Consider the following 53648-nt stretch of genomic DNA (forward strand, 5'->3'; position numbering starts at 1 on the left):
TAAAATTCTCAGTAAATTTTATAAACTTATTTTCAAAACAAAAACTCATTGTTATCCTCATAATTCAACCTATGAAATTCCTTTGCAAAATCTTATTTATTCCATGAGTTCTGTCCTATTATTAAACAACTTGGTAGTTATTCATAGTAACATGAAAGAAAACCCTTACAATTGCTTTATTATCTGATAAGTCACATGTGCTATCCCTCCATCTTTGGGGCATGTATTCTTTGAAGGCAGGGTTAAGGGTTGCTATAACGTTGAGAAAAAAAATCGACCAAAACGAAAATCGAACCGAATTAAGGTATTTGGACGATTTATGCAATGTAAGTTTAAATATTATAGTTATTTTTTTAATATATAATTAATTTTAATATTTTATAATATAATAATAAATATTTTGTATTTAAAATAATTTAAAATTTCTTGAAAATTTATTGCTGTGAGAAAAACTTTGACGTTTTGTCTAGGATTACTAAAAAATTATATAACAAAAGTCATTTTATCAATATGAAAAAATTGAAATTGAATCCAACCGAACCGAATTATGATGGACATTTAAAAATTCTAAAAAAAAGCCTATTATCACCTTAGGCTGCTAACATTAGCAGTGCATGGGTGGTTAAGTGGGGAAGGGATCGCCTTCTAGGGCCGGTAACTGTCGAAGGGGGCTTAGGGCGATGCCAGTAGGCTGGGCTTGGTGGCCTAGGCTAGTGTTAGGCTGAGGAGGTTGCTAATGTGCTAGGTTAGGGCCTGGATAAGTTGGTGTAGGTGGTGGCTATGGTGCACTGCGGTGGCAGTGATTACAGGAGTTGTGGGTAGGCCCAACAATTAAAAAATAAAAAAGTAAAAAGTAAAATAAATTGAAAATAAAATTAAAGCTAAGATCGAAAATAGAAGACAAAGCCACCAAATAGACTTTAAATTTTAAAATTCAAAATAAAATCAAGTGAAATATGGGAATCAATTCAAATCCAAATTCAATATCAAATCTAAAATTGAGTTTATGTGGACAAAAATTTGGTTATTGTACATTTTTTGGTAAAGAAAATTAATTTTGAAAGGTAATTTGGAAAGTGAAAATCCATTAAACAAATAAGTTAGAATAGTAAGAATGCAATGGTAATTGTTTTAGAATTTGGTAAAAGATAAAAATATCAAATCATCATGCTATTATTGATGAAGTTAATTTTGATATTGATATAAATTCATAAATATATAAGCAATGTCGATAATTAAAAATTGGAATGCAAGCAACAGTTAACTTGCATTATATAGTCTTATTTGGTGGAGGAATTAGAGACAAGAGACATGTACAGTGTTGACCAAAGTGTTAGAGAGATGGAAGCTACAGAATATGACCATAACAAAATCACAGATGTTTCACCTTGTCCACTTTTAAATAGTTGTGTCATTGTACCTGCATATTTACTTCATTACATTAGACCATCAACCATAGTAACTATCATAATTCTCAAACTGTATATATATATATATATATATATATGTAGCATTTGCTTTCAAATGAATTCAAGATTGGATCAAAACATGTTGAGTATGGGTTCAGATCGACAGATTTAGATATGAATATGGAGATATGATTGGGTAAAATAGAAAATATATATATATTATGAAGATTGTATTAGGTGGTAATCTTACCGACATTGATTGCAGGGGGAACAGCATATTGAAACATTAGAACAAATCGATATAAAGCATCCGATCCAACCACGCCCAAATGGTGTGCACCTTGAACAACACCGATCCCCAACAATGGCAAGCAAATGTTCCGAACTGCAACTACCCCTAAAATCACCACCAAACTCATTTCTGATCTTTGTAGACCTGCCAAAAAACAATACCATCTCTTCTTTAAGATTTTAATTCAAGCAAGGTAAGGCAGATCTACTCTTTGTCATGAAATCCAACATTATTAAACTTTTCAAAACAAGTTAAAACATTGAAACAACCTTTTAAAAGGTTTGCCCCCATTATCAAGGTCATTGATGGAATGGCTGCCTGCCTGTAAATCAAATGGAATTGAAAATCCTTTTTAGTTTAAGATATCTCAAGTTCCCTGCATTAGAATCCGGAAGAGTTATGGACTAGAACATGCCCTATCAGAGCTGCTGAACTATTGATTACTCGAAGAGGTGCATTGTCTGCTATCAGTACTTTCCGGAACGGAGAGACTATCCCGATGATTAACCCGGCTATCTGAAGAGAGAATATGATAATGATTGGTAAGATATGCAAAGAGACCGGTGCAGATGTTGTTAACCGATGTAACTACATACCGATGCAACAGTCGATGGTACGAACACCTTCTCTAGGTCGATCTTACTCGTAATGCACTTTATACACCCAGCAATCTTCTCTTTGAATGACATCTACTCGAAAAGTTGATACCATTTTCATGATTTGAGGGATAAATGCATCAGCTATCAGTATGATATGGTAAGAAAATAAATAAATTGAATACAGTTCTTAAGGCTCAATGGCTGTAAAGAAACCTATTTCGCGACCGCTAGCTGAGCCTCATGACAAATTGAGCTCGATATCGATACGAAATCTCCGATTAATGTTTTCAAGTTAATTTCAAAATAGAAACGGAGTAAACCTTTTTTCCGTCCTGCATATTAGTTAGAGGCAGTTCGAGTACCACCGAGTTGTCTTCAGAAATTTGGCTATCACTAGGTGATAGTAGCGGTTCCGTGCAACTGTCGGGAGATGGTTCGGAGGACTGGATAGAGCTGTGCTCCGTATTCTTAATAACATAAGAGCTCACCAAAGGATACGCATATGCCCAAGTAAAAATGGCTCCTACCTACAAATGGAAAGGTTTCAAAACAGAAAAAGAAGATTCGAAATCGCTAGAATGCACGACTCAAAAATGGAAAAGATTCGAATCCGAGATCATACTGCCATGGATAGTGAAGCATATGCCTCGGCATCGGTAGAGCAAGTAGATAACTTTGAAAATGGACTATTCGACTCATCGCATATGTCTGGAAAAACAATGAGAAGCAAGTTTCCCAAGTTTCCTGCACATACAACATACATGTACTTTCATTGACAATTGCAACAGCTACAAACGGAACTAGTTTTTGGACTGCGCCTCATTACAAGTTATTGTCCACTTCGGAGGGTGAATATCGTCTTCACAGTTTTGTCTGTCGAGAAAACTGTGTCTTACGAAAGGAAGGTGACCGTTGTTTTATGTAGCCACAGTCTAATCATTGGTTTCGAAAGAAAAACGAACCTGTGGAACAACAACCGATGACGATTCCTTGAAGGTGTCTAGGAGTTTTAGTTAGTTTTGCAAGAATCCAACCAAGAGCTGAGCCAACGAGAAATGTTAGAAGAACATTGAGTGGCATGAACCATCTTGAAAGAAAGAAGAAACAGATTGAGCAAATTAGCTTCAAGTAGAGAAAAAAAAAACCAATAAATCATCTGAATGGAATTGGATTTATTACAAGGTAACCAAACTTTTGTAAGTGATTGTCTCGGCCAAGTTGCTGAATAAGAGGCAAGGACTTAATACATAGAATACAATCTGTACATCAGGAAAGAAAAAATGAAGTTGTAAAACAGTTTAACTTAGAACTTTAGTAATATCATACATTAATTTTAATTTAGTATAACTATACATAAAAAAATTTAAATTTGATTTGATTTTATATATGAAATTTTGATTTTGATCCAATTGCATATCTTTAGAAAAATAAATAAATTTAATTATTTTCACATTTGATAAATATAATTTTATGTATACATTGAGTAAATGTAAAATTATTGATAACAATGCCAGTGATTTATGAAAAATAAATTAAAATTAAAATTTTAGATATACAATTATATCAAATCAAAGTTTATCCAATAATAAAAAAAAACATTAAAATGCAAGAATTTAAGACTTAGTGAACGTAAGTATAAAGGAAAAAGAAACCCATAATCAACACTCACCTCGGAATTCGGGTAATATAGGTATTAGCGTAAATGCTTTTCCAAATGGATTTACTTACTTTATTCAAGTAGTCTCTTGCCTCCGGCCCCAACAGGTTGATCTTTTCTATGCCAAGAAACAAACCAACACCAGTTACCAGTAACACTTTTAGAATTGGCACCAATGCCACAACTAATAGATCCAAGAATCCCATTGCGAACTCAAAACTTGTTATAATAAGATTGCCTGAGCCAAAAATAAATAAGATAAAATGAAGTAATCTATTAAGATGGAACAAGCACTTGATTTTTCCCAGAAATAGTATAAGAGTATATATTCAATTATGTAATCAAAAGAGCAAGTTGACATTAAGACAAACCTTTCAAAAGTCTAGAACTAGCTTCTTTCAAACTATCCCACCGACAAAATGATCAAATGGGATGATGCATACGGAGAAAAATTAACCAAAATAACTTCAGAATTCCTATATGTGCATGAATGGAAACTCACTTGAAAAACAGGAAAGGGTAAGCAAATTAAAAAAATGTATTTTCTTACGTAAATATTATAAGCTTTAACTTAAAGAAAGAAAACACTATTATAAGCAATGGAAATTTCATTAAAGAAATGGCAGGGAAGAGGAGTATAGAATACCTGTTGGCAACTTTCTAGAAAAATCTGAAGATGAATTTTCTAGGATCTGGGTTTTGCGGTATTAGGTGATTGAAGAAATACCAATAAATGCCAAAAAAAAAGAAAAGTATCACAGTCGAGGACGCAATCGAGGATGTAAATTTGATTATTGACTAATGGTTCATTTCTAGCTTCAAGTGAGAAGAACAAATGAAAAACGCAAGTCTACATTTATTTTGTGCAAGTCATTTTCTCTTGCATCTTTATGATTCTGATGCAGTAAGTGCATGATAAATACAAAAAAGTAGAAAGGATTGAAACACCATTAAAATACGGGTGAACATATGTTTTTCATTTTCCCTCCGATACGAAATCCAATAACAAGTTTTTTCAACATTCAAGTCATTTTAGAAAATCATAAAGCTATTTGCGTCTCAATATTGAATAGGAACATGTTGGGTTTTATAATTCTAAACAAAAAAAAAAAAAGAATTGTTTTGCTGTATTTTATGACCCCCATGTCCCAAGATTTTGAAGAAAATCGTCTTAATCGTGTCGGTATTGTTGTAAGAGGGACCACGTACTGGAGGTTTGGTGTATCTAACGTATTTAGGCGCAGTTGTTTGAGGTTTTACATCTACCGCTTGAGTGAAAAGAAGACAACTTGACATTTGTTACTTTACTAAAAATAAATTCATATTAAATATCACCTCATGTTTTAATTTACAAATTTGAGGGAGAGATGGATTTATTAATATTTTAGAATTAATTGGACTAGTTGTAGACAAGGTGGTAGGTGGAGAATAATTGGTTAACTCCAACCTTGTGTTCCTGGTTGTTGGCATATGTGCTTTAAATGGTTTCAGCTTCAGAAAACTTGTCTACGTAGGTATATATATTTATATTATATAGTGTATTTTCAAACAAATACATGTTTTCCTATTTATCTTATACCTTAATATATATTATACGCTTATATATATATATTGAGAAAGAAGAGTAAAATTAAGTAAAAGTATCGCGAATACCTTTTTATTAGAAGTTAGATTACATTTTACTCCATTAATAAAAAAATAGGTAAATTAATTCTTGTATAGTCATTTTATTAAAATTTACATCCATTTTACTATTAAAAATAGTGTAATCGACAATATAGCAAAACAATTGTGCGTGGTGAGCTTAGTGTCCCTCATGCTGGTGTACATGAACAAATTTTTAACAAGAAAAATAGATATAATTATAAAAAATTAATTTATACTTTGATTTAACATATATAAACTAATTTTTCTATTTTTGAATAAAATGACCAAATAAAAACTAATTTTTAATACGAGAGATCATTATGATTTTTTACTAGAAAATATATATAATATACGAGAAAGGATAATATAAAACTCGATTCCACGTTATTCTTATCCCTTTCTAATAGGGAATGAAAAATCATATTTTTACTCTTGATTTTTAGTATTTTAGTTAGATTTAAATTTGTTCAGAAAAAAAGTTAAAACTAAAAGAAAAATCTAATTTATCATTACGGAGTTTAGAGACGACAAAATTAAGGAGGTGAGCAATGGAGTAGGACAATTACTTTTTGGACAACGTTTAATAAATGCTCTTTTCCATGTCTTAGTTTTAACGTTTAAAATAATTTTTTTATATTTTCCTGTATATATACATGCTAAAGTCATATTTGCCCATAATACAAAATAAGGAAATAACTTATATTAAAATCATTCTAAAAAGTATAATTTTTCGGAAAATCATTTTCAACTTTTCCAGCGTTTAATTGGCGGAAAACATTTTCCATTTGGAAAATGAACTCCAAAACAAGGGAAAATGGGTTACATTTTAGGGAAAATGTCTTACCCTTTCAATTTTCGTAAGACATTTTCCGTGCTCTCCTCTCTATCGCCTCCTTTATTCCTTCCTTCATTTCCGGTGAAAACCGCTTCTATTTATCGATTTTCCAAGAACTTGTTTTTTAATTATTCAATACTTGTTTTTTAACACAATTACAAATGATTTATTTTATATTAGTTTTTTCAATTTATAACGATTAATATTGTAGCTTAATAATTAAGTATTATTATAAATAAATCATTGCAATATATGTAAAAATAATTTAAAATATAAAATTTATTAATATATACTAATATATGTAAAACAACTTTTCCGAAAAATATTTTCAAAATATCTCGCAAGCAAGATAAAATATTTTACATGATTCAATCAAACACCAAAAATATTTTCCAAGAAATCATTTTACAGAAAAGTAAAATATTTTCCGAAATCATTTTACGGAAAATATTTTACTGGCAATCAAACAGACCTTAATAAAATAATATCATGTGATTAAATTTTAAAGATAATAAAGTATTATTATATATTTATTTATATCTACTATTTTCTTCGGCCTAAGTTAAATTAGTGAAAAATTAATTTTAAAATTATAAATATTTTTTCTTTTACCATCTTTAATCATTTTATTTTTCCCAAAATTAATATTTTTTTATTTTGTGCAATTAATTCTAAACAGTATATTTTTTCTTTTTCTTTTCATTTAAAATTGTTTTTTATTTCATATTATAATTTTTAAAAGTAAAAATTATGTTACATTAAATCTTCAATAATAAGAATTGTGTCAATTTTAAAATTTCTATATTATTTGATTTAAAATTAGAGAACAAATTAAATATGGATTGATGTATAATAATAATTTCATATATTTAAAATATGTTGATGTGATGATATTTTTTAATACTTAAAAATATTAATTTTAGAATATCTTAATATAAATTATTCTTAAAAATATGATTAAAATAAAATAAAATAAAACCAATCACTATTATTTCAGTACTTGCACTTCACACTACTGTTATAAATTACTTGATGTAACAGCAAATGAAATAATATTCAACACCTTTTATTGATGAAATTAGAACAGTGGAGTAGCTGTAGACATGTGGTAGGTGGAGAATAGTTGGTTAACTCTTAGGTCCTGTAAGCTATTTTAAAATGAAAATTTTAAAATTTTAAATTAGCAAGGATAAAACTACATTTTAGTCTCTCTTAAAATAATAAAAATTAATTTAATTTTTAAAATTATAAAAATATAGATTATTAAAATGATGAAATTATATTTTATTATCGTAAAAATTATAATTTAATTTTGACCCTCAAAAGATTTTCGACTCACCCCTACTCCTAATTTTAAAAATTATAAAGATGTTTGTTTATAATTTAAAATTAATTATTTTAAGTAATTTAATTAAAGTTAAATTAAGTTGGAGAATATATTAGATATAGATGAGTGTATAATAATACTTTGTTATCTTTAAATTTCAACGATGTGTCACTATTTTGTTGGTGCCTAAAAACTATACTTTTTAAGATGAATCTAATATAAGGGCAAAATACCAATAAAAGCCCTTTTTTAAAAAAATTTACTGAAATGGGCCCGGTAAATAATTAATTACCAGAATAACCCAATTCCTCGAAAGTGCGTCCACGTCAGCGCGTTGTCAGGTGACGTGGGAGGAAAATGCTTCCTTGGGGACGCGGTTTGCCCTCGCGTGAACAATAGCAACGGCTACTTTTTTTACCGTTGGTGACCCCCCAAACGGTAAAAAAAACTATAAAAACCCCTTTCATTTTTTTCCACAACTAAATCCTTTCTCTCAATTTCTCTCTAATATTCTCTCAAATTCCTCTCAATTTCCTATTTAAAAAAGCTTTAATTTTTTAATTATTTTTAAAAAAGTTTTAAATTTTATTTTTTTGAATTTTTTTAAATCGTAAAAATTTGTTCGTGTTAGCAATGGCCAGAGAATTAATTCGTCTTGATAACAAACACATATCCGTCGAACAAATGAAAATGGTAAGTGTTAAATTTAATTTTTAAATATTATTTAAGATTTTTTATTTATGCAATTTTAAATAGTTATTATTTATTATTTGTTATAAAAGTCTGTAGATCGGATATTGCAATACTATATCCGTAATATGCATGATCCTCCATCACCTATGGTAGAGAATTACTTGCGGGAAACGGGTTTTTGGCATGTGGCGACGGTAGGTCGGGGATGCAAGTTGGACCCGAAACTCATCAGTGCGTTGATTGAGAGGTGGAGACCCGAGACGCACACATTCCATCTTCTATGTGGAGAGTGTACTACCACTTTGGAAGATGTCAATTTGCAATTGGGATTGCTTGGTGGGCCAGTCTGCACGATCACGGGTCTGTTCAATCTGGTGATTGGGGAGCAGTATGCTATGAGCTTTTGGGCGCTATTCCGGAGAATATTAACGGAGGTCGGATCGAGATGGGCTGGTTACGAGACATATTTTTGGATCTGGATGATGATTCTACCGAATTAGAAAGAATCCGATATGCTCGGGCGTACATTCTTTAGATAATTGGAGGTTATCTGATGTCGGACTTGTCACGGAACCTTGTACATCTAAGATGGCTGCTGAAACTCGTTCATTTTAGAGCAGCTGGTGAATTTAGTTAGGGGTCTGCCGTGTTGGCAACATTATACCAGGAGATGTGCAGGCGAGGCGACCGAATAAAGTGAAAATCGGAGGTTGCCTGTCACTACTGCAGTCATGGGCATGGTTTCGCTTTCCATTTTTACGTCCTCGAGTGGACCACCCATATACATTCCCACTCATAACGAGGTAAATTTTATATTATATTTTACAATTATTACATAGATTTAAAATATAATAGTATGCTGAAAATTTATTTAATTAGGTGGAACCATTCTGCAAGTTATGCTCGATTACCTACCTCTCTTGAAGATATACGGCTTCTATTAGACCAACAGTAGGAAGCACAAGTAAGTATTAAATAAAATAGATATTTCCATCATGAACTAGTCGATTGGTATTTAGTATTTAGTATTTAGTATTATGTATATAACTAATATTTCCATCATGTTCATATAATTTCAATGGACACCATACGAGGATCCGGCAATTCAGGCAGTAATTCCGAATGAGTACTTCCAAAATCCAAATGCTTGGCATGTGAAAGTCCCATTAGTCAACTATGCGACCGTGGAGATGCACCAGCCGGACAGAGTATTACGACAATTTGGATTCCGACAACCAATTCTCGTGGCACCTGAGGTGTTGGATGATAATCACAAAATTGACCTACGACAATTGCATATGGATTGGCTGAGATTTTGGTCACACTACATTCAAATGTGGGAAGATCGGTATGATTATATACCTACTTGGGAACCGATCATCGTTCCAGAGTTAGCGTGCGTGCCGGAATACATGCCATGGTGAGTATGCCCTGAATCATAACCGGTGTGGTACATCTGGAAACTCTAGTACTGAATCCAATACTGAACTTGTACGATCACGCAACCGGTGTGGTACATCTGGAAACTCCAACGCATAATCTGCAGATAGATTGACATTATGCATGTAGGCTGGAGGTGAGTATGCCCTGAATCATAGATCTTCTTCTTTATCTTAACCCCCTTCAACATCTTCAGGTTCAGTTGGAATAGGCTACGGTTCAGAAAATAATAAAACTTCTGCACCATTGGGCCCGAGCTCTCGAGGTGGATCCACATCGGAGTCATCTTCTAACCCACCATCATCTGCAACGTACGAGTTCCCCTCACCGATGGACGTCGTAGGGAGTACATCATCCCTTCTTCTGGGCGTTTCATAACGTCCCCAATTGGATGTAGATTGCCAAACACTAGAAGTTGATGCCGTTCCTCAGTACGTATTTCCAGCATCAAACATCGACCCACCGAGACGCATATCCATCCACCGACAGAGTGTCGTGCAGGGGATGTGCATTCTATACTGCTACCAAACATGGGTTGTTCCGTGTTTTGTAACCCACTAATCGAGTGTCGGGTAGGGGTCGTGTATGCCTCTCGAACAGCAGTCGCAAGTGCATCATTTGGCGATATAAAGCTACCAAACATGGGTTGTTCCGTGTTTTGTAACCCACTAATCGAGTGTCGGGCAGGGGTCGTGTATACCTCTCGAACAGCAATCGCAAGTGCATCATTTGGCGATATAAATTGTACATATAACTCAATATAGGGTGCTCCACTAACGAGATGAGTCTGCACCATTGCCTCTAAGCTACGAGCACCTTTTATGTCAAACGAGTCATATGTCACTGGATCAACAGAAGAAAAAATTGATACATAATAAACAGAACTTTCATTGGCGTCGTTCCGAATATTTGACGCCTAATTCTTTTACGAAGTTCTGTCAAATCTATGTTCTGGTTAAAACCAGTCGCACTGTATTCTCCGATAAAAAAATAACACCGTTCTTGGTGTGGTGAACCTCACCATCATAGTAAATAACAACACTAATACGTTCACTCATCTTCAATTTCTATCCTTCTTAGCCTCTCTAAATTTTTTTTGCTGTAACTTATGCAATCTGAGAAAAAAGTTTGCCTCATTTATAGCCTCAGACCAAACAAGAGCTACTGGAGCAAAAGCGGGTCCACGTGGGAGCTTCTTTCAGTACTTTTGCTGACAAAGCATCATGCTTAAAGCGTTTTTAACACTATTTGCTCAGAAACATCTACTCAAAATTATTTTTTCAGGAGCTACTGTAGCAAAAGCGGATCCATATGGGAGCTTCTTTCAGTACTTTTGTTGACAAAGCATCCTGCTTAAAGCATTTTTGACACTATTTGCTCAGAAACGTCTACTCGAAATTATTTTTTCAGGAGCTACTGTAGCACGTGAGAGCTTCTTTCAGTACTTTTGCTGACAAAGCATCCTGCTTAAAGCGTTTTTGACACTATTTGCTCAGAAACGTCTACTCGAAATTAGTTTTTCAGGAGCTACTGTAGCAAAAGCGCGTCAACATGAGAGCTTCTTTCAGTACTTTTGCTGACAATGCATCCTGTTTAAAGCATTTTTGACACTATTTACTCAGAAACGTCTTATCGAAATTATTTTTTAGGAGCTACTGTAGCAAAAGCGAGTCCACGTGGGAGCTTCTTTAAATTAACAAATAATTTAATTAACCCTAAACCCCAAACTCTAATTTATTTGAGTTTTTACTTAAAAACTCTAAACCCTAAACTCTAATCTAATTTTTTAAAAATTTATAATTAATTTACTCAAGTAACCTTAAACCCTAATTTATTTAATTTTTCCTTAAAAACCCTTAACACTAAACCCTAATCTAATTTTTTTTAAAAATTTTAATTAAATTACTCAAGTAACCTTAAACCGCAATTTATTTGATTTTTCTTAAAACCCTTAACACTAAACCACGATCTAATTTTTAAAATTTTTAATTAAATTACTCAAGTAACCCTAAACCCTAATTTAATTGATTTTTCTTTAAAACCATAAACACGAAACCTAATCCAATTTTAAAAAATTATAATTAATTTAATTGAGAAACCCTAAACCCTAAACCCTTATTTATTTAATTTTTTTCTTTAAAACCTTAAACCTAAAAATCCCAAAACCCTAAATCCTAAACCAATAACCCAAAACCCTAACCGTAGGAGACACGGGGAAAACGCTTCATTCGTCACCTGACAATGCGCTGACGTGAACGCGTTTTCATGGAAATAGAGTCATTCCAGTAATTAATTATTTACCGGGCCAATTTCAGTAATTTTTTTAAAAAGGGCTTTTATATGTATTTTGCCCCTAAATTTATTTCCTTAAAAAAAGTTCACGGAAAGCTCAACTTAGAATTTGATAATTAAATTTATAATTAAGTATGGTAACTTAATTTTTTAGAAAAATTTGATTTAATTTAAGTTTTAATTTTAATAGAATTCTAAGTATAAAATAGATAAAATATTTTATTTACTAATTATCACTTAATTAATATAATAGTTATATATCAATGAAAAGTTAAGTCGACTCTATAAATAGCATCCAATAGTTAGGCATAATCAATAAAGTAGTAACTAAGAAAAATTATCAGTAAAAAAGAATAGAGATTATTAGCGTAATAAGTTAGAAATATATCAATTAGAATGGAGCATTAAAGTAATGGTTATTCAAGAGACAATATCAAATCATATTTTGAACAACAATAGCATTAGAAAGAGATGAAATATTATTTTAATTGATGATGAAATAATATAATATTATGCCTCATTTTTATCATTTATATTTAATATTATAGTTTCTTATTTTAGTTCCAAACTTTTATATTATTTTTAATAGTATTTTGTAGTAATTCAATGTTTAATTGATTTTTGAAGTTAATTATTGATTTTACTTTTAATTTAAATTATTTTAGAGCACTAAAATTCAAGTAGTGGTGTTAAATGATGTTGTGGCAAAATTCAACATAATGTTCACAAGGAAAAAGCTTATACTATTACAAATGGTGTAATAAAAAATTTTATAATATTTTTGAATAGTAATTTTTTGAGGTAAAAATCAATGGCATTAATCAAGATAACAAGGAAATTATAATAAACCAAGGAAGAAAGACACCATTAAAATATTGGAATGGATATTGCTTGTGGAACTTGTGGTCATGGTTATGAAAAAGTGATACACATTCTTAGAGATTGTACTGCAGCAAGAGATATTTGGAATTAGTTAATTCCAACAAGTAAACGTCCTAGTTTTTATTTTTGATCTCTACAGGAATGGAGGGAACATAATCTTAACAATCGACAATTTGGCCTCTTAGCGGGAGGAGTTAATTGGCATTGTCTGTTTGGAATTATAATCTAGATGATTGAAACCTTTTCATTTTCCAAGGTTTGTTTTGAAGTTCTGATGTAGTTATCAAGGTTTTTCTAAGTTAGGCAAAACAATACGCTTTTATATCGAATTCGTACCTTCTCAATCATTCTAGATCGAACGCTGCCCACTCTCTGTCGAAAAGTTGGGTATACTTGAATACAGATGGTTCGGTTAGACCTGAAGATGCGTTTGCTGTAGTTGGAGGGCTTTTACGTGATCGAAATAGGGGTTAGATTATTGGCTTCAGTAGATATTTGGGTAATTGCATAGTTTTGGATTTCGAACTTTAGGGTATTTTCGATAGGTTAAAAATTGTACTAGATCGGGGGTTGGAGAAATTCTTAATTTAGACTGACAACATCGAAGCAGTTAACATTATTCAGGATGGAATACTTGGGGGTTCCAATTCTACTTTAGTAAGAAGAATTTTGTTATTATTGAAGCTTCTAAGTCAATAGAGTATCCAGCATGTTTCTCGAAAAGATAATAAACTCGCAGACAAGATCGTCAAGATGGTAAGAGACTGAAGAACTGGCTTACGGCTAATGGAATATCTTATTCAGATGGGCTCACTTTAATGTTTAATTTTTGAGTTGTATGCATTGTTCACCAAAAAAAGGCACCATTTAAATTGAGCCAATAGGCTCCCTTATACACTCATACCTATCGCCTCACTTCATTATCAATGCCATTAACATTCGCAAAAAAAATCATGAATACAAAAGGATGATTTTACATCATAAACAATTCGGTTTTGCTTGGAATAAAGTTTCTCACGCTAAGCGGTGAGCAACCTTATTAGCATTCCAACAAATCTAATGAAATGAAAGAAAAGATGTTGAAAAAAAAGACACAAGCCAATGATAATCATCAAGTAACAAACTAACCTCAGAACTAAGAGACTTTGATAAGTGCTAAAAGTAACATTGTTAGAGTTGTGTGACTTAAATTGCTATTAAAGAAATAATACAGTGGTAAAACTAGGGGATCTGTTGAGGGCTTAAGGTCGAGGGTCGCACAAGTAGAATCCATATAGAACTACGCTTTGTCTATTTGACTTTGATTAGAATAAGGTTTTTCAATCTTTAAAATAGATGGAGCCGAAACTCCTATTATATTATTTAGTTTTCAACATTAGTGAATTTCTCATCATTTGTCCGTTGTTTAATCCCGAAACAAGCGATGTTCACCAAGCAATAAGAAGAGGATTCCTGGGAGAAGAAAATTTTGCAATTGTGCATAAACATTTGGTGTGACACCCTGGGAATGGTGTAGGAGACCAAAAAGTTTCACATTCTGTATCATTGAATTGTGATAACAGAGGATCGAGAAAAGGCTAGATCTTTCTACCTTTAGGTTACAGCGGGAGAAAGATGGTTCAAGTTTTACATCTAGTGGATTAAACTTGGAATTTTACAGTGGGGGCAATCTGACTAAGTATTTCTTCAAAAAAGCCAGCCGAGCAAGAATGTGTTATAGTACGTCAGTGATAAAACCTTAATAAACTTTGAGTAATGATAACCTAAGTCATAAAGAAGGATCATTCTCGAAAAGATGACATTCTGCATTCATTCAAATGTCATTCATACACGTCTAGTTAGGAGCATTTGATTCATTCTGATCATGTCATCCTAATCACTAGGCATAATTAGGTTCATAAAATAGATTATATAGGTCATGTTCCCCAGAGAACAGATCAGTGAAGATAGCAGATCTAGCCTTCCTATACTGACGGTGAAGCAGATCGAAGACACCAGTCTTGCCTTCCTGTAGTGACAGTAGAGCAGACTGAAGATAGCAGATCTTGCCTTCCTGTACTGACGGTAAAACAGATCGAAGACACCAACCTTGCCTTCCTGTACTGACAACGGAGCAGACTGAAGATAGCAGATCTTGCCTTCCTATAGTGACGGTAAAGTAAATCGAAGACACTAGCCTTGCCTTCCTGTACTGACAGCGGAGCAAACTGAAGATAGTAAATTTTGCCTTCCTGTACTGACGGTGAAGCAGATCGAAGACACCAGTCTTGCCTTCTTGTATTGACAGCGAAGCAGACAGAAGATAGCAGATCTTGCCTTCCTGTACTGAGGTGAAGCAGATCGAAGACACCAGCTTTGCCTTTCTGTACTGACAGCGGAGCAGACTGAAGATAGTAGATCTTACCTTCCGGTACTGACGATGAAGCAGATCGAAGACACTAGCCTTGCCTTCCTGTACTGACAGTAGAGTAGATTACAAATAGCAGATCTTGCCTTCCTGTACTGACGACGAAGCAGATTGAAGACACTAACCTTGCCTTCCTGTACTGACAGCGGAGCAGACTGAAGATAGCAAATCTTGCCTTCCTGTACTGACGGTGAAGCAGATCGAATACACTAGCCTTGCCTTCTTGTACTGACAGCAGAGCAGACTGAAGGTAGCAGATCTTGCCTTCCTGTACTAACGGCGAAGTAGATCAAAGACACCAGCCTTGTCTTCCTGTACTGACAGCGGAGCAGACTGAAGATAGAAAATCTTGCCTTCCTGTACTGACGGCGAAGCAGATCGAAGACACTAACCTTACCTTCCTGTACTCACAACGGAGCAGACTGAAGATAGTAGATCTTGCCTTCCTGTACTGACAGTGAAGCAGATCAAAAACACCAGCCTTGCTTTCCTATAATGACAGCGGAGCATACTGAAGATAGCAGATCTTGCATTCCTATACTGACGATGAAGCAGATTGAAGACACCATAGTTTGCAACAAAGCAGTTAAAAAGATTGAAGCTCCAACAATGAATCTTACTTCCCTAAGCAGTAGTGGAGCAGATCGAAGATGGTGAATCTTATCTTCCCAAGATAGTGGAGAAGCAGATTTAAGCCTTCCTGTACTGAGGTGAAGCAGATCGAAGACACCAACTTTGCCTTCCTGTACTGACAGCGGAGCAGACTGAAGATAGTAGATCTTGCCTTCCGGTACTGACGATGAAGCAGATCGAAGACACTAGCCTTGCTTTCCTGTACTGACAGCGGAGCAGATTAAAGATAGCAGATCTTGCCTTCCTACACTGACGGCGAAGCAGATCGAAGACACCAACCTTGCCTTCCTGTACTGACAGCGGAGCAGACTGAAGATAGTAAATCTTGCCCTCCTATACTGACGGCGAAGCAGATCGAATACACTAGCCTTGCCTTCCTGATCGACAATGAGAAGCGGTGAAGATAGCAGATCTTGCCTTCCTGTACTGACGGCGAAGCAGATCGAAGATACCAGCCTTGCCTTCCTGTACTGACAGCGGAGCAGACTGAAGATAGCAAATCTTGCCTTCCTGTACTGGCGGCGAAGCAGATCAAAGACACTAACCTTACCTTCCTGTACTGATAGCGGAGCAGACTGAAGATAGTAGATCTTGCCTTCCTGTACTGACAGTGAAGCAGATCGAAAACACCAGCCTTGCCTTCCTATAATGACAACGGAGCATACTGAAGATAGCAGATCTTGCATTCCTATACTGACGGCGAAGCAAATCGAAGACACCATAGTTTGCAACAAAGCAGTTAAAAAGATTGAAGCTCCAACAATGAATCTTACTTCCCTAAGCAGTAGTGGAGCAGATCGAAGATGGTGAATCTTATCTTTCCAAGATAGTGGAGAAGCAGATTTAAGCCTTCTTGTACTGAGGTGAAGCAGATCGAAGACACCAGCTTTGCCTTCCTGTACTGACAGTGGAGCAGACTGAAGATAGTAAATCTTGCCTTCCGGTACTGACGATGAAGCAGATCGAAGACACTAGTCTTACTTTCCTGTACTGACAGCGGAGCAGATTAAAGATAGCAGATCTTGCCTTCCTGCACTGACGGCGAAGCAGATCGAAGACACCAACTTTGCCTTCCTGTACTGACAGCGGAGCAGACTGAAGATAGCAAATCTTGCCTTCCTATACTGACGGTGAAGCAGATCGAATACACTAGCCTTGCCTTCCTGTACTGATAGCAGAGCAGACTGAAGATAGCAGATCTTGCCTTCCTGTACTGACGGCGAAGCAGATCGAAGATACCAGCCTTGCCTTCCTGTACTGACAGCGGAGCATACTGAAGATACCAGATCTTGCATTCCTATACTGACGGCGAAGCAGATCGAAGACACCATAGTTTGCAACAAAGCAGTTAAAAAGATTAAAGCTCCAACAATGAATCTTACTTCCCTAAGCAGTAGTGGAGCAGATCGAAGATGCTGAATCTTATCTTCCCAAGATAGTGGAGAAGCGGATTTAAGCCATTAGTCCTATCTCCCTAAGTAGTAGTTGAGTGGGTTGACGATTGCAGATTCTATCTCCCTAAGTAGTAGTAGAGCAGATCGAAGATGGTGAATATTATCTTCCCAAGATAGTGGAGAAGCAGATTTAAGCCATTAGTCATATCTCCCTCAGCAGCAGTGGAGTAGGTTGAAGATTGCAGATTCTGTCTCCCGAAGCAGTAGTGGAGCAGATCGAAAATGGTTAATCTTATCTTCCCAATATAGTGGAGATGCAGATTTAAGCCATTAGTCCTATCTCCCTAAGCAGCAGTGGAGTAGGTTAAAGATTGCAGATTCTGTCTCCCTAAGCAGTATTGGAGCAGATCGAAGATGGTGAATCTTATATTCCCAAGATAGTAGAGAAGCATATTTAAGCCATTAGTCTTATCTCCCTGAAGTTGTAGTGGAGAAGATTGAAGCTGTTAATCCTATCTCCTTGAAGTTGCAGTGGAGCAGATTCAAACCAAGAATCTCGTCCCCCTGAAGTTGCTGTGAAGAAGATTGAAAATACAAGCCAGGTCACTCTAAAGTACAGTGGAGTGGATCGAAGCAACAAGATACAGTGGAGTAAAATGAAGCTATTTGAATATGAGAAGCACCAGAACAAGTCAAGAATTAGCGAGACCGGGCAAAATTGGTCTTCCTTAGTTTTTACTCTATTCTCGTTACACGACAATGAGCAAAGAGGGGCAACTTTACAAACCTATTTTTGCCCAGGCCTAGACAAATAAAACCCAAAAAAAATTAAAAAAAATTAACAATTCAAGAAATTTAACCCAAAACACCCTAGCCTAATTGAAACCTAAACTTAAATCCAAAATATCAGCCCATTACAACCTAAAATCCACTGACCCAATAGTCAAACTAGGGTTTCAGTTTTCTGAAACCCTAGCCGCCGCAGCCTATCCCTAGCCTTAGCTACCAACTCCTCTGACAATCGCTGCCACCGTCGCTCCTCCCTGCCGCGCCAACCACTCCCTGCAAAGAAGAACAAGTACGCAAGAGAAACATTAGAAAATAGATAAAAAAAGTGTTGTAAATGGCTATAAAAGTCATCTAAAACCGATTGTAAAGGGGTTTTTTTTTACGAATATTTTAGATAATAAAAAAACAAAAAATGTTTAATGTGATTTTCTTCTTTTGTTTTAGATCTATTTTTATTTTTCTATTTTTCTTCTCTATGTATATAAAAAACAAACAAAAAAAAAGAAAAAAATCAAAACTTTCTTACCTTTTCGGTCGGTAGACCTCAGATCCGGGCTCGGGAGAAAAAAAGCCAAAAGGGGAAAATTTTTTGCGTTTTTCGGCCACCGTGAACGGCGGTGCTGTCACCGGTGACTGGCGGCTGCCACAGCGACTCTCATCGCCGAATTCTGGGCAGACATAGAGGGGGAGAGAGTTTAAAGTCTTTTTTTTTTCTACACAAAGGGCTGAATGATTTTTTGTCAAAAAACTGACTTTTATAGGCCAGCAAAACAATGCCGTTTTGGGCAAGCCTCTCAAGTACCAAAACGACGTCATTTTGGCCTAACCCGATCCAGCCGACCCGACCCGCTAACAGGATCCGCGTGTTTTTGCGGAAGGGTCTATTTGTGCAATCAGTCCCTCCACTTTTGAGCCGCTTTCAATGCAGTTTTTTTGATATATTTGTAATTTTGGCCACAAAATTTTTCTTCTGTTTTAATTTGGTCCCTAGACGATGCACACTCGCCTCACTGGAACGACGCTGTTTGATCAGAGAGGGAATATTTCCTTTTTCAGTCCTTTTCCTTTCACGCGCGTTGTGATTTAGTCCTTTTTGTGCTTTTTTTAATTTTAACCCTAAAACTTTGTTTATTTTTAATTTAATCCCCAATCTGTTATTGTAGTCATTTTACCACTAAATTAATTGCTTAAATATTATTAATACTATCATCATTAAGTTTGTAGCATTTATTAATATTATTATTATCTATTCATTTACACCTTTTAAATCCAAAATTTTGTTATATATATATAGGCATGCATACATTTTATAATATACATACACATTTTTTTATAATTTATATATATATACATACTTATATATATATATTTGTTTATCTTATAATTTATATATTTATGTACACACATATATATCTTTTTACATTTTGATAACTTCATTAATTTTATTTATTTATCTATTTATTTACATTTTCATTATTATTTGAAATAATATTTTAATTTTATTTGCTTATATGCTTATTGTTTTGTATGTTATTGATTTGTCCTGTTATTTGTCTTATTTTTGTTGCTATTGCTTGTGTTATTTTTACATCATCGTATTTATTATTGTTTTGTTACGAGTATTAACACTGTGTTTTCAATTCTACTATTTCGTGTTAGAATAATTTTATTCAATGTATAAATTATGATTTTTGAATAAGTAAAATCTCGTATTTAGATTCGAGAAGGTCGTACTCTAACTTACTGGGTTTCGCTTTTCACAATAAATCTAAATGTACGAATATTTTCAAACTCAATTTTTAAACGATCTCGAGAATTAAGAAGAGATCGTGTCCTAACTTACTGGGCATGATCATTTTTTCTCAAGTTTTAAACGATCTCGGGAAATAAAAAAAGATTGTGTCCTAACTTACTGGGTGTGATCCTTTTTTAAATCCGAGATAGCTAAGTGTCTTTTAAATAAGTAAATTTTCGTCATTCATTTGCGCATCGGGATTCAGGACATTGTATCCTAACTTACTGGATATAATTCTCTTTCTTGATTAACGTGAAACATGCCCTTTTCCCGTAAATTTTCAACATTTCAATAAATGATCGTATTTTAAATTTTTTTAAAGTTTTCAGTCTTCGACACTAAGACATTGACTAATCAACTAGGTACCAATTTTTGGGCGTTACGAGGGTGCTAATCCGTCCTCGTGCGTAACCGACTCCGGAGCCCATTTTTCTGAATTTCGTGGACCAAAATCATTGTTTTAATAAAATCAAAGTGTTTATTAAAAACAACCACTTTTCGAGGTGATCCGATCACACCTCATCAAAAAAAGATTGGTGGCGACTCCCACATTCGATTTCATTTTTCAAAACCCAAGTCTACCCCGTTTTCATTAAAAAAAATAGTGTCAACATTCAGCATTAACAGAAGCAACATAAGCGACATCATTAGCAGAATTAGGTTTATGTTCAACATAACAATAGTGGGTTGATGCATCTCGGTGGGTAAGAATTGAGAAGCGGGACGAAGCAGACTCATAATGAGTTGGAGCTGAAAAACAGGCCGATGAAAAATGAGTTGAACTAGATCCATGCATCTTAGCCTTGTCATCATCATCATAACGATAGAAACACCAATGGGCAACATGCCCAACTCTATCGCAAATTTGACACTGTGGTCTCGATCTTCTTCCAAAACGACCACGCCCTCGTCCTCGAGTATACCTAGTTGAAGATGGACTGAATCGAACTGATTGCTCTGAAGGTGAATCAACGTATGAGGAACATCAGCCACAACAAGAGAAGCACTACGACTAGCAAGATTGGTTAAAACTGTTACCGGTACAAGATGTGCATCCTGACGCGCTTCCGCATCCAACAAGGCATTAGCAATCCTTTGTAAATCAAACGGTACCTGACTTCTTGTTATGATAGAAACAACATGATTATACTCCAGCAGAAGACCATTCAAGATCGCCGATTGCTGCTTTTCTAATAAAACACGTTGACCACATCCGACCAAACAATCATAAAGATGTTTAATCCCTGTAAGATAATCAGACATATACATCTCATTCTTGCGAAAATTATGAAGAAGTGAACGATACCACATGTCTTTCGTTGTGGATTGATTCCCAAAAAATATGAGTCAACGCTGTCCATAATGCAGAGGCAGATAAAGAATCACCAATCAGGCGATTGTGCAGCACCGAACTAAAAGTAGACAAAATCCATGCTAATAGAGCAGCATCCTATTGTTTATATTGAACAAAAGCAGGATTCTCAATCATCTCCTCATTATCACCAAGAACCAGTCGACATGGCACCGCAACAGTACTGTCAATATAACTTTGTAATTGATGAGTTTTGATCACAAGCAAGACGTGTTGTTTCCACGCCAAAAAGTTACTATCATCAACAAGAGTAGCAACTTTTTGTGAAGTAAAAGCAATTGGATTGAAAGGCATACCACCAACCTCAACATCAAACTCTATTATCGACAAGAAGCTTCAATGGAAGCAAGAAAATACTCTGATACCATAACAAAATACCATAACAGTCATTTAAGCAAGACAATTTCAATTGTACCATTACTGAATCTATCATAGTCTATATATACAAGAAGTGGTAACTGCACAACTATATCTCTAACAACATACTGTTAGCTAACTAATTCAACTAATCTAGCTTATAGTTGGTTACAACAGTAGACTCAGTTGATATCCAATCATTGATGAATCGTGTGGCAAAGGCCACAACAGACACTGCAATCGCTTTATCCCCCCCACCAAAGATATCGGTTTCGAAAATACCATAAACTCCAAGTAGTTACTGTCACTCACTCTAGTAGGCTGTTATCGAAAAAATCTAATAACTTTATATTTCTTATATAAAATTTTATAAATAATACATTTTTATAATATAATGTAATATTATATAATATATCATATTTATATTAATTATATATTATCTACAAATCATGATAGTTAATTTATTGGTTGTTAAGTTAAAATAAAAATTGATTTGTTAATAGGTTAATTTACAACATATCAATTTTTTTATAGTTTTTACAAATGCTTTAACAACAATTAATTTTTTATTAGCATTATATTTGATTTATCAATATATATTAATTATGTTAATTAGCTATTATTTTGAATAATATTATTTTGCACAAATTATATAAAGTAAAATTATATTATATATTAAATATACTTTAATTATGATTTAATTTTTTATTGTGATATTTGAATTGTTAAATAAGCTAACAATTTTAATTATATGTAATAATTAATGTATCACATGTGACATTAAAAATTAATAAAATAAAAAAATTGTAATTCAAATAAAAGAAATTTAATAGTAAAATTAATATAAAATAATAAAGTTTGGACGTGGTGAAAAATATAGATTCACACCTTTAAGTAACGAAAAATTGAGCAAATGAATGAAATTGGTCCACTCTTGAAGGCATGCATGTTGTTTGGCAAACCTACAACATGGGCTATAATTTGATTCGACGGCATCTTCGCATGTCATTTTCATCTCTTTTGTTTTCTTGGTTAAGTTTAGGAAATCATAGACCCTACAAACCTAATAGTAGTACGGGGGAATGTGAAAGACTTGAATTCAAGATGAAAATTTGGAGGAGAAAAAAACTTTAAAGGATGGAAAATATATTTCTGTTTTCTTGGTTGCTTCCTAAGGTTGAAAATAGAAAGAAAAGAGAGTATATTTAATATATAATATAATTTTACTCTTAAATTTAATAGTAAAATTAATATAAAATAGAGATAAATTTACTCTCTTTTTTATATTGACATTTATTAGGATTTCATTTTAAATAAGAATCTGTATAAAAATATTATAATATTTAAAAATAATTATATTCAGATAAAATCTTCAATCCTATTTATAAAAGCAGTCCAATAAATTAAATTATAAAAGAATGATTATTTTAAAATGAAAAATTTAATATGAAAAATAAACATGCAAAATAACGTAAATAAAATATATTAAAAGGTTAATATCAACAAAATAAATTTTTGAGTCAATTATATAAAATCGAAACATCTAAAATCCATGTATCAATGTTTTACAAGTCTATGCATATAAAAAAAAAAAAAACTTAAAAAGCAAAACAATATTTCTCAAATATATAAGAAGTCGTAAATTTTGAAGAGCCATTCTGTCCAAACATCATTTTCAAGAGTAGATCTTGACGTCAATGCATTAGAACTCCAAAACAAGCTCTCACCTTTTGTTGATTCTGATATAGACATCAACTTTCAACAATTCATCCAATACTTCAACTTTGAAATAGCAATCCGGTCTTCCCTTTTCAGCAATAACAAGTCTTTTTCATCAACCTTTTTTGCAATGTCATTTCCTTGGTGTCATCGCTTCAGCTACATTGCTTATTGCATTGTCTAGTACTTCAATTTGCTTTTCAAACCTTTCTTTCTTCCAGCCTTTTTAATACAACTGTGCTTTAATTTTCAAAAAAATAAATAATAAATACAAAAAAAAATTCAAAAAAATTACATTTTAACTCCTAAACTTTTCAAAATTCCATTTTAACCCCTAACTTTTTCAAAATTTACATCTTGACCCCTAATATTTTATAAATTACATTCAAGCCCCTAAACTTTCTCAAAATTATATTTTAGCCCCATATTTTCCTAAAATTGCATTTTTGCCCCAGAAACTTTGCTCCCGTTACAATTTGGTCCTTCTGGGCATGACAAGACCGCTCCCAATCTGCGTTCTTGCGTGCACCGCTTTCCGCGCTTGGCACCCCCAATGCATGGCCTCCCTTCTCCGCTGCCACCTGAAAACAGAGAAGAATGAGACAAAATGGAAAGCTTAAAAAGAAAAATTGAAGAGAAAAAGAAATGGGGATTCGGCAACGCAAAAAAAAAAAACAGCAAAAGAACAGCAAAAAAACAGAGAGCAGAACGAAAACTACCATTCGGCCTCCCCTCCACCAAAGTCAGACCAACCACCGTCATACCTCCATTCCACCGTCACCCCAACCTAAACCGAAACCCAAATCTCTCCAATACTCACCTTTGTTCACCCCCATCAACCCAAAAAGTAACAACCAAAAACAAATCACAAATCACCTTCTAAGAGGAGACGTCGACGGAAAGGCCATGGCCGAATGACACGAGAGCAGCGACGGTGACGGCAGCGACCAGAACGACCTCGTGGGTGGTGAAAGGAGCTAGAGTCGAACAAAGAATAAGAGAAGAAGAGAGGAAAGTAAAAAGAAGAAAAATAGAAAGAAGAAAAATAGAAAGAAAAATTGAAGGAAAAAAAAGAAAGAAAAAAAAGGAAAAAATAAAAAAAATTAAATAAAATACAAGAGTCGGGCGACCCGGATCCGACCCGAATAGCAGACCCGACCTGTCCTGCCAGCAAGCCACACCAACAGCCCTGTCCAGAAAAAAAAAACAAAAAACAGCAGGCCTACAGCCCAAAAAAAGCAGGCCCAGCAGCAGGCCACAGCCCAACACCCCAGCAGCTCCAACAGGCCAGCTCCAGCAGCAGCAGATTCAGCCCAACAAGCAGCAGGCCAGCCCAGTCCAGCGTCAGGCCCAGTGCTCAGCAGCCCAGCAGCTTCGGCCCAGTCCTTTGGAAGCCCATAACATCAGCCAAACAGCAAAAAAGGGCCCGAACAGCCCATAACTTTGGGTTTTGGTATTTTTTTTTATCTTTTAATTTTGCATAAATATTTAAATGTTGTCTCGTTTTTAATATTATTGCATATTTTTCAGTATTTTTATTTTTTCATGTTTCTTAATTTTATTTTATTTTAACTTTTAAATTCGAATAATTTTGATACATAAGGCAACGAACCGATTTAATATTAAGTCATCAAATTTATCGCTATGTTGGGTGAATATCAATGGCTCGTGTCAAATACGGAACGCCCTTTTAAAAAAAAACTAAAAACAATAAAAAATTCTCGTGTTTTTAAAAAAATGAAATAAATAAAATGAGAATTTCTCGTGTTTTAATAGAATCACGATTAAATATTAAATTAAATCGATTTGACACTAATTCGATGATTTCATCGCTATGTTGAGTGAATACCATCAGTTCGTGTTAAATACGATACCTCTTTTCAAAATTTTCGTGTTTCAAAAATTTTTCATGTTTTCAAAAAATTTATTGTGTTTAAAAATTTTCGTGTTTCAAGAATTTTCGTATTTTTAAAAAATTCTCGTGTTTAAAACTTTTTGCGTTATCAAAAAAAATTTTCGTGTTTCAAAAAATTTCGGGTTTTCAAAAAAAAATTTCGGGTTTCAAAAAATTTCGTGTTTTCAAAAAAAATTTCGTGTTTCAAAGAATTTCATGTTTTCAAAAAACAATGTTCTTGTTTAAAAAATTTTCGTGTTTTCAAACAAATTTCGTGTTTCAAAAAGAAATTCTCGTGGTTCAAAAATTTCCGTATTTTCAAAAAAAATTATTATGGTGTTTCAAAATTCTCGTGTTTTAGAAAAAAATCATGTTTCAATCGGATCTCGATTAAATATTAAATTGAACTCGCATTTTTGAAAATTAAGACAACGCGCATTTTACGAGATACCAATTTTGGGCGTCGCGAGGGTGCTAATACCTTCCTCGCGCGTAACCGACTCCCGAACTCAAATTTTCTCTGGATTTTAACGTGGACCTAAAATCACCTCTTTTTAGAAAAAATTTAAAAATAATTTTTTCTTCTAAAAAGAAAATTTTGAAGGTGTCCGATCACACCTATAAAAAAGATCGGTGATGACTCCCCTTTTAAATAAAATAGAAACTCTGTTTTTAAATTTTCAATAATTATTTCGACTAGCGCCCGTGCCCAAATTTTTAGGTCGCTGTAGCTGGCGACTCCACTGTTAAACGCGTGTTGTCAAAATTTTCAAAATTTCTTGTTCAAATTAGTTTTTAATCGTGATCCTTGAATTTTATTTTATTTTTTTTAAAAAAAGTCATCCATCTGCATCCGATTTTCAAATTATATTTTTCTAACACGTTTTATTTTTCTACTTTTTTTTCCAGCTTTAAGTTTTACGTTTTTTAGTTTGTTTTTTTTTTACAAAAGTATAAAATAAAAAGGTTTGTAAGTTTCTCCCCACATACCGTGCACTTGCATTTTGCATAACATAAGCTCTCTTCCCGGGCTCCGTCCGTTTAAGTGGAAGTAAACGCTACGCCTTTGTGAGTTAACTCGTCCCTCCGCACAGGCTAGTGAAATACTTTTGGGTTACATATGGCTTATGCTTTCGTGAGTTAACTCGTCCCTCCTCATAGGCATAAGTAAATGTAATCCCTCGAATTGAGCTCGCGAGCCTGTGATGGGTGATGACTGAGGTTCCATACTAGCCTTAGTAGGTGATAGTATGGACAATTCGAGTGCCTTTCTAGAACTGAAACCACATATAGTGAACCGTACGAGCCACCCAATTAGAGTCATGCCGAACCTCTGTCCGTTGAATAGTCACCAAAATAAGTACATGGGAGAAACGCTTCTTACCTTGTATTTCTTTTACATTTACATTTATTTGCAATGGAATCGGGTCCGTTTAATAAATTGGGTCCGGTAAATTGATGAGCATGTGGGGTAATTTTATTTTGTAAAGCATGAAGAAGTAAAAAAAATAGGTCGGTTTGTTAGATTTTTCATAGTTCTTCTTTGTTTATATATGTCGTGATTACTAACTAAGTTTATGTGTCTTAATTTTATTTTTCATCATGCATCATAGGCATCTCATTAGGAAGGTGTTGATTAGAGATTGGTTGCCAAAAACAGGTTTCTGATGGATGAGTCAATTACGCAAAACCGAGAAAAAATACTGTAGTCCGAGATTGGTCTTTGAGGACTCAAAAAGTGAAAGGGGACAGATTAAAGGAAGGATACACCTCTGATCGTCCCGAGCGTGTGACTTCGAATGCTCATCAAAATAACCCCGAAGATTTGACTAGGATCCGAAAATAGTGAGACTCAGGCACTAGGGGCATCTTCATTGGCAAAATATTTTGTAATGAACTCTTTTGATTAATAAAACGCCTAAATATAGGGCTATCTTGAAATCAACACCTATTTTTTGCATATTTATACATGACTGACATTCATTCATTCATTGTATGTACATATCACCCTAACCATTCACTAAGACTAGAACCTCATAATCCATAGTTGTGACACTACAAGTCTGGAATCACGTCATTTTTATAGAACGCATCTAAGAGCTAGAGCTATGGATGCTGAGCTCAACGAGAGTGATGCAATTGAGAATGTTTCAATGATACGCCATTGCCCCCAGGATATGTTTTGAACGATTGGACTGCTATGGACCTCCTTATAGTTTCTAATTCCTCTCCAGAGTAATGCCCAATGTTAATTCTCCATTATTTTGTATGTCCCTAAGTAATGGGATTCCTTTCGTAAGAGCTTATGTTTGCTATTTATCATTTCAATGAACATTAATGAAGATGCATTTTTTCATGATCTTTTCATTTCCATCAGTTTCATAATTATCCCATCGCTGCATATCCTTTCTCACCATGTATCTCATATCATTCATGACATTGTGTTCGTTGATTCCAATACCTCAATGCTCCTCTATAGCTTTTTCATTCACCTTTCAGGTGCTCAGATATCAATAGCATGAACAATCCTGTTATGAATCCTAAAATCGATTTCGAGAAGGTTGTTTGTTTAGGAGATTTTGAAGCTGATGAAAATGTTGAAGATTATGTCTCGTCTCTTGACTTACTGAGAATGGTAGAAAAAGAAGAGAAACAGATCCTACTCCATCAAGAATCTGTTGAGGTGGTGAACTTGGGAAGTGAAGAAATGAAACAAGAAGTGAAGATTGGGACTTCCCTTTCAGAAAACACCAAGCAGGATTTGATCGCCTTGCTCAGTGAGTACAAGGATGTGTTTGCCTGGTCTTATCAGGATATGCTAGGGTTAAACATAGATATTGTGGTCCATAAGCTCCCATTGAAACCAGAATGCAATCCTGTTCAACAGAAGCTAAGAAGGATGAGACCCGAAATACCGTTGAAGAAAAAAGAAGAAGTCAAGAAACAATTTGACACTAGCTTCCTACAAGTCTCCAAATATCCAGAGTGGGTAGCTAACATAGTCCCGGTACCGAAGAAAGATGGCAAGGTGCGAATGTGTGTGGATTATCGTGATCTGAATCGAGTAAGCACTAAGGACAATTTTTCTTTGTCACACATCAATATTTTGGTAGATAACACGATAAAGCATTCATTGTTTTCTTTCATGGATGGTTTCTCGGGTTATAATCAGATAAAAATGGCTACTGAAGATATGGAGAAAACTATATTCGTGACAATGTGGGGGACAATCTGTTACAAAGTTATGCCGTTCGGATTGAAGAATGCTGGGGCAATGTATTAGAGAGCCATAGTGATGCTGTTCTATGACATGATGCACAAAGAAATAGAGGTTCCCGAGTAGAAGAAGAGCATGTTGGGAACTTCAGGAAGCTGTTCGAAAGATTAAGAAAGTTTCAATTGAAGCTTAACCCAGCCAAGCGTACGTTTGGAACTACCTCGGGAAAACTGCTAGGTTTTATTGTCAACGAGAGAGGTATTGAGGTTGATCCAGACAAGATAAAGGCCATACACGAACTGCCACCTCCACGTACACAAAAAGAAGTCAGAGGATTTTTAGGAAGGTTGAACTACATTGCTCGATTCATTTCTCAACTTACCAACCAATGTGATCTAATTTTACGAATCCTTCGAAAACGTAATTGAAGAGAGTGGAATGAGGAGTGCCAAGTGGCTTTTGACAAGATCAAACAGTATTTGTCTAATCCTCCGGTACTAGTACTGCCGACCTTTGGAAGACCGTTAATATTGTATCTGACCGTGTTTGAAAACTCAATGGGTTGTGTACTAGGGCAACATGATGAGTCTGGAAAAAGAGAAAAGGTAATTTACTACCTCAGCAAAAAGTTCACAGAATATGAGAGAAAGTACCCGTCAATTGAAAAATTCTGTTGTGTATTGGTCTGGGTAGTTCAAAGGCTCAGATAATACATATTGTATCATACGACATGGCTAATTTCGAAGCTAGATCCATTAAAGTACATGATGGAATCACCCGCACTTCAAGGAGAATGGCAAGATGGCAGATCTTACTGTCTGAATATGACATTGTGTATGTGAGCCAAAAGTCAATAAAAGGAAGCGCGATAGCTGACTTCTTGGCAAGTCGAGCAATGGAAGAATATGAGCTGTTAAGATTTTATTTCCTAGATGAAGACTTTATGTGTATTTTCGAAGGTGAATCATCAAAAGATCGATCATGGAAGATGAGTTTTGATGGGGCATCGAATGCATCAGGGCACGGGATAGAAGCAGTCTTAGTGTCACCGGAAAGGAACCGTTACCCGCTCACTACTAGATTGAATTTCTTCTGTACCAATAACATAGTGGAATATGAAGCTTGCATCATGGGACTTCGTACAGCTATTGAGAGGAAAATCAAAATATTAGAGGTACACGGGGACTCAGCATTAGTGATTTACCAAATCAGTGGAGATTGGGAAGTGAGGGATTTGAAATTAGTCAAATATCACGATCTCGTTGCAAAATTGGTCAAAGAATTCAAGGAAGTGACTTTTAACTACTTTCCACGAGAAAAGAACCAATTGGCTGATGCTCTGGCCACCCTGGCTTCAATGTTCAAAGCAAACAAAGAAACTGAAATAATGCCTATTCAAATGAGCATATATGAGACCCCCGCACACTAATTTTAGCATTAAGGAGGAGTCAGATGGACAACCATGGTTCCATGATATCCTAGGGTACATCAAGAATCAAAGGTACCCCGAGCTAGCAAACGAAAATGACAAAAGAACAATCAGAAGAATGGAAATTGGATTTGTTCTTGACGGGGATATTCTATACAAAAGGGGAAAAGATCAAGTGCTCCTGAGGTGCGTGGACGCTGTTGAAGCTAGAAAGATACTTGAGGAGGTTCATGAAGGAATTTGTGGAACGCATGCTAGTGGTTTCACCATGGCCAGAAAGATTATGAGACTTGATTATTATTGGCTGACGATGGAAAGTGATTGCATTGGCTACGCACGTAAGTGCCACAAATGTCAAATTTATGGCGACAAAATTCATGCAGCTCCATCGCCCTTTCATGTCATGACTTCTCCGTGGCCTTTTTCTATGTGGGGAATGGATGTTATAGGGCCAATTTCCCCGAAAGCTTCCAATGGGCATCGATTCATCTTTGTGGTTATGGACAACTTCACAAAATGGGTAGAAGCCACTTCGTTTGCTAATGTGACAAAGGCTGCAGTCTATAGGTTCATTAAAAAGGAGATCATATGTCGATATGGTTTGCCTGAAAGGATTATTTCAGATAATGCTTTGAATTTGAACAATAAAATGATGAAAGAAGTGTGTGAGCAATTTTAGATAAAGCATCATAATTCTTCACCCTATCGTCCGAAGATGAACGGAGCAGTAGAATCGGCTAATAAGAATATAAAGAGGATTATCGGAAAGATGACTGAGACATATAAAGACTGGCACGAGAAGCTACCATTCGCTTTGTACGCATATCGTACCTCAGTACGGACGTCTACAGGAGCCACTCCTTTTTCTCTGGTCTACGGGATGGAAGCCGTTCTGCCTATCGAAGTAGAGATCCCATCCCTGCGTGTCTTGATGGAGACAAAATTAGAAGAATCAGAATGGGTTCGAGCTAGATATGATCAGCTAAATCTTGTTGAGGGAAAGCGCTTGAAGGTAATTTGTCATGGACAGATGTACCAGAAGAGAATGATCACGGCCCATGACAAAAAGGTGCGGCCAAGAGAATTCCGTGAAGCGGAACTTGTACTAAGAAAAATCTTCCCGATACTAAAAGACTTTTGAGGAAAATGGTCACCAAATTGGGAAGGGCCATATGTTGTAAAAAATGCATTCTCGGGAGGGGCTCTGAGGCTCACTAAGATAGACGGGAAAGAATTACCTAATCTAGTGAACTCAGATGCCGTGAAGGAATATTATGCCTAAAAAAAACAAAACAAAAAAACAAAACAAAAAAAAAAGAAAAAACAAGATGAAAACCCGAAAAGGGCATCTTGATAAACAAAAAGGATTAGGATGAAAACCCAAAAGGGCGTCCTAATGAAGTGGGCTCGAGCCTAAGGAGCAAGATGACTTGAATGGGGAGTCAAATGGTGAAGTCGCAATATTCATAACATTCTCAGAAACTCGAAATCTCCTACACAAGAAGCCGTGCTCGAAAGGATCCAGGATGAAGGAACGTGGAGAAGTTCATGCATTAGATATCTAGAGCATTTCTGGCCGTTGAATTCGCTTTTTTTTCTTTATGACGATTTTTTTAAACTTTCCTTGTCAATTTCCTTTGTTTGTTGCTTTTGAAAAAATATGAATGTGAGATATTTCTTTCATGCCTACTTTGTTTTTTTATGCATCTCGTGTTTGATTCATTTAAATGATAAATAGTAAGATACATATTCTAAACAAAAGGAATGTTGAGCATTACCTGGATGAGAATTTAATAAGTACACGGGCCCCAAAGCAAGAACAAGGTTCAACAGGGGCAGGAGGGTGATATACGAGGAAACGTGGATTATTCGCAAATTTGAAGATGAATACAAAACCTGAGAGAAAGTCGAGAGTGGAGGCAATAAATGAAGGCCCTCACGAAAGTCAGATAGGGTCATGTAACACACAACCCAGAGTGCATGGCATGATCATGTTAGACATAAAAACATTTAGGACAAACACGTGCATATCATGATAACATTGTACATGACATATACAGGTATCCCAGTAGAGCAAGGAATTTTGGGAGAAAGCTGTACAAAATCAATGAAGAAGAAAACTTTTAGTTTCACCTGATGTTTTTGAAACCCTGTTTCTCTAAAGAAATATTTTTCAATTTTTGTTTTTTTTTTTTAAATCAACTCATAATGCAGGAGGTGAGTTGAGCCTCGGGGCACATGCCGAGGTATTTCTCAATTTCTGTTTTTTTAAAAATCAACTCATATTGCGAGAGGTGAGTTGAGCTTCGGGTCACATACCGAGGTATTTCTTTTAAATTTCTGTTTTTCAAAAAATCAACTCATATTGCGAGAGGTGAGTTGAGCCTCGGACCATGCCGAGGTATTTCTTTTAAATTTATGTTTTTCAAAAAAATCAACTCATATTACGAGAGGTGAGTTGAGCCTCGGACCATGTCGAGGTATTTCTTTTAAATTTCTGTTTTTCAAAAAAATCAACTCATATTGCTATAGGTGAGTTGAGCCTCGGGTCACATAACGAGGTATTTCTTTTAAATTTCTGTTTTTCAAAAAATCAACTCATATTGTGAGAGGTGAGTTGAGCCTCGGACCATGCCGAGGTATTTCTTTTAAATTTCTGTTTTTCAAAAAAATCAACTCATATTACGAGAGGTGAGTTGAGCCTTGGACCATGCCGAGGTATTTCTTTTAAATTTCCGTTTTTCAAAAAAATCAACTCATAATGCGAGAGGTGAGTTGAGCCTCGGGTCACGCTGAGGTATTTTCAATTTCTGTTTTTCAAAAAAAAAAATCAACTCATAATGCGAGAGGTGAGTTGAGCCTTGGGCCACATGCCGAGGTATCTTTAATTTCTATTTTTTTAAAAAATGCAACTCATAATGCGAGAGGTGAGTTGAGCCTCGGGTCACGCTGAGGTATTTTCAATTTATGTTTTTTTAAAAAAAATCAACTCATATTGCGAGAGGTGAGTTGAGCCTCGGGTCACATGCCGAGGTATTTCTTTTTAATTTCTATTTTTCAAAAAATCAACTCATATTGCGAGAGGTGAGTTGAGCCTCGAGTCACACGCTGAGGTATTTTTCAATTTCTGTTTTTCAAAAATCAACTCATAATGCGAAAAGTGAGTTGAGCCTCGGGTCACGTTGAGGTATTTTTAATTTCTGTTTTTTAAAAAAAATCATCATCAACTCATAATGCGAGAGGTGAGTTGAACCTCGGGTCACGCCGAGGTAGTTTTCAATTGCTTTTTTTCAAAAATCAACTCATAATGCGAGAGGTGAGTTGAGCCTCAGGTCGCAAGCTGAGGTATTTTACGTTTCTGTTTTTCAAAAATCAACTCATATTGCTAGAGGTGAGCTGAGCCTCGGGTCACATGCCGAGGTATTTTCAATTTATGTTTTTCAAAAATCAACTCATATTGCGAGAGTTGAGTTGAGCCTCGGGTCACGCTGAGGTATTTTTTAATTTCTGTTTTTTCAAAAATCAACTCATAATACGAGAGGTGAGTTGAGCCTCGGGTCACGCTGAGGTATTTTTAAATTTCTGTTTTTTGCAAAAATCAACTCATATTGCAAGAGGTGAGTTGAGCATTGAGTCAAGTCGAGGTATTTTTCAATTTTTACTTTTCAAAAAAAAAATCAAATCAACTCATATTGCGAGAGGTGAGTTGAGCCTCGGGTCACATGCCGAAGTATTTCTTTTAAATTTCTGTTTTTCAAAAATCAACTCATATTGCGAGAGGTGAGTTGAGCCTCGGGTCGCATGCCGAGGTATTTCTTTTAAATTTATGTTTTTGCAAAAATCAACTCATATTGCAAGAGGTGAGTTGAGTCTTGAGTCAAGTCGAGGTATTTTTCAATTTTTACTTTTCAAAAAAAAAAAACAAAAAATCAAATCAACTCATATTGCGAGAGGTGAGTTGAGCCTTGGGTCACATGTCGAGGTATTTCTTTTAAATTTTTGTTTTCGAAAAAAATCAACTCATAATGCGAGAGGTGAGTTGAGTCTCGAGTCATGCTGAGGTATTTTCAATTTCTGTTTGTCAAAAATCAACTCATAATGCGAGAAGTGAGTTGAGCCTTGGATCGCACACCGAGGTATTTTTCAAATTTTGTTTTTTCAAAGATCAACTCATAATCCGAGAGGTGAGTTGAGCTTCGGGTTGCATTTCGAGCTATTTTTGATTTCTGTTTTTTTAATAGAAAAATAAAGAATACAGATAGGACAATCGAACAAAATTTAGTGCTTTTAAGTCTTTGCTCTATCCCTGTTTCACAGCGATGAGCAAAGAGGGGCAGCTGTAAACACAAAATTTTGTCCGGCTTTAATTTTCAAAAAAATAAATAATAAATACAAAAAAAATTCAAAAAATTACATTTTAGCCCCTAAACTTTCTCAAAATTACATTTTAGCCCCATATTTTCCTAAAATTGCATTTTTGCCCCAGAAACTTTGCACCCGTTACAATTTGGTCCTTCTAGGCATGACAAGACCGCCCCCAATCTGCGTTCTTGCGTGCACCGCTTTCCGCGCCTGGCACCTCCAATGCATGGCCTCCCTTCTCCGCTGCCGCCTGGAAACAGAGAAGAAGGAGACAAAATGGAAAGCTTAAAAAGAAAAATTGAAGAGAAAAAGAAATGGGGATTCGGCAACGCAAAAAAAAAAAGCAAAAGAACAACAAAAAAACAGAGAGCAGTATGAAAACTACCATTCGGCCTCCCCTCCACCAAAGTCAGACCAACCACCGTCATACCTCCATTCCACCGTCACCCCAACCTAAACCGAAACCCAAATCTCTCCAATACTCACCTTTGTTCACCCTCATCAACCCAAAAAGTAACAACCAAAAACAAAACACAAATCACCTTCTAAGAGGAGACGTCGATGGAAAGGGCATGGCCGAATGACAAGAGAGCAGCGACGGTGACAGCAGCGACCAGAGCGACCTCGTGGGCGGTGAAAGGAGCTAGAGTCGAACAAAGAATAAGAGAAGAAGAGAGGAAAGTAAAAAGAAGAAAAAAAGAAAGAACAAAAATTGAAAGAAAAATAGAAGAAAAAAAAAAGAAAGAAAGAAAAAAAAGGAAAAAATAAAAAATAAAATAAAATACAAGAGTCGGGCCAACCTGACCCGACGATCCGGATCCGACCCGAATAGCAGACCCGACCCGTCCTGCCAGCAAGCCACACCAACAGAAACAGCAGGCTTGTCCAGAAAAAAAAAACAAAAAACAGCAGGCCTACAGCCCAAAAAAAAGCAGGCCCAGCAGCAGGCCACAACCCAACACCCCAGCAGCTCCAACAGGCCAGCTCCAGCAGCAGATTCAGCCCAACAAGTAGCAGGCCAGACCAGTCCAGCGTCAGGCCCAGTGATCAGCAACCCAGCAGCTTCGGCCCAGTCCTTTGGCAGCCCATAACATCAGCCAAACAGCAAAAAAAGGGCCCGAACAGCCCATAACTTTGGGTTTTGGTAAAATTTTTTTTATCTTTTAATTTTGCATAAATATTTAAATGTTGTCTGGTTTTTAATATTATTGCATATTTTTAAGTATTTTTAATTCTTAATTTTATTTTATTTTAACTTTTAAATTCGAATAATTTTGATGCATAAGGCAACGAACCGATTTAATATTAAGTTATCGAATTTATCGCTATGTTGGGTCAATATCGATGGCTCGTGTCAAATACGGAACGCCCTTTTAAAAAAAAACCGAAAACATTAAAAAATTCTCGTGTTTTAAAAAAATGAAATAAATAAAAATGAGAATTTCTCGTGTTTTAATAGAATCACGATTAAATATTAAATTAAATCGATTTGACACTAATTCGATGATTTCATCGCTATGTTGAGTGAATATCATCAGTTCGTGTTAAATACGATACCTCTTTTCAAAATTTTCGTGTTTTCAAAAAATTTATTGTGTTTAAAAATTTTCGTGTTTCAAGAATTTTCGTATTTTTAAAAAATTATCGTGTTTAAAAATTTTTGCGTTATCAAAAAAAATTTTCGTGTTTCAAAAATTTTCGGGTTTTCAAAAAAAAAAATTTCGTGTTTCAAAAAATTTTGTGTTTTCAAACAAATTTCGTGTTTAAAAAAGAAATTCTCGTGGTTCAAAAATTTCCGTATTTTCAAAAAAAATTATTATGGTGTTTCAAAATTCTCGTGTTTTAGAAAAAAATCATGTTTCAATCGGATCTCGATTAAATATTAAATTGAACTCGCATTTTTGAAAATTAAGACAACGCGCATTTAACGAGATACCAATTTTGGGCGTCGCGAGGGTGCTAATACCTTCCTCGCGCGTAACCAACTCCCGAACTCAAATTTTCTCTGGATTTTAACGTGGACCTAAAATCACCTCTTTTTAGAAAAATTTTAAAAATAATTTTTTCTTCTAAAAAGAAAATTTTGAAGGTGTCCGATCACACCTATAAAAAAGATCGGTGGCGACTCCCCTTTTAAATAAAATCGAAACTCTGTTTTTAAATTTTCAATAATTACTTCGACTAGCGCCCGTGCCCAAATTTTTAGGTCGCTACAACAACCATTTGATTGTTGCACTAAACTGCTTTTGGCATAATATTATTTGAACCATACCATACCATCTATTCTCAATTATCAAAATAAAGAAATAGAAATGGGGGTTCCACTATGCCATTCAATAATATATTGATTAGTAATTGATTCATTATTTTCGAATTAACCCAAAATCAAATTTCATCTAATTAAACATATATACCTTTGAGGATTTTCTTCCTTGTTTTTCATTTTCTAAGAAAATGAAAATAAATATAAAATAAATACGAAACATCTTAATTTTTCGATCAATATTTTGTTTTCTTGGTTAAAATTAAGCAATCATAAGCCCTATAAACCTAATAGCCTCATCTTTCAAAAAATAAATAAATATTAAATTTATCAAACCATTAACTTGAGCCTGAGAGCCTTCTATATGCACATACATCTCAAAAAGTAGGCCAGAAGAAATTAAGTTAGTGAAACCTAAAGTGGTTATGTTCTTATTTTTGAGTTAAAATTGTGAAATTATGTAAAGTAAATTGATTTAGTTAAGTGGATAAGTATTGTACTTGTATGTGTAAGGTTTTGGGTTTGAATTTTGTTAATTTTGCCCAAACCCTATCTTTGAGCTTATAGATTAAATATGATTTTTACTCAATTTATGATAGAATGAACATACTAATTTAGTGGTAAAATATTAGTTTACTTATTGGTCTTGTGTTCTAATCCTTGTGTGGGTGTATTGACAATATTTTTGCAATTTCCATTTAAGCCATTAATTTATTTTTTTTATTTTTTTCATGTTCCCACATTCTGTTTCACGTTTCTTTTTTTTCTTTTTTTTTTTAAATTTTATTTTATTCCTTCCTTTGGTTTTTTTTTCTTTCTTTCTCCCTTTTTCACACTTTTTTTGTTCCTTGCCGCTCCTTTTTGCTATTTTCCCCAAACAAATTCTTGTGCAATTTTGGTTCTTCTTGTTACTATTTGTCAATACTATTCGGCTTGTAACCCTTATTTTCTTTCAATTTCATTCTTGCTGTTTCAATTCTGTACGTAGTCGAGGTAGGGGAGACTATTATTTTTGTTAGTTGATGTGCAAATTGAGGGTTTTCCTTATAATCTTTGTGATGGAAGTAATTGTTGATTTGTGGTTGATGTTTGGATGCAATAAGGAAAAGATCGTGAGACGGTTGGTTCTCCAACGATTTAAGTTCTTATTAAGTTACTGTTCTATTCAGAGGTGAGTGTTTCCACGGTAGTAAGGGCGGTTTGTTTTGTTTTTGGGTTTGTTTGGCGTTGGTTTTATTAAATTAGCTAATTGGATTGGTTGAATTTCGGGTATTAATCAGTATTAATTGTCAATTTAGGTACTGGAATACGTGGTTTTTGAGCCTACATCGAAATTTGATAAGGTGTGTAATAAGAACTTGAGACATCAACAAACGGCTGAAAGCCAAAAATTGGGGTTGTCGATGCCACACGAGAGTGTGACAGGCTGTGTGAGCCACACGGTCTAGACTATTTAGGGGCCACATGGGCGTGTGAGTCCATTTTTTGAAAATTTATCGTAAGACTGTTTATGATGTGCGATGTGTAATTAGACCTTCCGCAGGGTCCATATTGCTTTAAAATGACTTGAAAATAAGGTATTTGTTAGTGTGCTATTATATGTGATGTGTTTAAGGTACATAAAAATATATGTATGAACTGTGTCTATCAAATCTGATGACATGTATCTGTGTTGAAATGTTGTGTATGAGTTTATAATATCTGAATATGTTAAATTGTAAATCTCTAAATTTGATATTTGACCATGCAAGTGACATTGTGGTTTTTTCTGGTTTAAGTGATTCATATTATGATATATCTGTTTGTAAAGCATGAAAGCCCATGCTTACTGGTTTCTGTTAAGTATATGAATCCATATTCAACATGCTTATCGTTCTGATTTTGTATTTGCATACCATGTCACATTGCATGGGTTGGGATATGAGATGTTATGGAGGAAGTGTGATTCTAGCAGTATTACTGCATCTTTTGGCTGTGTAATCGCAATATCTGTTATGGCAGCTTGACTTCAATTTTAGTGGCTTGACCATATATATTTGATTATGGTGGATTACCGCAACATTTCTGTCTATGAGTGGCATACCACCACGACTCGGTGTGATTGGATGGATGAACTATTATAGTCCTAACTGGTGTGATTGGTTGGACGGAATTGGTGTATAGCGGATGTGGGTAGGATCTGTGTCTGCAACTGTATCTAAATCTATGTCTGCATTCGTAACTGAACCTGTATATGCATCCGTATTTGATTATGATAATAAATCTGATTCCGTATATGAGAATATGTTTGAACCTGTATCTGAAAACGTATATGTTTGTGTATGTGTTCTGACTTGTTGCTTGGGATGTGTTACACATTGGGCTTCTAGCTCACTCGTTTGTTTAATATGTTTCAGGTGATCTTCTGACATAAGATCGAACGACGTGCGGGAGCTCGAGTTGTTACTCAGTTAATTAAAAAATGGTGATTTTCGTAATTACCTATTTTCTATTTTTGGGGATTGTAATCTGTTTTTGGTTTGTTTTGGTTTTTGTTTAAATCGTCGGTAATTGATATTTTCGAATGTAAAACTGTAAAATCAGACGAGTTAACAAAATGAATTTCGTTTTTAAAGCTAAAAATCTGAAAATTTTTCTGCTGCAAATTAAGTAATTTCTTAAGTGTTTTTCTGTAAATAAATAAATAAATAAATAGTTTTTAACAAATGTTAGCATTAACCGGAAAAGATTTACCCAAAATTGATACTTTCAAAGCAAATGAATTTGAATTAAATTTCTAGGTTTGAAATAAGTGTTTTCGGACTTAAAGTTTTTCTAGACGTTTGTGAGAATTCTACCAAGTTTTATGCTTTTGAAATTCATAACTAAATTTGATTAAATAAAATTTTTTAAACAAACTAATGTAATTTCTCTAAATTCTAAAGTAGCATCTCCTTGCAACTTTATCAATTTACTCATCACAATGTCTTTTTCCACTATTTATCTTTATTATCCTACTCACCACCTTGCTCTTTTAGTTATTTTATTTACTATTCAGTCTTTGCCTTATTAAATCGCCTTTAATCTGGTCTTCAATTGAGTTCCTTCTTAAGGCTAAGCTTATAGTTATATTGATACTTCCATATAAATGGTTTAAAAATTTAGCTCCGGTTGAGATATGAAATTTGTCATTAAAGGAAATTGAGAAAGATGAAATAAGGAATGGAGGATTAGAGTCCAAAAGAATTTGGTCTTCGATGAAACTATAAATAATGCGCCCAACACTTTGGGCCGGATCCTCGTTCTATTTTTTATAAATTTGAAATTTAATTTTTATAGTTTTACTTTTAAGAATTTAATCTCTCTATTTTTAAAATTTCAAAATCAAGTTCAGTTGTTAATTTTGTTAAAATTGTTTTGTTAAATTCAAGTTTTAGTTACATTGCTACCAAGTGATTTTTTTTATTTCAATTTCTCACACCAACAAATTTAACAATATTAACAATTGGATCTCAAGTTTAAAATCTGAAAAGTAAAGGGACTAAATTCTAAATTTACAAAAAAGAACATGTATAACATATTTTAACCAAGCTAAAAATAATTAATAAGAAAGCAAAATTTAGATGAACAAAATAAAGAATTAAATGAATAAAATAAATGGTATAGTCATTTAACTATTCATAAATAGTTAAAAAGTAATCATTTAACTATTTAAATTTTTGGTTATTTTTATAAATGGAAATTGGGTAACAAGAAGATGAGGTGACAGTTCTAAAATGACATAATAATAAATCTAGTCTTCAATGTTTATATAATGTATTAATTTGATCTTAGTTCTAAAAAATATAGCCCTTAAAGTTTATATATTATGACAATTTGATCATAATTCTAAAAACTTAAAAGAAAATAACATTAGAAATATGAGCCAACTTTATACTTACATTCTTCCGATAACCCCACCATTCATTGTTGAATATCCAACATTATTAGTCAACTCGTTTAGTTGACAATTCCTTTCCTTAAATCTTTCAAATAAACGGACAACGATTTTGTAACATCAATCTTAAGCATAGTCTCCATGTTGTAGACAAAGTACCACAAACAATACTTAAAATTCAACTAAAAGAACTCTAATGAGCATTCATCATACAAACAATGCATGAAGAAAAAAGAGTAAGAACATGTTTGGTTGGATACCGATCCAGGCTTAATGCATGAATTCGTCTTTAAAATATATCAATTTTGATTTATAATTTTTTTTGGGTCTAGATCAAGACTTTAAAGTATGAAACGTTAAATGCTTCAATCCTTTTACGTTTAAGAAAACTGATAAAAAATTTGGACTAATGTAATCATGCCAAGTTGCAAACTTTTTCCACCTCGTGGAATTATCATGCAAATACGTTGAATTTGAATAAAAACCAGTCTCGATTCCTCATTTCTTTTCCAATGTCATCTTGTTTAAAGTTGAAGTTTTGCCCACTGGAAAGAATAATTTAGATGTTTTCCTCTCTTAGCCGGTTTATTTGAAATCAGGGTTTGTCGAAGGGGTTTATTACTGATGGTTGTCCAATGTCCACCTGAACCTTGAAATCGCACATTAGTTTCAAGGGTATCCAATGTTATTGCAAAATAAGGGCACCCATATGTATTTCCAATAATCCTTGGAGTATAGGGAAAAAACAATATTGGGTGTGCAAACTTCGTGAGTTTTGAAATTAATTTTTTAATTGGATGGTTAAATGTTCAAATTAATTAAAATTGTATGTATGTTTTGATGTGATTTTGAAACTGTTGATACATTGGTGTAGACTCGATTTGAGTTTTTATAATGGCTTGAAAAGGACGAATGCACATCAAGAGTAAAGAATGGAAGTCTTGATGATTTAAGCAGAGAGAAAATAGAGAAATTCATATTGAGAATGTAGAGCTGAAAAAGGAAGGGAAACAGATGAATTGGAAAGGCTAGAGAGTAAGGTTGAGAATAAAAAGAGAAATATCAATATTTCAAAGTTAAATTGGCAAAGTATAGGAATGGATCAATATTATGGCAAAGTATACAGTGTCAAGAAGACAGCTAAGGAATTATGGACGTCATTGGACCATAAATACAAAACCGAAGATGCTAGAGCTAAAAAGTTTTTAGTTGCTAAATTCTTAAATTTTGTAATGGTTGATTCTAAATTAATTGTGAATCAAGTGCAGGAACTTCAACTGATCATTCATGAAATTCCTGTAGAAGGGATGGTTATAAGTGAATCCTTCCAGGTGGCAGCCATTATTAAGAAGTTACCCCCTACTTGAAATTACTTCAAGAATTATCTAAAGCACAAAAGAAAGGAAATGTCAGTGGAAGACCTGATTGTCAGACTTCGGATTGAATAAGACAATAGAGGTACTGACAAAAACTTCAACAAAGCAGCAAATGTCAATAGTGCTAAGGCAAATGTGTTAGAAGTCAAGGAGGACTTCAAGAAGGGAAAACCAACCTCAAAATGGGTCTAAATTGAGACCAAAAGATGGCGTTTCCAAGAAGCAAAAATTTCAAGGGAAATGTTTCAATTGCAACAATATGGGGCACAAGTCATCTGACTGTAGGATTCCAAAGAAAATTAGAGTTAACGAGGCCAATGCTGTGGAAGATATTTCTAAGGAAATGTCTGATATGGACTTATGTGCTGTGATTTTTGAAGTCAACATGATTGATTCAATTCCAAGAGAATAGTGACTTGATACTAGTGCCATACGTCATATCTGTTGCGACAAAGACTCTTTTTTTAAGTTGGTGCCTTGTGACAAAGGGGAGAAGCTCTATATGGGAAATGCGGCAACTTCCAAGATCAAAGGGAAGGGTATTGTGACAAAGACAACGAATACGAATGTTGCTTCTTCTTCTGTTTATATGCTTGAGTCATTTAATTTATGGCATGGTAGGCTCGAATATGTTAAGTATGATACTTTACGCAGATTAATTAATTTAGAGCACATTCCTTCATTTTACATTAATTATAATCACAAATGTGAAACTTGTGTTGAGGCAAAATTAACAAGGTCTTCATTTCAAACTGTTCAAAGAAGTATAGAACCATTTGATCTAATACATAGTGATGTTTGTAATTTAAAGTTTGTTCAAACCAGAGGAGGGAATAAATATTTATCACCTTCATTGATGATAGCACAAAGTATTGCTATGTATATTTTCTTAAGAGCAAAGACAAAACTATAGAGAAATTTATTCTCTATAAACAAAAAGTTGAAACCCAGCTTACCTTTTAAATAAGGCTCCTCACAAGAAAATGGACAAGATACCATATGAGTTATGGAAAGGTAGAAAACCTTACTACAACTACTTGAAATTTTAATCAGAAAGTTTGTCAAAAGACTTTATTACAAATATTTCTTATAATAGGAACCTCAAGCCAAACATAATTTGAATTTCTAAAATAATTTAAACTCTAAGAAAATCTATTTAATTAAAATATATCTAACCTCAAGGCGATGCGTTTGAAGGTACCCATTTTTACATGTATGACATCAAACTGCCAATGTTCCTTGGTTTAACAAGGTCTTGCTTGACCCCTCATCAAGATCCTTATTCGCGTAATGGATCCTACAAACATAGGCCAAAATCCTGTAAGTTCAAAAGAACTTAATGAGTTTCTTTATCGCATTACTCAAAAATAGACCCCATTTTACAAGGTTAGTAAATGAAAAGAAACTAAATACCTTTAACTCCTTGATTCTTTTGGGACGATTTCTCTTAATCTGGAATGACAGAGTCCAATTCATTTTTCGAGCTTGTACATTGGTAAATAGATCGCTAAGCAATCTTTCCTTGGTCGATCCTATAGTCATTCGACTAGTTTGGTGGTTTCTCAGATGTCTAATTATAATTTCGAACACTGTCATTTCTTCACATACATTCTTTCTTTCATCAATCCCCTATAAAGGATATCCATATACTCATAACTTTTATGTTTAATCCTTAATTACAAATTTTAATGGTCAGTTACTAGTATGGATCCTCTTTTTCACCATGTACTTATAAGGTTATCCTCTTAAACTTCCACCCTAAATGCCCTTTGGTTATGTCATTCTTGGTGAACATTCCAAATTTAACTAGTCTTTGATACTGTATATCTGTTACTGTACTGAATATTGATACTGCAATGGGCTAAGGCCCAAATGCATGACTGCTTCTGTATTGTAATGGGCTAATGCCCTAATTGAAACTGAAACTGTACTGAAATGGGCTTAGGCCCAGATTGCGATTGCCTTCTGACTGTTTGCTTTATATGGGATTACACACTGAGTTTTCATAAACTCACCCTTCTGATTTGACTATACAGGTAATCCACAGACATAGGCAGATCGGTGCGACAGAGGACTCAGCAGTGGCCACCCGACCTATTTAGTTCAACTTAGTATTTAATTATAATTTTGATTTTATTTTGGGGGTATTTTACTGTAATAATGGCCTCTTTGGATTTTTATTTTTAATTTGGGGTTTTTATTATTTTGATTTACAATTTCTAGTACTAGGGATAATCGAGTTTTCAAAATGGATCAAACATTTTAACAAAATTCGCACAAAGATACAAACTGTTTTGAAAAGCTTTTGCAATAACTGACGTTTTGAAAATTAATAACGTTTTGAAAGAGAATAACTTTTGAATACGAATCACGTTAAAATTGATCGACACGTCTTGGAATTAAGCATAAGAGAGTGTAAAGAGGTGGTAAAGATAAGAGGTTTTTTTATGACAACTCATTTTTCGAAAAACACTACCATGTGACACCGCCAGATTCGACTATAACGTCCAGGTCAGGTTGGGGGTGTTACATAAGTTCTCCTCAAAGAGAAATAATTTTGACAAGCGTAACACTTGGATAATCCTATTAGTACATCTTCCTATTAATAGGTTCAACTAACCCCTTTTTATAGACTAGGCTATCCGAGGTACGTACGATTGAACCTCCCTGTATAAACTACAGTTGCAACGAAGCCTTATAAGTGAATGTCTCATTACTTTTCCAAGATCTTCCTCTAACACACAGTTTTTTGAAGCATTTTTTGGCATTTCTTAGTGGCGGATCCTTATCTATGGTCCATGGGTAAATCTTATTTAATTTGCCTATTTACAAGGCCTTACTACCGTGTCATTCCAATATTTGATCGTTGTTGAGTTACCACCATATGCCCTATCGGCTTCCATATTTATCGTTTTGGTAGTCTGTTCTCGTTTATATTACTTTTACCTTTTTCGACGGATTCCTCAAACCCATTGGCTAGCTATTACTTGCCGACACTTGCATTTTTCTTCTAACCCTTTTTCCTCATTTGCGTGATTTTCCATGATTACTATCATAGTAGACTACCCCATTTTTATTATCCTGACGGACAACCCCGCATTTATTATCCCGATAGACTATCTCATTTTATTGTCTCGATGGATTACCCCGCATTTATTGTCCCGATGGACTCCATATATCACCATAGCCTAGCTATGATCTTACGCATCTTACTCTATGTTTAATGTCCTAGCAGACTCTTTATGTTGCCTTAGTCGAACTATGGTCTTACACATCTTGTCCCATGTTTAATGTCCTAGCAGACTCTCTATGTTGTCATAGTAGAGCTATGGTTTTACACATCTTGTCCCATGTTTAATGTCTTGATGGACTCTCTATGTTGTCATAGTAAAGCTATGGTCTTACACATTATACCCCATTACAACCCATCCATTCTGTCTTACTTCTAACCTTGATGCTCGAACACCATAGTGTCCCCTCCACAAGGCCCGGAGCTTCGCACATCACGGCTTGCACCCATCAATCTCGAATTGCAGTAAACGAAAATTTCATTTCCCAAAATCATCCAACCAATCCTCCACATCGTCAAATCCTAACTTCATCTAACTCGTCATTAATTTTTCCTCTGTACTCCACCGTTACAAACATGCAATACATGCATTTCATAAACATATTATCATGTAGAGGTGATCATGGGCCGAGTCGGGCCCAAGTAAAAAATTAGGCCTATTTGCTAGGCTCGGGCCTGGCCCAACCCAAAAAATGGGCTTAAAAATTTTCCCAAGCCCGGCCCGAATAAAAATGCTAAAACCCGGGCTCGACCCGACCCACCCATATTAAACTTTTTTATGTTATATTAATTTTTTTCATAATTTTTAAAAATATATAATACATCAAAAATACTAAAAACATTAAAATAAATATTTCTGAACAAATTAAAAAATAAATTTTAAAAAATATGTATACTTAAATAATACTAAGATAGATGCAACTTAACAAGAAAATGTCTCTAAAATAATAACAAAATTAACAATAAAACAAGTGTTATACAATATCCAAACAATAACAACAAAATAGTAGTAACATAATAGTGAAATGGTAGCAAAATAGGAAGAAAACAATAAGAAAATATCATTAAAATAACAAAAAAAATAGAAGATTTTTTTTGTCATTTAGTGAATTCGGGTCAGGCGCGGCTTAGGTAAAAATGCCTTACCCGAGGCCCGGCTCCAAGCCCATCTTTTGGGCCTATATTTTTGTCCAAATCCTCTCACTTTTCGAGTGGGCCTTCGGGTCGAGTCTAGTGGATCGTTTATGATATAGATTAATTTAAAAAAAATAATTATGAAAATGGTTTAATATATAGATTAATTACAAAAATGGATTGTTTTCTACAGTGTTTTTGGATGCTGCCAACATGTCAAACGACACCCAAAAAAATACCTGTACCCTCTCTAAATACAAATCATATACGATACTAGTAAGGGAAATTTTTAAGGTAATGCCACCAATATGTCAGGGGACATCGATTTGAATTAAAAAAAACTTATTGTTTTAAAAAAAATTGAAAAAGAAAAAAATAATAAATTTTTTAGATTGAATCAATAGCAAGCAAAAAAGAAAAAGAGAACTTTGTTTGGTGATTCGAACAGTGAGGTGGCGTGTTTAACCGCAGGGAATGACATAACTCTAATTGGTATGATCCGACGATGCGAAAAGAAGATCGAAGAAAGAGTAGTTCGAAGCTTTGGTCATTGTTTTAGAGAATTCAAAGTTGGCTTCTAGGAGATTTGAACTATAAAAATGAACGAGAAGGAGGAAACCTCTTATTTGGTGTCAAAATCAACATAAAAGTCCACCGTGAATGGTGACATTGGTGGCTATTAAGTACAGTGGCTAGGGTTTTCAGTTGAGAAGATGAAGGAAAATAAAAGAAATAAAATAAAAAACAAAAAGGAAAACATGAAAAGGAAATAAAGAAAGAGAATAATAATAAAAAGTTGTGGGCCCACACTTTTGAACAAATCTGCAACCACCGTATTTGTTATGTGTTTAGGGAGAGTAGGGTATTTTTTGGGGGTTTTTTTATACTTTGACGACATCGCTTAAAAAAAAATATTTTTTATTTCATGACTAAAGGTGGAGAGATTTTAAGGTGGTGTCGCTTGATACATTAGTAGCACTTAAAAATATTGTAGAAAATAATTTATTTTTGTAATTAATCTACATATTATATCATTTTTGTAATTAATTAATTATTATTATTTTAATAAAGCTTAATTATTTTTGCATTTTTATGTGTTTTGTAAGTTTTATTTTTTATGTATTTTGAAATTTACAATAATTTATTAAATTTCATTAAATTTTTGATTTTTTTGAATTTGTTTAGAATGAGGATGAAATTGATACAATATATAAAATTTGAATTAATTGTGAGTGTTAAATTTATTATTATGCCAATTTTAAAATTGTATTCTCATCTCATCTTACTATTAGACAAAAGAAATTGATAGAGTAATGAAGGAGGAGTGGGTAGGCATTTAACGTGTGATTTTGTTTTCTATAATTGTGATGAAGATGCAATTAATTAATTGATTGAGATTGAAATGAAAAACTTGGATTTCACAATAATATAATAAATTTTGTGGGCAAAGCCTTGTGCAATTTGATATAGACTTCAATTATGAAACTCAGACTTGACCAACCCGCAAGTTTGGATTGCTTTATTTCCAATTGATAGATTTTAAAATTTATAACTTATAAATAATTTAATTTTGAATGTCATAATTTGTTTTACTTTTATGACAACACAATTTAAATTTCTTTTATAAAAAGAATAAATTATATATTTAATAAACTTATTTTATATTTTGTAATATTATAAGAATTAACGAAAATATCTTTTATCGACAATTGAATAACTTTTATCTTTCTTATTAAATTTATAAACCTAATGCTCATATTCTAAAATATTTATTCCAAAACCCAAATATATTATACTAAACCCAAACTCAAATAATATACTACTTATTACCCGAACTCAAAATAAATTAATTATAACCCAAATCTCAAGTCTAAAAAGAAAAAGAAATTAAATCTAATATCGAAATACAATTGGGAAAAGTTAAAACTCAATTCAAAATCTACTTTAAAATTATATTTTATTAAAATATTAAAATTTTAATAATATTTTTGTATTGTTAGTTATAATTATAAACACATATTTTAATATACTATTGATGCTATACTTTTTATTATTATTATAATCTATAATATAACAACAACTATTATATTTACGCTTATAAAATATATTATTTCATTATATATATAATATTATATCACATGCTATATTAGTAGAGTAATACATAATATATTAATTATTTTCATATATTATTGTTTATTATACTAGTTGAAATATACTCTAAGTCCCTATACTTTTCATATTTTTGAAAGTTAGCCCTCCTACTATATTATATAATGCTATATCATATTATATGGTATATAATATATTAATAATTCATATATATGCATCAATAATTAAACATTATAATATCATGTAATACTATATATTTTATTAGAATCTATAATATAATTATAGTTATATATAATAGTAGTACATTATATATTAATTATTATATTGTTTGTTATTATACTGGTTGAAATATGCTCTAAGTCCTTATATTTTTCATACATTTGAAAGTTAATCCTCCTACTATATTATATAAGGCTATATCATATAATATATATATATATATATATATATATATGCAACGATAATTAAACATTATAATATCATGTAATATTATATCTTTTATTATAATCTATATTATAATACTTATGTATGTATTAATATTTTAGTAATAGTTATATATTATAATTTTATTTTATGTATTAGTAATATACTAATTTAGTATATCGGTTTAAGGTCAAACTAGGTAATCAGCTTTGTAATAGTTATATAATATATTATTATATTATCATTAAAGTTTAATTTTATAGATTTTACTAATTATTAAATTTATATATTTATTACACATATATAATTATAGTATTAAAATATTTTATATTTAATTAATATTTTAAAAATTTATTTCACTTTATAATTTAACAAAAATTATTATTAATTACTTTTCCAGTTAATAAAATTTTAATATAAATAGGCAATACTTATGAATACATTTAAAAAAAAAATAAAGAATGATAATTTATTTATATTTTAAATAACATCATAAAATCATATTAATTATTAATGTCTATTATGGTTATTCAGTTATAAAATTCGACTTTTTTGGATTTTGAGTTGGATTTATCTTGGGCTTAGGCTAGATCGGTCTTGGGCTTGAGTCTATTATGGGCTTAGGCTTTCTCGAGCTCGGGTTCTATCAAGCTAGAATTTTCTTAGGCTTGGACTTTTTTCAGACTCAAATTAATTATGAACTCAGGCTTTCTCGAGCTGAGATCATTATAGACTCGGATTGGAACAGGCTTATTTTGCTAGTTTTAATGAAATTAATCTTAAAATTATATATAAATTTTGATTTAATATAATTATATATAATAAAAATTTTAATTCAATAACACTTATTTATATTTCATAAAAGAAATTACATATGTTCATGAAAACCTCCAATATTTTTCAATCAATAAAATTATATTAATAAAAACCTAAAAAGACATTTTTGAGTCGGTAAACTTGAACACCTAATGCATAAAGACACCAAACACGTCCACCAACGTGTTTACATATTTAAACACAACAATATTATTATTGTCAACGATAAATACTTTAATTTCGATCTAAAAATATACATATTTATGGTTTACATATTTCTAAAAAACTTTTATAATCTCTAGATTTGTCTTCCTAATCTTTGGATGGCTAATGAATATTGGCCCAAAGTTGACATTGAATTAGTTTCGCTATGAGGTAGGGATGACATTGCTGAACTCAGAATCTCGGAGACAAGGCAATCAAAGACTTCCGCCGACTTTGACCTTTCCCACTAACACTTCTAATTTTATTTCAAACTCTCCAGATGAATCTTTAATCCATACTAATATTAGAAAGGTTGACCAAATAAGCTCTTCCATTAAATAAAATATTTTCTCTATTAAAGTAATCAAATATGGATTTAAGAGCCTTCTAAAGTTTGCTCTATGTAGCACTCTGTGTCTGCTCAAGGTAGCACGTTTCTCATCCATTTGGTTTTTATTGATTTTGATTTTTTGGTTTTTCTTTCATTTTGGGGACAAGTATTAGGCGGTGTGAGTTTTGATAAGAGTTTTATTTGGGAATACCATGACTATGGAGGAGGAGATGGCAGGTTTGAATATTGATGATGGGGAAGAGGAGGCGATGGGTCCAAGTGGATATTAGGAGGCTTTTGAAGCGGAGAAAGAAAATTATGATCTCATCACTAAAGTTTACTTATGTGAATTTTAGGTATGAGAGATTAACTCTGTTTTGCTCCTTGTGTGGGCATTTGGATCATAATGACAATTTTTGCCCGATTAGGCTTAGTCATGAGTTGAAAGTGATGGAACTTAGGTGGGATATATCCCTGAAGGTTGAAACACCCCTAACTCGTCCCCGTTACCAGATTAGGGTTATGAAGCATTACCGTACAATCAGAGACCTTTAACATCATAATATTTAAGTAAATTAAACATATCATAATCCATTCAATCATATGCATTATGTCCCTAAATCGAGCCCTCGAGGCCCTAAAAATAGCTTTGAGGCAATTCAAGACTAATTTGAAACAAAACAGAAAGTTTAGGAAAAAGTTGCGAAGCCCTAGATTGTGTAATTTTCAAACAAGGGACACACGGCTGTGTCCCAGCCCGTGTCCTCGCCTGTGTAACTCATTGAGTAGGGTCACACGACCGTGTCACACGCCTGTGTGCTAGGCCGTGTAACTCTCTGATTTGAAACTTAAGATATTTTCATATGACACACGGTCATCTCGCCAGACCGTGTGTCTCACACGGCCGTGTGACAGCCCGTGTCCAGGCCGTGTGAACCCAAAATGTACCTTAAAACTCAAGTTTACCAAATGTGCTTACTTGAGACACAAACCTACCATTTTCCAACCAATTTACTTACTCAAAACACACCTAAGCAAGACCCAAACATGCCAAAATCACACAATTCAAAAGCTTATCCAATGTACCCTTATTGGTACCACAATTAAACATCTAAACAATTCAACCTCAATGCCATCGTTTCATATTCCATACATAGATCACATACCTACCATTCAACCGTTTCATTCACACTTCAATATACCAAAAAGTTACCTAATCACAAGACATTCACTAATAACCAAAACACATTTATATCATCATGTACCAATTATTATCATAGGATATTAAAACACACTAAAAGATTGACACAATTTCAAAACATCCCAAGTTACCAAAATAATATTCAACCCTATACATGCCATTTATAACCATTTCCATAAATATAAAAACTACCAAAATGGATCGATGGATAGTGTGATCGTGCTCTGACGTTGATTCCAACCATTCGAGCTTTACGATGATCTACAAAACATAGAAAACAATTATGTAAGCAACTAATGCCTAGTAAGCTCAAATAAAGAAACTTAGACTTACCGAACATAAATGATTAAACCGTTAAAACATTGCTCATTTAAAAATTAGGCACACTTTTCCTTCCTAGTCACAGCACACTACAAGTTTAGTAGATGTATTAAAGAGCGTATCCAACCAATTAAACATGAAACATATCAATATGAGTTCAATACCCAATTCCTTAATTTATTACTGAATTGGTTCCCTTTTCATTTCGTATTCATATACCAACATTTTCTATTTCATGTTTCCATAACATAGTTCATTTCTATACACATACAATAAACTAACTTTTCCTTTCAATTGCACATTTCATCATAAACCATATCATTACTCAAAAATCATCGTTCATTTCATTTACATACCTTTTTGTTTTAACCCTTAGTTACTCATTGAACCAAAGAGAATAACATCGAATACTTGAAATAATATTTTTAGTACAGCTTACTTGATACAATACACCAGCATAAAGCCTACTAGGCTCAAGGCTAGATACAACACATCGGCACAAAGCCAGCTAGGTACAAAGCCTGATATAATACACCGATACGAAGCCTGCAAAGCTTAAAGCCTAATATAACACACTGGTATGAAGCCTGCTAGGCACAAAGCCTGATATAATACAACGGTACAAAGCTTGCTAGGCTCAAAACCTGATAAAACACACCGACACGAAGCTTGATAAGCACAAAGCCTAATGTAATACACTGGCACAAAACCTGCTAGGCTCAAAGCCTGATATAATACACCGGTATGAAGCTTGCTGGACTCAAGGCCCGATACACTATCTCCAATTCAACTCAATTTCATTATTAATTTTCGTCAACCAATATTCAATAATTACAAAAATCAAAATCATTAAAATAAACAAATATCAATGAAATTTAATATGACATATTACAAATAATGCGAATTTACCTTGACTGAAAGGGTTACTAAAATGTAGTCGAGAACTAGTCTGAAACATTAGCTTTTCCTCCATTTAAAATCCGATTATGGCGTTTCTTGATCTAAATAATAATTCAACCCAATTAATACATTTCCAGCATTCTAACAAGTAGTTTTATGCAATTAAACCCTTCCATTATCAATTCACAAAATTACCCTAACATTTTGTCTTTTATGTAATTTAGTCCCTACATCCAAAACATGCAAATTTACCATTTTTAACTGAAATTCATGTTAGTCGGTTTTCCTTTAATCTTATAATGTCCCATATTTTTCCTCATTTCACAAAATTTATATTAAATTTTAATATTCAACAATTTAATCCCTAATCATTAAATTAATCAAAAATCACTTAACAAAATACTTATAAATAACAAATAATACTTCAAATTCATCATTTAACATCTAAAATCACAAAGATTCAACAATGGCAAAATTCAATCTTTAATAGTTTCAAAAACAAAGGTACGGGTTTGTAACATCCCTTACCCGTAGTCAACACTGAAATAAGGTACGAGGCATTACCAGAACCCATACGCTTGCAAACGTATTTAACCGAGTTATAAATTTCATCTAAATTAAAATTTTCAAAATTATTAACATGCTTTTATAATTTTTCATAATATATCCTCAAAATATTATGATCATAATAATTAGGGCCTACGAAACTCGATACATACTCATGCAATTTAATGCTTCATTTCCATTTCATTATTTCGATATTTCATGTACCATCATTTTCATGAATTTTGTACATACCAGTAATAGTTCATTTCAAATTCATGTTATCTCACTTCAAAACTTTACCCGTTATATCATTTAAATATCAATGGTTACATTTATTTCAGATCAATACCAATAATAATTCAATTCCATATTTTCTAATACCCTTATTATTTTCCATATTTATCCCGTTGAATTTCTCAGAAATTCGATGGATTTTCAGAGGTACACTTTTAGTGTACAATTCCGGGTCCGTCAATTCATATTCATGTGCGCACATTTCCATTTCAGAGAGCACACTCCCGCGAACCTCATCCTTACAATGGGATTACCACCGAGCTAAATCCCAAAGATAGCACACTCCATGAACCTCATCCTTAC

The 53648-nt window shown here is 33.7% G+C and overlaps 2 protein-coding genes and 1 long non-coding RNA gene across 6 annotated transcripts; 2 read left to right on the plus strand and 1 right to left on the minus strand.

The window, feature by feature from the left end:
• Window positions 1-1155: 1155 nt before the first annotated feature.
• On the minus strand, window positions 1156-4991 carry LOC105770799 (protein PIN-LIKES 3). Of its 4 annotated transcripts, none has more exons than XM_052631790.1 (12): window positions 4604-4991; window positions 4329-4433; window positions 4029-4195; window positions 3480-3559; window positions 3263-3387; window positions 2923-3044; window positions 2621-2827; window positions 2298-2390; window positions 2113-2217; window positions 1971-2019; window positions 1660-1845; window positions 1156-1420 (listed from the first exon to the last, which is right to left on the minus strand). In XM_052631790.1, the coding sequence occupies exons 3-12, from the start codon at window positions 4161-4163 to the stop codon at window positions 1281-1283; spliced, it is 1242 nt and encodes a 413-aa protein (XP_052487750.1). In that variant the 5' UTR covers window positions 4164-4195; window positions 4329-4433; window positions 4604-4991; the 3' UTR covers window positions 1156-1280. The 4 variants fall into 4 exon arrangements, with proteins under 4 accessions (XP_052487750.1, XP_052487748.1, XP_052487749.1 ...); XM_052631788.1 differs by having other exon boundaries at window positions 4329-4458; XM_052631789.1 differs by lacking the exon at window positions 4329-4433.
• A 24389-nt stretch (window positions 4992-29380) lies between these two features.
• LOC128041020 (uncharacterized) lies at window positions 29381-30079 on the plus strand. The gene has a single exon (XM_052630302.1). It carries the CDS (start codon window positions 29381-29383, stop codon window positions 30077-30079), a length of 699 nt encoding a protein of 232 aa, XP_052486262.1.
• Window positions 30080-37679: 7600 nt separating this feature from the next.
• On the plus strand, window positions 37680-39250 carry LOC105767750 (uncharacterized). Its single transcript, XR_008196000.1, has 3 exons — window positions 37680-37875; window positions 38003-38047; window positions 39101-39250. It is a non-coding gene; the product is annotated as an uncharacterized LOC105767750 (long non-coding RNA).
• The last annotated feature ends 14398 nt before the right edge of the window (window positions 39251-53648 follow it).

Source organism: Gossypium raimondii, chromosome 5 (assembly GCF_025698545.1).
Source record: "Gossypium raimondii isolate GPD5lz chromosome 5, ASM2569854v1, whole genome shotgun sequence".
Classification (NCBI taxonomy): Eukaryota; Viridiplantae; Streptophyta; class Magnoliopsida; order Malvales; family Malvaceae; genus Gossypium; species Gossypium raimondii.

Coding starts and splice junctions, on each gene's coding strand:
- LOC105770799 (XM_052631789.1), bottom strand. CDS start 4,163: ATGGGATTCTTGGATCTATTAGTTGTGGCATTGGTGCCAATTCTAAAA. Junction 3,388..3,479: donor TACAAAAGTTTGGTTACCTT/GTAATAAATCCA, acceptor CTTTCTTTCAAG/ATGGTTCATGCCACTCAATG. Junction 2,391..2,620: donor ATATGCAGGACGGAAAAAAG/GTTTACTCCGTT, acceptor CTTTTCGAGTAG/ATGTCATTCAAAGAGAAGAT.
- LOC128041020 (XM_052630302.1), top strand. CDS start 29,381: ATGGCTAATTTCGAAGCTAGATCCATTAAAGTACATGATGGAATCACC.